This window comes from Malus domestica, chromosome 16 (genome assembly GCF_042453785.1).
Source record: "Malus domestica chromosome 16, GDT2T_hap1".
NCBI classification, from domain to species: domain Eukaryota; kingdom Viridiplantae; phylum Streptophyta; class Magnoliopsida; order Rosales; family Rosaceae; genus Malus; species Malus domestica.
Genome location: NC_091676.1, coordinates 19,972,897 through 20,044,985, shown reverse-complemented (window position 1 = coordinate 20,044,985; position 72,089 = coordinate 19,972,897). Strand labels below are relative to the sequence as shown.

General features: G+C 39.7%; 2 protein-coding genes, 1 long non-coding RNA gene and 1 pseudogene across 3 annotated transcripts; all 4 read left to right on the top strand.

Moving 5' to 3' along the window:
* The first annotated feature begins 30,001 nt into the window (after nucleotides 1–30,001).
* LOC103452800 (RING-H2 finger protein ATL16-like) lies at nucleotides 30,002–31,719 on the top strand. Its single transcript, XM_008392338.4, has one exon. It carries the CDS (start codon nucleotides 30,502–30,504, stop codon nucleotides 31,576–31,578), a length of 1,077 nt encoding a protein of 358 aa, XP_008390560.3. The 5' UTR covers nucleotides 30,002–30,501; the 3' UTR covers nucleotides 31,579–31,719.
* Nucleotides 31,720–39,816: 8,097 nt separating this feature from the next.
* Nucleotides 39,817–52,074, top strand: LOC103432277 (electron transfer flavoprotein subunit beta, mitochondrial-like; annotated as a pseudogene).
* Nucleotides 52,075–66,666: 14,592 nt separating this feature from the next.
* LOC103413314 (transcription factor bHLH104-like) lies at nucleotides 66,667–69,010 on the top strand. The gene is made up of 4 exons (XM_029096191.2): nucleotides 66,667–66,921; nucleotides 67,044–67,121; nucleotides 67,268–67,430; nucleotides 68,549–69,010. Exons 1-4 carry the CDS (start codon nucleotides 66,752–66,754, stop codon nucleotides 68,804–68,806), a joined length of 669 nt encoding a protein of 222 aa, XP_028952024.2. The 5' UTR covers nucleotides 66,667–66,751; the 3' UTR covers nucleotides 68,807–69,010.
* On the top strand, nucleotides 67,430–67,692 carry LOC139192781 (uncharacterized). Its single transcript, XR_011577113.1, has 2 exons — nucleotides 67,430–67,512; nucleotides 67,596–67,692. It is a non-coding gene; the product is annotated as an uncharacterized lncRNA (long non-coding RNA).
* Nucleotides 69,011–72,089: the final 3,079 nt, after the last annotated feature.

The window sequence follows — 72,089 nt, the reverse complement described above, 5'->3', positions numbered from 1 at the left end:
TACGGTGTTATGACCAAGCAAGGTAAAGGAATAGCATTACTACCTGTTGTTAGGGAGACTCCTATATATGTCGACCTTCATCCTCAACGAACAGGCAGACCTGCAAAAATGCTCAACCCTTCCCCATATCTGAGAGGGAACTCCCAACGAAGCCTCTCGAAATACTCAGCTTTATTTCCCCCCGATAATACCTCTGCAAACAAGTTACACCAGAGCAAGAATATCTCATATCATCAGGGTTAAAAGCAAAAGTATCCCATATCATGCTTTTTCCCTGTCTTTTCCTTTGGCCTTGTTCTTACCTGCAAGACAAGAAGAAAGAGAGCAATCAGTCAGCACTTGAAATCAAGCTTCCAGTCAGGAACTGACTGCCTGGAACCTCTTACCTGATTACTTACCTGGCATTGCTCTCGAGTACTCATCTTCAACATCTTATGCTTCCAGAGAAGATACCACATCTGCCTGAGGAACAAATAGGGTAAGTGAGAAGGATACAAGGAAGCATGTAAAGACAAGTGTAACAGAACACGTGCCAATACATCCACTACTTTTTCAATTGCAAAAGTATCTCATATTAGCAGTGTCGAACGTACTCTAGATTTGATGGACTTATTTTGACCCTTAAATTCTTCAGTCGGCCTTATACTCTGGAGGAAACCAGAAAACCCTCCAGCCCAGTTCAAGAATAAGCATGTGGAAAGTCACTTCTTCAAAAGAAAAAGTATCTAATATCATCTCTTCTTCTTTTTCTTCTCTTTATCCTTCATGCTGCCTGAAGATAGGGAGAATGAGAACAATCAGCCGGAACTCGAAATCAAACTTCTGATTTGGGACTGATTGCTTGAAGCTCTGATTGTTTACCTTGTCTGTCACCTCTTTCAGCAGATCCCCTAGCTCAGCGACTTGGGGGACTCCTACTACATGGTTTGTATCACGCTTGACCAAGCCTGAAACTACAAGTAAGCTTCAAGTGAAATTGATACATTACCTTGTGCATCTCCACCAGTTAAAGATACCACCCCTAGATGGAGGAAGAGTACTTTTAGATAAGATGCCACATCTACCTATGAGACAGATAAGGCAAGTGAAGACGATACCAAACTTCGGTACTTAGAAGTTTCGCGATTACGAGATCATTCTCCCACAATATTTCCTAATGTCATTTGTATTAAATCATTCACTTGTACTCACTGAAGGAAAGCTTGAACCTATGTACTTGTGTAAAGCCTTCACATTTAATGAGAACTCTTCTACTCCGTGGACGTAGCCAATCTGGGTGAACCATGTACATCTTGTGTTTGCTTCCCTGTCTCTATCCATTTACATACTTATCCACACTAATGAACGGAGCAATCTAGCGAAGATCACAAACTTAATTTTTTCTGTTGTACCAAAGTCCTCACTGATTTTGTGCATCAATAATCCTTAAGTCCTTACCTTTTTGCGTTGGTAATGGATGAGTTAACATGACATATTCAATATGATATTCCTTGGTGTATGCTTTTTGCAAACGATATAGTGTTGATAGATGAAACTCATGAAGGGGTAAATGTGAAGCTTAACCTCTGGAGAGAAGTGTTGGAATCTAAAGGTCTTCGCCTAAGCCGATCAAAGACAGAATATATGGAGTGCAAGTTCAGTGCAAATGGAGGCCAAAATGAGTTAAGGGTGAGGATTGGAGATCAGGAAATACCAAAGAGCGACCGTTTTCGCTACCTAGGATCTATCTTGCAAAAGAACAGAGAATTAGATAGAGATCTCAACCATAGAATACAAGCTGGATGGATGAAGTGGAAGAGTGTATCCAGCGTGTTGTGTGACCGTCGTAGGCTACTAAAGCTCAAGGGAAAATTTTATAGGACAGCAATAAGGCCGGTGATGCTGTATGGCACAGAATGTTGGGCGGTGATGCATCAACACGTACACAAAATGGGTGTAGCGGAGATGAGGATGTTTCGTTGGATGTGTAGGCACACGAGAAAGGGTAAGATTAGGAATGAGGATATCCGAGGTAAAGTAAGAGTAGCCGAAATTGAAGGAAAGATGAGAGAAAATCGGTTACGGTGGTTTGGACATGTGCAAAGAAAGCCTACTGACGCTCCGGTTCGAAGATGTGACTACAGGACAGAGGTTCAAGGCCGTAGGGGTAGAGGAAGACCTAGGAAAACTTTGGAAGATACCCTAGGAAAAGACTTAGAGTACTTGGATCTAACGGAGGATATGACATAAAACCGAGCGCAATGGTGTTCTAGGATTCATATAACCGACCCCACTTAGTGGGAAAAGGCTTTGTTGTTGTTGTTGTTGTTGTGTTGTTGTAATCATGTTGGGAGCCTAGCTCTCGAGATTCGGAGAGCTGTACCTCTTCGATTTTTGAGCAAGCAATCTTGTTGGGAGTGTTTTCTCGAATGTGAGTAAAGGTTGGGCATTTTTGCCAGTCTGCCTTGCCACGGAGCATGAAGGTTGACACACATAGGGACTTTCTAGTTATCAAGCAGTGGTGTTGTTCATTTACCTTTGTGGGTAATAGTAGGGTAGCTGAACTTTCAAAATTTATGTGTCTAAACTTTGTCAAAGAACTTTGGCAAAATTGTCTGTGGTACCTGAGAAGCTATTGTTGCGTGTGGGGATTGTCGACATATTTTACTCAGGAAAATCTGCTTCTCAAAATCCGGAGAGTGGTGGCTCTTCAATTTTTGAACCAACGTCCATGTTGCCCTTTCTTTTATAGGGGCACCAATTGTGTGCTGGAAGTATGTTCAGAGAGTTATTGCTTGCAGGAATTTTCCCCTTATTTTTATACTTCAGAGATTTATTGCACCTCATTTCTCCTTCATAATTTCTGAGAATGTTTGGCCCATCCGACTGTCATTTTGACTTGAACTTTGGTGAAGAGGCTGACATGCCTTCTCAAGACAACATATGGCGCCCATCCTTCTTATCCCCTTTTGGTCCTCTTACCGTTGGGGCCTTTGTGATGAAGAGTGATATGACAATTGCGGTGGTGGCCAGGAACATTTTCACTCCCAAAGTTAACAGATTACTTTCCAAACGGTCTGATGAGTTGGCTGTTAAGGATTCTCTGGCTCTTAGTGTTCAGTGTGCAGGTTCTGTGTCTAATATGGCCCAACGCCTATTTGCTCGAACCCACCAAGTTGAATTATTGGCGGCTAAAGTGATAAGTCTCCTACAGGACATCAGACGGCTCAAGCATGAGAATAAACAGTTGCACAGGCTCACACATGACTATGCTACAAACATGAAGATGAAGCTCGACCAGCTACAGGAATCTGATGGTCAGATTTTACTTGATCATCAGAGGTTTGTGGGTTTGTTCCAAAGGCATTTATTGCCTTCGTCTTCTGGAGCTGTATCGCGTAATGAAGCTCCAAATGATCAACCTTCAGTTCCTCCTCCTTCTGGGTTCTGCCTAGTACTGAGGCTCCGAATAATCACCCTCCGGTGCCTCATCTTTCTAGGGCTATACAGATTGCTGAGACTTCTTCTGAGCAACCTTTGTGAAGGCTCCCTCTTGTTTGTCTATTTTGATTCATGTATATGTACATATTTGTAACTTAGCGGAGATATCAATAAACAAGCTTTGCTTCATGTTTGTACCATACTTGACCAATCCCGAAACTATTGAGCACCGATCAACGTTATACTGTCAAGGACCCAGACAAGTTTACCTCCAACCAGGAGGCCAATCATAACACGACACGTGTCGACATCAGAAGTCAATCATAGTGCGACACGTGTAACATCAGAAGCCAATCACAACACGACATGTGTCAATGTCAGAATGAAACTAGAAACTCTCTTCTATAAATAAAGATCATTCTCTCACTATATTTCCTAATGTCATTTGTACTAAATCATTCACTATTACTCACTAAAGGAGAGCTTGAACCTATGTACTTGTGTAAAGCCTTCACATTTAATGAGAACTCCTCTACTCCGTGGATGTAGCCAATCTGGGTGAACCACATACATCTTGTGTTTGCTTCCCTGTCTACTCCGTGGACGTAGCAATCTAGCGAAGGTCGTAAACTTAACATTTTCTGTTGTACCAAAGTCCCTACTGATTTTGTGCATTAACACTTCATTTCAACGTATTGTGTTAAATACACCAAGGCCTTCTTCACTAAGTTCTTTGAGTTTTTTCTTTTGTTGAAGCTTGTATGTTGAAGCTTTGTGAGTGAAGCATGTATGTAGAGGTAGTGCTCCCTTAATTTCCCGAGTGAGGAAAACTTCTCGGTTGGAGACTTGAAAAATCCAAGTCATTGAGTGGTAGTGAGACTTCTGAGTATCAAGGTGCAGTAGCATATGGTAGGAGTCCCCCAAGTCTCCGGTCAAGGGAGTTAACGAATAAGGCATTTCATTTCTAAGTGGTAGCCCAAAACTCCTCATTCGTATATATTTGTTAGAAAAAAAAAATTGCCTAGGCCCAAAGAATAGGAGGCCTAGGCAATTTTTTTTTTCTAATTTTTTTTTTCGAATTTCCGAAAATATATATATATATGTAGGTGAAGCTTTGATGTTGAAGCTTTGTAGGTGAAGCTTTAAGGTTGAAGCTTTGTTGGGTACCATGAATTTATTTTGCTTCACACTATCTTGATCAAGATAGTGTGAAGCTTTTGTGGTGGGTGAAGCTTTTATGGGTGAAGCTTTTGTAGGTGAAGCTTTTGTGGTAGGTGAAGTTTTTTGTCGGTGAAGCTTCTATGGGTGAAGCTTTTGTGGGTGAAGTTTTTGTAGGTGAAGCTTTTGTGGTGGGTGAAGTTTTTACGGGTGAAGCTTTTGTGGTGGGTGAAGCTTTTGTGGGTGAAACTTTTGTTGGTGAAACTTTTATGGGTGAAGCTTTTGCGGTGGGTGAAGCTTTTGTGGGTGAAGTTTTTGTGGTGGGTGAAGTTTTTGTGGGTGAAGCTTTTGTTAGTAAGGTGAAGTTTTTGTGGTGGGTGAAGTTTTTGTGGGTGAAGCTTTTGTAGGTGAAGCTATTGTGGGTGAAGCATTTATGGGTGAAGCTTTTGTGTTAAAACATTGTAGGTGAAGCTTTGGATTTGAAGCTTTGTAGGTGAAGCTTTTGTAGGGGAAACTTTGGAGTAAGCTTTGTAGGTGAAGCTTTGGAGTTGAAGCTTTTGTTGCGTATCATGAATTCATTTTGCTTCACATTATCTTGATCAAGATAGTGTGAAGCTTTTGAGAATTTGTAGTTGTCCTCTATTGATGAAGCTTTGTTGAATTTCCTAATTTTTTTTTTTTTTTGGGAAACTAGAAATTTGGAAATGTGGGACATACAACATATACAAATTTTTCTTCCACACTGTTGAGCAAGAAATTGTGATGCAAGCCACACCTTGTAGTAGTCGAAGGTTTGGATGAACCGTATAAATTGAATTTGCTTCGAACAGTCTTGATCAAGAGTGTGTGAAGCCTTCTACGGGTTGTAGTTGCCCTTCATTGATGAAGCTTTTGTTGGCACCATAAATTGGTTTTGCTTCACACTGTCTTGATCAAGAGTGTGTGAAGCTTTCTACGAGTTGTTGTTGCCCATCATTGACGAAGCTTTTGTTGGCACCATAAATTGGTTTTGCTTCACATTGTCTTGATCAAGAGTGTATGAAGCTTTTGAGAATTATGGTTGCCCTCCATTGATGAAACTCTTGTTGGCACCATAAATTGGTTTTGCTTCACACTGTCTTGATCAAGAGTGTGTGAAGCTTTTGAGAATTATGGTTGCCTTCCATTGATGAAGCTCTTGTTGGCACCACAAATTGGTTCTGCTTCACACTGTCTTGATCAAGAATGTGTGAAGCTTTTGAGAATTGTGGTTGTCTTCCATTGATGAAGCTCTTGTTGGCACGATAAATTGGTTTTGCTTCACACTGTCTTGATCAAAAGTGTGTGAAGCTTTCTACGAGTTGTAGTGTTTGCATTGTTACAAAGGAGAAATGTCTAAAGCAAATGCAAGATGGCTGAATAGCTTGATCTTCGTATGCCATGCACTGAAGTTGTTGTTGGCTTGCAATAAGACTTTGTTAGTGACTATAACTCTTGTTAGGTATAAGTGCTCCCCTAGTTGAGTTGTCAAGGTTATTTGTGAATGCTAGGAGTTCACATGTACAAGTTGTACCACTCGTCTTCTGGTAGGTGGAATGAATGGTGAGTTGCTTTCATCACTTTGTTGGTGGTACGAAGGTGAGTTCCTTCATCACCTTTCATCACATTTCATCACTTGGTTGGTGGCACGAAGACGAGCTCTTTCTTCACCTGGTTGGTGGCATGAATGGCAAGTTGCCAAATGATATTAGAGTACGGGTTGTACATTTCATCACCTGGTTGGTGGCATGAATGAGAGTACGGGTTGTACATTTCATCACTTGGTTGGTGGCATGAAGATGAGTTCCTTCTTTACCTGGTTGGTGGCATGAATGGCAAGTTGCCAAATGATATTAGAGTACGGGTTGTACATTTCATCTCCTGGTTGGTGGCATGAATGAGAGTACGGGTTGTACATTTCATCACCTGGTTGGTGGCATAAATGAGAGTACGGGTTGTACATTTCATCACCTTGTTGGTGGCATGAAAATGAGTTCTTTGTTGACATTTCATAACCTGGTTGGTGAGAATAAGGGCAAGGTGTCGAGGCACATTGTAGCAAGTGTCGAATGACACAAAGTATGTTAAACCCTTTCGAAGCACAGTTGGCTTATGTATGAATGTGTTGGAATGTATGATTGAACGAATATACTGTGAAGTTGTTTGTTTATTTGTATAGTCTTTTTGACATATACTTAGACTTTGTTTCATGTTGGAAACATTCATGTTGAAGCTTTGAACCCGAGTGTTTCATTGCTAGGAATGTAAGAGGATTAGGACCAAGTTGTCTAAATCACCTCTTTATTGAATTCATGCGAAATAGTCTTCATTACATAGGATGCCGAACACTTGTACAATGTGAGTTTACATGTAATAGTACTTCAAGTGATCAGCGTTCCATGGATAGTCAAAGGTCTTGCTATCAGAGCTTCTACGCTTGTAGGAGCCAGGGCGACTGATGCCAACAACTTCAAACAGTCCACCTCAGTTTGGACTAAGTGTTCCTTAACTCAGAACTCTGTCACAGAGTAATCTTTTCTTCAATACCCAGTCCCCCACTTTGAAAGAACGAGGTTTGACCCTTGAGTCATAGTAGTTAGAGATGCGCTGTTTGTAGGCGACATTCCTCAAGTGAGCCTGGTTTCTGTGTTCCTCGACTAAATCTAAGTTGAGGGTAAGTTGTTTGTCATTTTCGCTTTGCACGTAGTTCTGGCTCGGAACGTAACTAGGACAACTGCCTATATACCAAAGGTAAGTGAGAATGGGGTTTCTCCTGTTAATGTCCAATACGAAGTGCGGCATGACCAAAGAACTTGGAGTACAAATTCTGGCCAACAACCTTTAACCTTGTCCAAGTTGGTTTTCAAAGTCCGTTTGATTATTTTGTTGATGGCTTCGACTTGTCCATTAGACTGGGGATGAGTTGGGGAGGCAAAACATAAGTTGATGTTGAACTTAGAGCAGAACATCATGAACTTATTGTTGTCGAACTGTCGCCCGTTGTCAGTGACTATCGCATTGGGAATGCCGAATCTACAAAGGATGTTCTTCCATACGAAGTCTTCTATTTTTGCCTCAGTAATGGTTGCCAAGGGTTCTACTTCAGCCCATTTTATGAAGTAGTTAACTGCAACGATTGCATAGCGGACCTTACCCTTCCCTACAGGCATTGGGCCAATCAAATCAAGTCCCTATTGGGCCAAGGGCCAAGGGCTGATCATAGGAGGCTCGGGAAGGGGGTGAGGAATAGTTGAGTAGTGTTGACACTTATCACATGAGGGAGATATTCTGATGGCATCTTGGTGGAGTGTTGACCAGTAATATCCTTGGCGAAAAGCCTTGTGTACTAGGGATCGAGATCCAGCATGATCTCCACAGACTCCTTCATGTATTTCCCAAATGATAATTTCTACCTCTACGGGCGTAAGGCATCTTAGGTATGGTAGGTTAAAACCCCGCTTGTAAAGTTGGTCATTAATGATCAAGTAACGAGTAACCTTGTATCAAATCTGCTTAGCTTGGACTTTGTCATTTGGAAGGGTGTTATGAGCAAGGAATCTATAAATCGGGGTAATCCAACTATCCCCCTGTTGTAAGTTGCACACTTCCGCAACCATGGTGCATGGTGCTGCTAACAATTTGACCTGAATTTTTCTCCTTATCTTGTCTTCCACCGCTGAGGCGAGGTGAACCAATGCATCTGCATGACTATTTGACGCTCGAGGAATTTGGGTGATCTGGTAGTAGAAGTGCTTGAGCAACAATTGTGTTTGTGCCAAATATGCTGCCATTGAGCTATCCTTAGCATCAAAATTATTGGTGACCTGGTTAACCACCAATTGGGAGTCACTGAAGATATCAATTTGTTTAACCCCAAGGTGTTTGGCCAAACGTAAGCCTGCTAGGAGGGCTTCATATTTGGCCTCATTATTCAGCGCCTTGAATTTGAAACGAAGAGCATACTCCATCGCCACTTTGTCAGGGGTCGTAAGGACTAGTCCTGCTCCACAACCCTGTTGGTTAGACGAGCCATCAACATATAGACTCCATGCTGGGGCTGTTGGTTCTATTTTCTGAGCTTCCGAGGGTAATGAAACCATTTCTTTAGGCGTAGAAACAATGTCAACAGGATATGTGAAGTCGGCGATGAAGTCTGCCACTACTTGGCCCTTCTCAGCTGGCTTTGGTTGGTAGGAGATGTCGAACTCACCCAATGCTATCGCCCATTTTATCATTCGCCCTGAAATGTCAGGACTTTGGAGTATCTGTCGAAGAGGATGATTGGTAAGCACGATGATGAAGTGTGCTTGGAAGTAAAGGCGAAGTTTTCAAGCAGACATGACCAATGCTAGAGCCAATTTCTCAATGTTGGAGTATCGTGTCTCTGCATCTTGTAAGGCCTTGCTAGCGTAGTAAATAGGCCGTTCGACATTACCATCCTTTCGAATGAGAACGGAACTTACTGCTGAAGCCGATACCGATAGATAGATAATGAAAGTGTCACCAACCTCAGGTTTGAAGAGCGGAAGGGCTTTACTCATGTATTCTTTGAGGTTCTTGAATGCCTCGGCACATTACATCTGTCTGTGGCCTTAGAGATGAACCTAGTTAAGGCTGCCACCTTGCCAGTAAGGCTCTAGATGTCTTTTGAAGTTATCGGTTCCTTCATGTCAATGATTGCTTTGATCTTCTCGGGATTAACCTCAATGCCTCATTGGCTTATCATGAAGCCTAAGAATTTGCCAGAGCCTACGCCAAAGGCACATTTGTTGGGGTTCAACCTTATTCGATACCTCTTCTGAATGGTGAAAGTTTCAGATAGGTTAGCAATATGTTGGTCAGCATGTTTGCTCTTGACTAGCATATCATCAACATAAACTTGCATGCTCTTCCCAATCTGTTTGGAAAACATTGAATTCACTAGTCTCTAATAAGTCGCTCCTGCATTCTTTAGGCCGAAGGGCATGACTTTATAGCAATATAGTCCCTTGTTAGTAGTGAAGGCTGTGTGTTATTGGTCCGAATGGTTCATGAGGATTTAATTGTATCCTGAGTAAGCATCCATGAAGCTCAGGAGTTCACACCCTGCCGTAGAGTCTATAATTCTGTCAATGAGAGGAAGAGGAAAGCTATCCTTCGGGCATCCTTTGTTTAGGTCAGTGTAGTCGACACACATTCTCCACAACACCTTTTGGAGCAAGAGACTTTCTTTGGTCGGATTTTTCTTAACAAGGACCACATTTGCTACCCATGTTGGGTAATTGACTTCTCAGACGAAGCCTATGCCTTTAAGTTTTTCAACTTCTACCTTCATTGCTTCGTATCGTTCAGTGTCATAAAATCGTCACTTTTATCTCACCAGTTTGGTCTTGGGGTCAATACTCAAGCGATGACATATGATATCGAGAGATATGCCTGGCATGTCCTCGTATGATTAGGCGAAAACCTCAGTGTTCTCTTGCAAAAAAGAGATCAATGCCAACCGAATAGGTGGTAACAAGGTGGTGTCAATCTTCACCATGCGATCTGGATAATTTTTTGAAATAGAAACCTTCTCCAGCTATTCAGTGGGTTGTGCTTGTTGGGCGAAAGAGTTATCTCGAGGATCGTCGGGTCGACTGTTACCACCGTGAAGATCTAAGTTGGCTTCGTCCAGGCTAGTCTTTATGACTTGGTCATGTATAGAAAAGGTTTGTAACATGACCGTGCACTAAGTTGATCTCCTCTAATGTAACCATTGCCATAGGGGGTTGGAAATTTCATCAACAACATATGTGTCGATACCATGGCCTTGAGATCATTGATACATGTGCGTCCAAAGATGACATTGTATGCCGTTGGGTAATCAACTACCAGGAAGTTAGTGGTAATGGTAGCTGTGTAAGGGCATGTACCAATGGTGAAAGGTAATTGTATACTCCCTATAGGTTGCACAATATCACCGGAGAAGCTTATCAGAGGAGAAATCGAGCGATCGAGCAAGTTTTCAGCTACATTAAGTGCCCTAAAAGCTTCAACAAACATGATATTGACCGAAGCCCCTATGTCTACCAGGATTCGTCTTACTTCAAAGTTGGCTATGTGAGCCTCCACGATCAGTGGGTCGTTGTGAGGGTAGATGATACCTCTTTCTTCCTCAGGGTAAAAATATATTGGATCCCAGTTAGGCTTTTAATACTTGTCTCCCCTGATATCTTCCACGTGAAACACTTGGTGGCCAGGCCTTAAAGCTTGTTCGCTGTTTTCATGGCCCTACTGGAATATTTAGATATGGGTGTGCCATCGCTTATGGAATATATCACACTCACTTGGCATTGGTTACGATTATCCCTTGAAGGGTGAAGGAGGAATCGATCAATTTTTCCTTCACACGCCAAAGCTTCAATATAATCACGAAGGGTAATACACTTCTCGCCATCGTGGCCGTTATGTTCGTGGTAGTAGCAAAACGTGCCCGTGTTCTTCGTGGGCTTGTAACCCGACTGCCTCGGCAATGGCTTCGGTATCAGGTGTGTTATGCTGGGGTAAATGGCCACGCATGTGGCGTTCAAAGGCATGTATGTCTCATACCTCAGGGTAGGGCCTGTCTTAACACGTGTTTGGCCCACTGTGTTAACTGCCTGGGGGCGGGCATTATCGTGGCGATACCCTTGGTTATCACGATAGTGTCCCTTACTCCTTTTACTAAAATGGGACTGGTGAGGATGGAAAGAGGGTTGTTCTTCAAGCTAAAGTCGATGAGCTAGAAGCTCAAAACAACAACATAGCAATAAAGAATGAGGTCTTCCAAGAGCAGTAAGATAACCTCTTTGAGACGCTCCACGAAACTAGGCGTACTCAAACACGCGAGCTCGTTGCCCTTGTAGACATTAACCATCATCTGGGTGCCCCTCAACATGGAGGGTCACCTCCCTTCGACATGGGTATCCCTAATGAGTAACGAGCTAATCATCAAAACATTGATCAACATGAGACTTCTCTCAACCCAAATGCTTCGACCCTGAGCAGAAGAAGTGAAGGAAGACATCTTCTTGCAGAAGGGTTGGAAGGATCGAAAGCCGTTTATCGTGACTGCCGAGACTTCCTAAAGCAACGTCGAGAGAATCCCCTCCACATATGCTCGAAGATCAATGACCCAAGGGTTTCTGAAAGACTCGATTCCCTCCCACGACCCAGGCCAGTTGTCAATCTAGGGAAGGAACGGCAGGTCCCAGAGGAACATAAAGGTACATGGGACTCTAAGGTATTCCGACAGACTCGCCCTAGAAGTCAGTATGGCGAGTCCAAGAAAAAACCACACGCCCTTGCTTAAACTTTCCTACTTCCAAGAGGCGATGGAGACTTACGAAAGAAAATTCCAATGGTACATGACTCCACTCAGGACCTCTTTGTCCTACAGCTCATTGAGGAAGTAAACAAGTTGAAGGCCGAACGTCAGGCTGAGATACCTGACTGGAACCAACCCAGGCTTGGACCTCTCACAAAAAGGATCATCGACACCCCCTTCAAGTGAAGACAAAACAAAAGTTTGGTTTATAACTCTATACTGGAAGGAAGGACCCAATTGAACACCTTAACCTCTTTGGGTCCACCATGGCATTTCAGATGTACACCGACGAAGAGCGATGTCTTCTCTTCCCCTCTACCCTTTCTAGCGGAGCTCTGAACTGGTATTGTCATCTTCCACCTGAGATAGTAGACTCATTTGAGGAACTAAGGAAACTGTTTGTCTCTCAACATATCTTCCAGACCGATCGCTTGCATTATGCAGATGACTTGTACATTATTCGCCAAAAGCCGGACGAGTCACTATAAGAGTATGATGGTCGCTTCAGCCATGAGTATTCTCGCTGCACTGAGGCAGATGATAAGACCGCCCTCAAGGCCTTCACGACAGGCCTACATGATTGTTTCTTCAAGTACATGATCAATGCCAACACTTAGAAGACTTACTCTAAGATGATGACACAAACTTACAACCACGCCTCAGCCGAAGCAAGGATATACCAAGGGAACCCCCATATAGTTAACCCTTATCAACAAGTGGGAAATGGAAGTCAAGTTCTACCAAGTGAAGAGATATTGGCCATGCAGACACCTATTGCATCATCTCCTGCCTCATTTAGCTACTTGCTAAATCACCAAACTTATCTGTCTCTTGGTAAGAGGAAGGATTTTTACTCTCAGCAAGCCCATTACAACAAGAAGGATAAAAGTTTGTATCAAGACAACCAGGGGTGAACGTACCGTCGACTATTATGACTATGGGTCTAAGCCTCACGCTTTCAAAGTGGATGACTAGGTACTAGAGGAAATGTTATTATAAAAAGGCATACACATTACAAATGTTTTGACTCTCAACCACTTGAGATCTTTTGTCACACAAGCCATTTGGCAAATATTTAAAAAAGAGGGAATTCAGACAACTTCTTCTGCGTTTTTTGCGTTCCTAGCACTGAAACACTTGGTCTACGCTGACCTACTCTTATACTCCAACTCAGAGCTTCAACATGCGTACTTTGACACAAAGTATGTGATACTAAGTGTTACAACCAACATGGTTCACATATCAAAAGCACGAATATCCCTTCATGCATAGTAAACACATTCATAAGCATCACTCATATCAATCAACATAAACATCATACATTCCAACACATTCATACATAAACATCATACATTCCAACACATCCATACATAAGCCAAATGTGCTTCGAAAAGGTTCAACATACTTTGTGTCTTCGACACTTGCTACATGTGCCTCGACACCTTGCCCTTGTTCTCACCAACCACGTGATGAAATGTGAAGAAGGAACTCATCTCCATGCCACCAACTAGGTGATGAAATGTACAATCCGTACTCTCCTTTATGCCACCAACCAGGTGATGAAATGTACAACCCATACTCTAATATCATTTGGCAACTTGCCACTCATACCACCAACCAAGTAAAGAAGGAACTCATCTTCGTGCCACCAACCAGGTGATGAAATGTACAACCCGTACTCTTCTTCATGCCACCAACCAGGTAATGAAATGTACAACCCGTACTCTAATGTCATTTGGCAACTTGCCACTCATGCCACCAACTAGGTGAAGAAGGAACTCATCTTCGTGCCACCAACCAGGTGATGAAATGTACACCCCGTACTCTCCTTCATGCCACCAACCAGGTGATGAAATGTACAACCTATACTCTAATATCATTTGGCAACTTGCCACTTATGCCACCAATCAGGTGAAGAATGAACTCATCTTTATGCCACTAACCAGGTGATGAAATGTACAACCCGTACTCTCCTGATGAAATGTACAACCCATACTTTCCTTCATGCCACCAACCAGGTGAAGAATGAACTCATCTTCGTGCCACCAACCATGTGATGAAATGTACAACTCGTATTCTCCTTCATGCTATCAACCAGGTGATGAAATGTACAACCCGTACTCTAATATCATTTGGCAACTTGCCACTCATGCAACTAACCAGGTGAAGAAGCAGCTCATCTTCGTGCCACCAACCAGGTGATTAAATGTGACGAAAGGTGATGAAGGAACTCACCTTCGTACCACCAACTAAGTGATGAAAGCAACTCACCATTCTTCCACCAACCAGAAAACGAGTGGTACAACTTGTACATGTGAACTCCTAACATTCACAAATAATAAAAAACCCTTAAGTTTTACAACTCAACTAGAGGAGCACTTTTGCCCAACAAAAGTTATAGTCACCAACAAAGTCTTATTGCAAACCAACAACAACTTCAGTGCATGGCATACAAAGATCAAGCTATTCAGCCCTCTTGCATTTACTTCAGACATTTCTCCTTTGTAACAATGCAAACACTATAACTAATAGAAAGTTTCACACACTTTTGATCAAGACAGTGTGAAGCAAAACCAATTTATGGTGCCGACAAGAGCTTCATCAATGGGGGGCAACCACAATTCTCAAAAGCTTCACACACACTTGATCAAGACAGTGTGAAGCAAAACCAATTTATGGTGCCAACAAGAGCTTCATCAATGGAGGGCAACCATAATTCTCAAAAGTTTCACACACTCTTGATCAAGATAGTGTGAAGCAAAACCAACTTTTGGTGTCAACAAGAGCTTCATCAATGGAAGGCAACCACAATTCTCAAAAGCTTCACACACACTCTTGATCAAGACAGTGTAAAGCAAAACCAATTTATGGTGCCAACAAGAGCTTTATCAATGGAGAGCAACCACAATTCTCAAAAGTTTCACACACTCTTGATCAAGACAGTGTGAAGCAAAACTAATTTATGGTGCCAACAAGAGCTTTATCAATGGAGTGCAACCACAATTCTCAAAAGTTTCACACATTCTTGATCAAGACAGTGTGAAGCAAAACCAATTTATGGTGCCAACAAAAGCTTTATCAAATGAGTTCAACCACAATTCTCAAAAGCTTCACACACACTCTTGATCAAGACAGTGTGAAGCAAAACCAATTTATGGTGCCAACAAGAGCTTCGTCAAAGAAGTTCAACCACAATTCTCAAAAGCTTCACACATTCTTGATCAAGACAGTGTGAAGCAAAACCAATTTATGGTGCCAACAAGAGCTTCATCAACGGGGGGCAACCACAATTCTCAAAAGCTTCACACACTCTTGATCAAGACAGTGTGAAGCAAAACCAATTTATGGTGCCAACAAAAGCTTTATCAAATGAGTTCAACCACAATTCTCAAAACTTCACACACTCTTGATCAAGACAGTGTGTAGCAAAACCAATTTATGGTGCCAACAAGAGCTTCATCAATGGAGGGCAACCACAATTCTCAAAAGCTTCACACACTCTTGATCAAGACAGTGTGAAGCAAAACCAATTTATGGTGCCAACAAAAGCTTCATCAATGGAGGGTAACTACAATTCTCAAACCTTCGAAGCAAATTCAATATTGTTTGAAGCAAATTCAATTTATATGGTTCATCCAAACCTTCGACTACTACAAGGTGTGGCTTGCATCACAATCTCTTGCTTATCAGTGTGGAAGCAAAATTTGTATATATTGTCTCTCCCACATTTTCAAATTTCTAGTTTCCCAAAAAAAAAATTAAAAAATAAAAAATAAAAAAATTGGGAAATTCAACAAAGCTTCATCAATGGAGGACAACTACAAATTCTCAAAAGCTTCATACTATCTTGATCATAATAGTGTGAAGCAAAATCTATTCATGGTACCCAACAAAAGTTTCAACTCCAAAGTTTCACCTACAAAGCTTCAACTCCAAAGCTTCACCTACAAAAGTTTCACCCACAATAGCTTCACCTACAAAAGCTTCACCCACAACAAAGCTTCACCCATAAAAGCTTCACCCACCACAAAAGCTTCACCTACAAAGGCTTCACCCATAAAAGCTTCACCCACAAAAACTTCCCCCACCACGAAAGCTTCACCCACAAAAACTTCCCCCACCACAAAAGCTTCACCTACAAAAGTTTTCCCCACCACAAAAGCTTCACCCATAAAAGCTTCACCAACAAAAGCTCCACCAACAAAAGCTTCACCCACAAAAGCTTCATCCATAAAAGCTTCACCAACAAAAGCTTCACCAACAAAAGCTACACCAACAAAAGCTTCACCCACAAAAGCTTCATCCATAAAAGCTTCACCAACAAAAGCTTCACCCACCACAAAAGTTTCACCCACAAAAGCTTCACCTACAAAACTTCAACACAAAAGCTTCACACTATCTTTATACAAAGCTTCACCTATAAGGCTTAAAATATATATATATATATATATATTTTTTTTTTTTTCAGAAATTCGAAAATTCAAAAATTCAAAATTTCAAAATTTCAAAAAAAGAAAAATTGCCTATGCCTCCTCTTCTTTGGGCCTAACAACTTTCACAACAAATATATATGATGGAGGAGTTTTGGGCTACCACTTAGAAAGGAGTGAAGTTTTGTTACTTTGGAAACTTGGCTACTAGCAAGACACCTCATTCGTCAACTCCCTCAACCGAAGACTTAGGGGACTCCTATCATATATTACTTCACCTTGATACTCGGAAGTCTCATTACCACTCAGTGACTTGGATTTTTTAAGTCTCCAACCGAGAAGTTTTCCTCACTTGGGAAATTAAGGGAGCACTACCTCAACCTATATGCTTCACTCACAAAGCTTCAACATACAAGCTTCAACAAAAGAAAAAATTCAAAGAACTTGGTGAAGAAGGCCTTGGTGTATTTAACACAATACGTTGAAATGAAGCAAAGCTTGTTTATTGATATCTCCAATAAGTTACAAATATGTACATATACATGAATTGAAATAAACAAACAAGTGGAAACCTTCACAAAAGTTGCTCAGAAGAAGTTTCAGCAATAGGTAGAGCCCCAGAAAGATGAGGCATCAGAGGGTGATTATTTGGAGCCTCAGTACTAGGCAGAACCTCAGAAGGAGAAGGCACCGAAGGTTGATCATTTGGAGCTTCATTACGCGGTACAACCCCAGAATACGAAGGCAATAAATGCCTTTAGAACAAACCATCAAACCTCTGATGATCAAGTAAAATCTGACCATCAGATTCCTATAGCTAGTCGATCTTCCTCTTCATGTTTGTAGCATAATCATGTGCGAGCCTGTGCAACTGTTTATTCTCATGCTTGAGCCCTCTGATCTTCTGTTTGAGACTTATCACTTCAACTGCCAATGATTCAACTTGGCGGGTTCGAGCAAATAGGCATTAGGCCATATTAGACACAGAACCTGCACACTAAACACTGAGAGCCAGAGGCACCAGGACCGTTGGTTCAAAAATCGAAAAGGCACCACTCTCCAAATTCTGAAGAGACATACTTTCCATACGCAACATCAGCTCATTGGGTACCACAGATAACTTTGCCAAAGATCTCTGACAAAGTTTAGATACATAAATTTTGAAGGTCCAGCTACCCTACTATTACCCACAAGGGTAAAGGAACAACACCACTGCTTGATAACTAGAAAGTCCCTATGTGTGTCAACCTCTGTGCTCCGTGGCAAGGCAGATTGGCAAAAATGCCTAACCTTTACTCACATTCGAGAAAACACTCTCAACAATATTGCTTGCTCAAAAATCGAAGAGGCACCACTCTCCGAATCTTGAGAGCCAGACTCCCAACAGGATTACTTGCTCAAAAATCAAAGAGGCATCGTCCTCCGAATCTCGAGAGCCAGACTCCCAACAGGATTACTTTCCAAAAATCGAAAAGGCACCGCCCTCCGAATCTCGAGAGCCAAACTCCTAACAGGATTACTTTCTCAAAAATCGAAGAGACACCGTTCTCCGAATCTCAAGAGCTAGACTTCCAACACGATTGCTTTCTCAAAAATCGAAGAGGCACCGTTCTCCGAATCTCGAGAGCTAAATCCCCGACAGGATTGCTTGTTCGAAAATCGAAGAGGCACCGCTCTTCGAACTTCGAGAGCCATATTTCCTTGGATAAAGCTTGTTTGCAATCTTCACACACAACATCAACTTTCCAGATACCACAGACCACTTTTTCAAAGTGCTCTGATAAAGTTAAAACACGTGAAGCTTGCAGCTCTCACTACATTGCTATAACCAAGAAGGGTAAAGGAATAGCGTTACTACTTGTTGTTAGGGAGACTCCTATATATATCGACCTCCATCTTCCACGGATAGGCAGACCTACAAAAATGCTCAACCCTTCCTCATATCTGATAGGGCACTCTCAACGAAGCCTCTTGAAATACTCAGCTTTCTTCCCTCCCTCAAATAATACCTATGCAAACCAGCCACACCAGAGCAAGAGTATCTCATATCATCAGGGTGAAAAGCAAGAGTATCCCATATCATGCTTTTTCCCTGTCTTTTCCTTTGGCCTTGTTCTTACTTGCAAGACAATGAGAAATAGAGCAATCAGTCAGCACTTAGAATCAAGCTTCCAGTCAGGAACTGACTGCCTGGAATCCCTTGCCTGATTACTTACCTGGCATTGCTCTCGAGTACTCATCTTCAACATCTTATGCTTCCAGAAAAGATACCACATTTGCCTGAGGAATAGATAGGGCAAGTGAGAAGGATATAAGGAAGCATGTGGAAACAAGCACAACAGAACACGTGCCAATTCATCTATTACTTTGTCAACAGCAAAAGTATCTCATATCATCAAGGTCGAACGCACTCTTGATTTGATGGACTTGTTTTGACCCTCAAATTCTTGAGTCGATCTTATAATCTGGAGGAAACCAGAACCCTCCAGCCCAGTTCAAGAATAAGCCTGTGGAAAGTTACTTCTTCAAAAGCAAAAGTATCTCATATCATCTCTTCTCCATTTGCTTCTCATTATCCTTGTTGCTGTTTATGACACAAGGAGAAGGAGAACAATCAACCGGAAGCCGAAGTCGAACCTCCAATCCAGGTTGCTTGCTTGGAAGTTTGATTGCTTACCTTGTTGATAAGAGCATATTTATGCGACTTAGTTAGCTTGTTCTTGTGCATTTGTGTTGTTATTTCTTAGTTGATTATGTATTTTAAGCTATTTTCGTGTGTTTATAGGTCATAATAACAAAGTTGGCAAGAAAGTGCATTTTGGAGCATTTTAGAGCATTTTGTAGCCAAGATTGGATAGTGCAAGCATGGAGACATGAGGATGGACGTTTTTGAAGATTTGAGGGCTAGAAATCAACATGTGTGTGTGCAAGTGTGTTGACCTACAACTCCAAACATCCATCCACTACACCCATTACATCCACTCATTACCAAACATCCACCCACTACAACCATTACATCCACTCATTTCCAAACACTCATCCACTACACCCATTACATCCACTCATTACCAAACATTCATCCACTACACCCATTACATCCACTCATTACCACAACACTCACCCATTACACCCATTACATCCATTCATTACAACTCCATACACTCCTCTCCCTAGCCTATAAATACATCCACCCTTCAACATAATTTGGGGGGCCATCATCCAAACACACCACATCATCTACACAACTCTCCACCCTTCACCATAACTCACCTATATCCATTCACCACCACAAGAGACCATCCATTCACCACTCACACCTTGGTGCCGCATATTTGCAAGGAATGAGGATTGCTTGGAGTTGTGCTAGTCATTCAATTTGGATTGCTGGAGCATTCTAGGTGTATTCTACTTTGGTTTTCAATGTTTTATTTCAATTGTTTCTGTTTAATTGCAAGTATGAGGAACTAAACCTCTTTTGGCTAGAGGAGAATTCGAAACCATGAATATATTTGCAATATGAATTGATTTCTTCCAATTGTGATTTGATAAGTTGTGATTGTAATTCAATTGTCTATTTTATTCATAACAGATTTGTGTATGTTTATTAAGGATGCATACTTTGTTTTCATGCATGAATTTGATGCTAGGATATAAATAAGTTTCACCTAATCGTTACAAGTTTATATTCATGAGTAGTGAAGGTTGCTTGTCACAATCGCGTTAATTGAATTCTTGGCAAACGTATCATGCATTCATAGTTACAATTGCCTCGTCAACGCTTATGATTTTCATGGAACTTAATGATCTTTAATTGTATCTCTATTATGCATTCATATAGGGGACTTTTAGAGAATGATTTGGGTTGTCGCATGCATTCATCCAATTCAATGAGTAAAGGAAAATCTGAGGGTTAATTTGTGCATCACGGTTAATATGGGGTGTTGAGCATCATAGTTTATTGAAAAGCAATTGGAGATTGATTTGTATGCAAGTGTGTCATGTGTGGAGAAAGACCTTCTAGCTAGCCCATCATCCATCCAAAACAACCAATTTCGTGCAAATCTGTTTAGTTCTAGTTTCTGTTTTATTTTACTTTATTTTTGTCCAAAACCCAATCCCCCTTTACTTTAGTGTGTCTAATTAGTTAGAATCTGTTTTAGTTTGTGTTTTTAAGTGTTTTTTAGTCTATAGAGTCTAGTTAAGTGTTTTTAAGTTTCTTTTTGTAAGTCAGTTTAGTTTAGATTAGCAATCCCTCCTAATCCCCGGTCCAGAACGATCCCTACTTATACATATACTACAATTGTCAAAAGATGGTTTAATTTGAGTGCTTAACTTTCATCGCATCACTTGTCTGTTACCTCCTTCGGCAAATCTCCTAACTCGGCGACTTGGGGGACTCCTACTATAGGGTTTGTATCGCACTTGACCAAGCCCGAAACTACAAGTAAGCTTCAAGTGAAATTGATACATTACCTTGTGCATCTTCATCGGTTAAAGATACCACCCCTGGATGGAGGAAAAATACTTCCAGAGAAAATGCCACATCTACATATGAGATAGATAAGGCAAGTGAAAATGATATCACACTTTAGTACTTAGAAATTTCTTGATTACTCAATGGTTTGGATCTTGCAAGTCCCCAACCGAAGAGCTTCCCTCACTCGGGAACTTAGGGGAGCATTGTTTGTACCATACTTGACCAATCCCAAAACTACTGAGCACCGGTCAACGTTATACTGTCAATAACCCAGAAGAGTTTCCCTCCAACCAGGAGGCCAATCACAGCGCGATACGTGTTGACATCAAAAGCCAATCATAGTGCGACACGTGTCAACATCAGAAGCTAATCACAACACGACACGTGTCAATGTCAGAATGAAACTAGAAACTCTCTTCTATAAATAGATATCATTCTCTCATAATATTTCCTAATGTCATTTGTACTAAATCATTCATTAGTACTCACTAAAGGAGAGCTTGAACCTATGTACTTGTGTAAACCCTTCACAATTAATGAGAACTCCTTTACTCCGTGGACGTAGCCAATCTGGGTGAACCACGTACATCTTGTGTTTGCTTCCCTGTCCCTATCCATTTACATACTTATCCACACTAGTGACCGGAACAATCTAGCGAAGGTCACAAACTTAACAATTTCTATTGTATCAAAATCCTCATTGATTTTGTGCATCAACATATTTAATTGGTAGTATACTGAACATTGTTTAATGGTCAAACCTATGCATGCATACTTGCAGACCAAGTTAGACATGGTTGCTTGAACTTTGATGAACTCATTTTAGATAAGTTAAAAGAATTGAAAAACAAAAGACATGAAAGTTGTAATTTATTAAAGGTAATGCTAAGGAGATTAAAATTGCAGATAAATTATGTGTCACTAATAAGAAATAAGCATGTTAATCAACATTTAAGTAATAATTCAATTATCAACTTTCATGTCATTTAATTCTCAAAATTTAGTCTACAAATTTAATCTCTCTCTAACATTACCCATAATATTTAAGATGACCAGCTATTATACGAGAAACACTCACACACACATGCACATATATATAGTACTTGTAAACTCTGGTATAATTCACACCAATAAATAAATGAGCTAATTTATGGCTACTCTTCTCTTTACCAACTTTTGCTGATTTTTTCGTTTCTTCTTTCAATTTTTTTATTACCTCGGCTTACAGGTTTGCCTTACCTGTTTTATTTGCAGTTTTCTGCCGATATTGTGTTTTATACATTCATACTTTCGTTAGGCTTTGTTTATAGGGATATTCCACTTGAAGTCAAAAAATAATTTTGATTTTACAATAAAGTCAATCAACATTTTACATATTTTTTTTTTTTGTGGGATTAGACTATGTATCAATCGTCCTACTCAACTCATTTGAAGTCCCTTTGAATCCATGTATCAATCGTCCTACCCAAATACAAACTTTGGAATCTTAATGACACCTTAAAAAATTTGTTCATGCTAATATATATGCAACAGAAACAATATTTTATTGGATTGTATCAAACAAACTACTTGTTCCCTACCTTTGACTACAACTTACACGTAAGTTTGTAACCATAATTTAATTTCCCTACAAATCTGGAATTAAAACACACCCTTCCAAGTTTGTGATGTCGAGGTGCACGATGAGTTGAATGCCTTCAATGGGAGAAATTAGGGACTTAAAAAGAATACTTCAAATCTTCTAATCTGACAAGCCAACAACAAGACACCAATTAATCATAATTGTCATATTCATTTATCAACCTGTTTATTTGTTTGAAACATTTTAACTATGTTTTTTGTTAACAAAATGTGTGCACTAACCACATATTTGGCCGTTGATAGAGATTTTTATCATCTGCAAAAGTAGGGATAAAAACATTTAAAAATACTTGCAAGAGAACAAGGTAGTTGTAGTATAAACGGCTCAAGCAATGTCGTTTTCCACAGGGATTGAATGAATAATATGTATTTAAACTAATTCTTAGATAATTATTTGAAAACAAAGATTGGAAAAGGTTGATTTTGAATTTAAAAATAATAAAAACGAATTTAATTAAAATGATTAAAGAAATTAGCAAAGTATAGAAAACAAAGGAAAACGTTTTGAAAACCAAATTGTAAAAACCTAGGGTTCCGCCATCCTCTTAACAATCCTATGTAGATTTACTAATTACTTATGAATTACCCATGCAACTTTAAAAGTTAGGTTTTCCTAATGCATAATCTACTCGTGGTGTTCAAGCTAGAACGTATATCAAACATGCAATTCGTTTGTGGTATTCAGATCAAATATAAATATGCATGACTCATTACGCCTTGTGAAAACCCTTTGAAAAATCATGCAACCCCTAAGACGTGGTATTCTCCCTAAGTGAAATTATCAATCACAAGAAGCAATACTCAATCCCCCGGTGGTATTCCAACCAAATTGCATCCAATTAATTATCTAAACATCCTAATGATAGCTAAGCATTAAGATATAGAGACATGTTAAACACAGTGATTAATAATTCAAAGTATGCATGCATAATATCATAAGCAATTAAATAAAGACTACATATTCATACTAAGGCTCAAGGCATTACCCTAGCAAACAGAAATAAGTTACGAACAACCATAAAACAAAAAGAATTTTATTGAAATAGAAAAAGGATAGAAAACACCTTGAAATACAAATCGTCAAAGCCTAGCTAAGTTCTCCAAAGTGATGCCCCCTTCCATAATCTAATGGCTAAATAGCCTTATATATACTACTACAAAATTAAACCCTACCTAGAAAATGTATAATACCCTAAAAATTTCAATATATGAATATGTGGAGAAAAATCTGAAGGGAAATCTATGAGATTCATGTATGGGATTTCTAAATGACTATCATGCATATCCAAAACAATTTTGATATACGAAAGCAGCGGAAGCATTTATAACATATTATCAAAGCTATAGTCATGCAAATCCCCTTCAAGGTTCATAGGTTTACATATAATGCATCAAATAAAATTTTAGAGAAAAGAACAAAGTGAAGGTTTAGTCTTATACCTCTTGATCTAGACTTGAGACCAAGGATGGACCACCTCCGAGCCCTTTGTTCCTTGAACTCCTTGAGCCTAGCTTCCTTCCTTGCCTCCTCCACTTTGAAAGAATGAGTGCTCCTAGGTTCTCTTCAAGTTTCCAAAGTAGGAAACCTCTAAAGATCCTCACCTACTAGTGTAGTGAGAAGGATGAAGGAATAACCAAAAGGGTGAAAGATTGTTAGCTAAAACACCCCAATGGTGGCCGGCCCTTTGATGTGTTAGAGAGCTTTTTCTTTTGCCTCTTTGTTGTTTAAACACTTCAAAAAACCCTAATGAACTTTATCACTATAAAGTTCCTTATATAGATAAAAGAAAACCTAGTCAACACTTGACTAAATATCTCTCCTTCCCCACATAATATGGCCGGCCCTCTTTGTGTTGTTTGGGCTTTGGGCTTTCATTTATTTCAAGTCATCCAATGCTTGAATAAAAGCCCAATAGGTTTAGGCCCAATGGGCCCAATTAAACCCGAACGTTTCTTTAAGCCCAAAACGATCTTTATTGCCTTTATGATTTCTTTAGACTTTTCTAAATTAATCACAACACATAATTAATCCAATTAATTGTTTCCATCATCCATTAGTTACTCACCACAATAGTGTTTTGGTGAACAATCTTTTAGGTTCTAATTAGCAAGGCAGTGAGGTGATTGGCATCAATCCAATTGCATATATTTAATTCAATCACTTAGTGAATTAAAACTTCATTTTAATTCACCTTTCTTCTTTGACGACTACATTTAATCATCTAGAAGAACTCACAAGCTATGAGTGACATCTAACCATATGTCATAGCTACCCAAGTTAATGTAGAAGTTTATTCGAAGAACCTAGTTAGTTGGAATTACAATGTAATTCAATCCTTCTCTAATACAATACTCTCAATCACATCATTAGGGTATGGATATATCATGTCAAACCCCTAATGTGATTATTCCTTCATATATGATTCATTTGAGTCGTATAGGAACGCTTTCCATTCAATACGCTCGATACTTCGGCCGAAGATTCCCGAATCATATCTTAGAGTATTCTTCCTCTCTTATCGAGGATTAGAGATTCCTTGTTGCGCATACACTTGCCTTCATGACTAAGTGGCTTAACCCCAATTATGCCGTGGACACCCTCGAATGGGGAGACTTTGACATAATCAAAGATTAAGTACTTAACCACAAGACAACGACGATGCCTCAGGTCTAAGGATTACTTACATCTTTCCAACCATTAGAGTTACTTGCTTGACATGTGAGTAGACCTCCATGCAAGTACTCTCGTTCGATTGTGTTCAGTGAACTCATTCCCCTAATGAGCACCTACATACTTGTCTTAGTGTCACAACACGAATGGGATGAGACTTTCCATCCTTCCAATTGAAGCAGACATAGTATGTACCGGTCTACGCATTGTCAGTATCCTTCCGACAATCCAACGACCAGGAACCTTTTGGACACAATGGTTATGTGAAGAAGGTCTCTGTAGTCTAACATCATTAGATTACTTCTTCAATCGAACCATTGTCCATGGATACACTATTTAGGACATATATCGTTAATTGAGATAGTCCTAATTCGTGTCTTTGCCATTTGATGTATAAGAATCATCCATACATCGATTCATTTGTCCTGAAAGATTTCTTCCAAAGATTGACTTTCAGGGCATATTTCTAACAAAATAAAAAATAAATCGATTTATGGTTATGAAAAATTGAATTGAGAACTTTTATAGTTTTGTTTCCTGAAATTATTATAATTTACGTCGTAAAATTTATCGATAAGTGAAAAAAACAAAAATGCCTTAGTTGGTTTAACATAATTATACGCGGACGTATTATCCTCATATATTTTATCGGATTTCTTGATATAATTGAATAGAGAACGATCCTATGAGCGCGCGACAACCATTCGTGAAACGGAGTTATAACGAAGAAGTTATTAACGATTGAAGCTGAGGGCAAAATAGTCATTTTGCCATTAATTTGGAAGGCTCCAAAATATCTGGAGCAATGGGAGCGCCACGTGTGTGGCTATGATGAAGAGGGATGGAGAGAAAGGAGAGAGGGGGATTGGGAATTGACCAATCAGGAAAAAGGAAAGGAGGGGATGGGAGAGAAGAAAGAAAATGGGAAACGGGTTAACCCGAATAACCATTGGACCCGACCCGTTGTGCCACCTTCCTGACGATTTTCTGTTGGTTTTCTAGCAATACAAACCTCGCCACCACCCTCAAATCAATCAGCCCCTTCCCCTCTTCCATTTCCGTCCAAATTTTATTGGGTTTGAGCTTGAATTCGGGCAGAACGGAACCCGTGTATTCCGAGGGTGCCACGGCGGAAATCCGATGATCGTGAAAGCAATGTCGACCACCACCATCATCAAACCACTAATCCTGAGGCCAGGAACAAAGCCCAAACAATTTTAGGGGCGATGGTGTTGCCGATTGGTCGAATTGAAGAACACCCAAATTATAGGGATCTGGCAGGTTCGAGGGAAATTAGAGCTTTTCCTGGCCAAATTTGACTTAGTCATAGGTATGAAAAATTCTCCCCTCACTGAGATCTACTTGCCTGTAAAATTTAGTAATTTTTTGAAATAGTTGAATTTTCCGGCGAGTCAGGATGGCCGACCCCAACCTGTAGCGACGCGTGGCCAGTGGGCCACTGACGCTATTTTACATTAAATTGATATCTTGATCTCAGATTTGACACACATAGTATGTGATTTGATTATTATGAACCTAGCTTCAGTAAGGTGCATTACTTAATTATTATTTGAATTGACGATCCGACCGTTGGATGGTCACCAAACTCTAATGCAATATAGAACGTAATATTTGAGGATATTAGAAACTAACGGATTGGAAATCTAACTTACAGATCTTTCCGACTTGGATTTCTAAGTTTGTGAAATAAATTGTTGACCGCCACCTAATCCTAGTAATTTGTGGAGATCCGACCATTGGATCACGATGAGAATTTAGTATATCGTTCCATAAGCATAATGCAAACCTTAGGAAGTTACAGATCCGAAATCCAATGGGCAGATCTTCCGGATCGAATTACGTAAGGTTGTGGACCCTATTGTTGTTCGAGAGTTGACTTTAGGTCAACATGGCTTGTAACGTTCTGAATATTAAATTTAGTACTACGAGGTACTAAGTGAAGTCTTGTGGGCCTAAATTGGTTAGAGAGTGACTCGAATTTATTTGATATGGTTATTACCTTGATTTCTTACATTAATATCGTTTGTGAATATGAAATGGTTATACAAATGTGATTTCCATTTAAATGTGATTATATATATATATATTTGTCATGAAATGATCGAATTTGATTTATGGTGGTAAGTAGAATATTAATTAACCATGATTTTATGTTAGGCCTATCACCGTGAATAGTTTTTGTACAGAATTTCTGGGGTGTTATAGTACCCATTTGGTGTGATTCGATTGTGAAAGCTAATGTTGAATATTTCCATTACTAGAATATTTTTGGAAATGGATAAAAGAATGAATGGTGAACTACGAAGGGTTTGATCCCACTCAAGGATATGTAGGCAGTCTAACAGAGGTTAGATGCAGCCCTAAATAATCGAGAATTAATCTTTTGTTGAGAAGTTGTTTTAATAGAAGAAATTTGGGGATTAAATTGATAATTTTAATTGTGTGTTTTGATAATTAAAATATGGATATAGTTTTGTGAGGAATTAAGGAATTGAAGTAAAAAATTGTGATTAATGGTAGTAAATTAAACAAGAGTTTAAATTGGGTTTATCATCAGAATTATTTGCCGAAAATAAGTATTTCAGGGGCAAGGCGTTACAGAAAAGGTATTCCAAAAACTAGGAAACATAATAGAATAATATAACTAGAAAATAAAAGGTTTCCTATTTAAACTGAAATTCGGACTTCTCAGAAAATCAGACTTTTGACCGACCAAATCAACTCTGATTTGGTCCCAAAAGGTCTCTTTTTAAAAATTGAAACGTCCCTACAAATCCTCAAAAGGAGTCTTCCTCAAAATATGTCATTTTGACCTCCAAAATACCCAAAACGTCCAGAAACGTTAATCTGGAAAAGTTGCTTTGGGCCTTCTTTTCTTCACCACGGTCAAACGGCTTAGTAGAAAATTCTGGAATTTTGATACAATCATCTTGAAAGACTCACGAACTTCCTCCAATTAGAATCACTCCAAAATTGATATCCGTTTGATCACATTTTTCTTAAGAGGAAATTGAATGTCCTACATTGAAAATATATAATAAAATATCAAAATTCTACCAAAATAACCAATAAATTAATACTAAGATTAGGGTAAAATATATAGTATAATATGAACTCATCAACCGTCATCCAACTCATTCAACCATGAAATATTACATGCTTCCTGGCCACAACTGATTAAATAAAGAGATGGACATTTAGATTTTAGCTCGTAGCTTTTGGCTTTTAGATTTCTATTTAAAACATTAAGTGATGATCGTGATCCTGATAAGAACAAAAAGATGGTCTTATTCGGAAAATTTGGAGAACAAGTTTGGGAAGTTTTTCTTCAGCAGAAGCCTCAACCTTTGACTACAAAGAAGCACTTTTGGAAAAAAAAAAAAAAAAAAAAAAACAGAGCTACTATTCTACTTAAATGATAAAATCTTTGTCAACACTGCAAGTATGGAGGGGTGTCGGTTCTTTATTTTTTCTTTTTCTTTTTCTTCGTCTGTTCTTGGTATGGACTCCGTGGATTTAACTTCTCGATGAAAAATAGCTTTAGAATTGGGACCTACTGGATTTATCCCTAAACGTGTAGGCTACTATACTACTTTTGGTACAGAGATTTTGAAATTGGTATAGCCGGTGGAACACTATTATACAATGTGGATGCAAAACTTTGACACATATGGGACATTGGAATCTACCTACTTGGATTAATCAAACGGCCAAGGCCTCTCTGGTCAAGAAATTCAATGGTGGGTGGGTTGCATGTGGGTGTGAGACTTTCTGTTCTATGATTGATTATGCTTGTGAATGGACGACCATGTTGAAAGTCAAGGTTTTCCCTTCTTTTCTTATCTTGTTTAAAAATATCATTACTAATCCACACGGTGGAGAAACTTTTTATGGGCACTACTTGGTTCTTTTTACAAATCACCATCAGATACACAAGTAAAAATAGCTGATGGAAATTACCAAAAAAAAAAAAAACAATTTTTAATATACACATTTAAACCTGTGATTTGCAATCGATAAGAACTAGTTCATAACATATGGATTCGAGTATTTTTCATTTTAAATTATAATATGTGATGTGTCCATCAAACTGTCACGTAATATTATTATTTCACATGATATAACAAGCACTACAAAAAGAAACTAATTATACACGTATAATAAATAAATAACACATAGGACAGTGTGACTATCACTGAAAAATGTCTAAACTTCGAAGTGTCAAAGCCAATTAAGTAGAAGGAAGTGCATGATCCTCTCATTATTGACTTGTTTGGTGCTAATGTACTTTAAGATTAATGGGTTTATCTTAATACATTTTGGGTTGCTCCGAAACCAAGCAAATAATAATTCTTGCATATATAAAATGCACAGCCATGATGAAGAGCTGTCCATTTCCACACAACCTAACAGTAATGCTAGTTATATTAAATTTGTAGATTAAATTTACAAATTAAATGATGTGTCAACAATAAAAAATAAACACGTTAATCAACATTCAAGTAATAGTTCAATCATCAATTTTCACGTTATTTAATTTACAAAATTTTATTACGCATTTAATTTTCCTAGCATTACCTTTTAATATATAACATTGTATCTCTGTACCATACGTTTCTGTAACATAAATTTTAAAATAATAACGTACATATATCGAGACACTTAAGCAATTTTTCTTGGGGGTGTGATATCCACACACCCCATTTTACTTCTCACACATCCTTTTAATTTTCGGCCGTCGGATCGGATGAATTGAAGAAGATCAACGAACAGAAATTAACAAGGGATGTGTGGGAAGTAATTTGGGGTGTGTGGATAGCACACCCCTTTTTCTTGCCAAACTTCTCGTGGGAAGGCAAGAGAAAATCACCAACTACGCGTAAGAACTCACAGTCTGAGTCCTCTCAACTCCGAGTCTCCCCAACCTTAAAACGAAAAAGTTGGGCAGAAAGCACATTTTCAATGAATTGCAGGCTACTTCCATGTCCCTCATCATTTATTTCCACCTGGTTTTCCTCTTTTTCTCTCATTTCATTACTTCTAGCTCATTCTTCCATTTTACTTTAAAGTTTAAACCCACCTTTCCTTCCAACCTTCATCAACTCAAAACTGAAAAAAATATGGGTTTTCTAGATCCTTGGAAATCTCACTTCTTGTGAGTTTCATGTTTTTTTTTTTTTTTTTTGTGTATTTTTCTTGTCTTGGAGGAGTGGTTTTGAACTGGGGACATCAGGTGCGAGGGTGAATTTTTTTTTTTTTTTTTTTTTGTTCCTGTATAAGTTTCAAGATTTAAGAAAAAACCCCATTTATTTTATTGTTCATAGCCTCATTTTTTTTCATGGATCTTGGAAGCAAAAGCTATTTGATCCATGTGTCACAAGCTTTTCCTCCATCAACAACTCCAGGAAGCTCCATTTTTGGAACTCCGATTCACCATCCCGACACAAGCTTCCCCATTATAGCAGTTGCCGGAATAGGAATTGTAGCCACAGCTTTCTTGCTCGTCAGCTACTACATCTTTGTTATCAAATGCTGCCTCAACTGGCACCGTGTCGACATCCTCAGGCGATTCTCATTGTCGCGCAATAGGCGGGACGAAGACCAGCTCATGGTCTACTCCCCCCGTGTAGAGACCCGGGGGCTCGACGAAGCAGTGATCAGATCAATCCCATTGTTGCAATTCAAGAAAGATGGAAATTACATAGGAATGGGAGAGGGAAGCTTTTGCGAGTGTGCGGTTTGCTTGAATGAGTTTCAAGAAGACGAGAAGCTTCGAATCATACCGAATTGCAGCCACGTTTTCCACATTGATTGTATTGATGTTTGGCTTCAAGGCAATGCCAATTGCCCACTTTGTAGAACAAGCATTTCAACCACACCCAGATTTCCTTTTGATCGAACTGTCGCTCCAAGCTCTTCGCCCCAAGATCCAAGTCCTTACGCAGGTAGCCTCAGTGGAGGCGATGAAGACTACGTGGTTATTGAATTGAGCAACGATAACACGATGGATCATGCAATGCTTGGAAGACAAGGAAGATCGAATTCCGGGGAGTTATCACTATCAGTAAGATCTATTAGTCCTTCACCAAGGAAATTGGAACACAGAGTTTTGCCCAAGAAATTTGAGAGAAAATTTCACAACAAGATTACAAGCATGGGGGATGAATGCATTGATATCAGAGGGAAAGATGATCAGTTTTTAATCCAACCAATAAGGAGGTCTTTCTCAATGGACTCATCAGCTGATAGGCAGCTTTATTTGGCAGTTCAAGCGGCAATGCAGCAGCAAAGGCAAGTCAGTGAGGTCAGTCCCACTGAAGGTTGCAGTAATGGTAGAGTTAGAAGATCTTTCTTTTCTTTTGGCAATGGTAGGGGATCTAGAAATGCAATTCTGCCTGTTTATTTGGAGCCATAAGACATATTTTTTGTTTGGACTTTTGCAATTTTTAGTGTTTTTGTGAGATAGAAATTTTAGATGTACTATTGGGAGGTTACATGATTTGTTAATGTTACATAGCCACATTCAATTGAAATTTGAAAGCATAGCTTTACTTTACCATCTTTTTCCTTTTTTGTCCCATTGGGACTTTTTTGTATTAATAATACTACGTTACGTTAAAAATTTCACGGCAACATTTCGAAGAGATCCAAAAAAAATTCCCGCTGATCAAAGTGTTGCAGATGACTTGGAAGACATTATTATTGGCATCATTGCTGAATCACCACTTTATATTTTCTAATTTTTTCAAAAGACCTTTTCCCACCTAATTGAATTGAATAATTGGGAGGCTCATTGTTGCTAATAGAGATACACAGACCAACCTCAAGAATCAAATTATTTTAGTGGAAAGAAAGAGGAATTTAGGATGGGGGAGGCCCCCTTTGTGTAGACCAACAAGCAGAATCCAAAGATTACAAAGCGTGTGAAAAGGGGGAAGGTCCCTTCCATTGATTAAGTTGGCAGAGATACATGGGTCCTCCTTATTCAAATTGCAAACAATCATATGATGAAGTGCCTTCCTGTGTGATGATCAATAATGCTAATGCTGGTACAAGGAAGCTATATGCTTTGTTATTATCTTATGTGTATGGTTGCTGTGGGGTTCTTTCCCTAATCATGTCTACAATTTTCCAGTCTGGAAGATTAACCTACTACTTACCTACAATATAATGAATATTATATCTCAATCATGCACATAGGGTGTTAATATAATTAGGTAAGAAAGTCAACTTTTTTTTTTTTCTAACTGCTGGATTAAATAAATGAAAGGAAAATTGATGAACAAGAGTTCTTACACATTAATTTAGTCTTGGATAAGAATCAACAATGCACTAGAACGCCCTTGTTGACGATCCAGATTCATGTTTAGTAATGTCTATCGTTTTAGTTTTATTTATCTGACAGTCAACAATAATAAAAGATATTTGAAAAGTTAAAAATAATGTAAAAATCAATCCATTTTTTTGTCTGCAAGAAATAATATATACAAGAGTTCATCTACTTGAAAAAATTAGTTCATTTGTCCTCAATTACTATTTTTATTCTCCCTTCAGACAGTGCATTTTCTTTTCTTTACATTACAATCAATAGTCGGTAGAGCAGGCAAATCTTCTGTCAAAATCTTGCATAGTTGGAAATATTCTGCGAGACTGTTGAACAAGAAGGGGTTGGTTAAGATTAGGGGTGGTTCGGTATGGGATACTGAACTAAAACCTTAGTTCCGATTCCCAAACCGAAATTTTCGGTATTTCCAATTTCAAGACTGTTTCCAAACCAAAATTTTTAGAATCCCGAAATAGTTTTGGTATTTCGGGACAATTGGGAATCCCGAAATATTTTTGGGCTTTTGGTGATTCTGTATTCCCAATTCCTATAACTATTATATTTTCATTGAAATAATCAGGTACATATTTCAAACATTGTTGTGCTTCTTGTTTTCCTTCGTTTCGTGATTGTTCTTCCATTACTAGTTTCAACTTCATACTCCTGATGAGTTACCTGGCTTGAAGTTGAGGAGGTAGAAGGAATAATGCATGAATTGATCAAATGATATCGGTAGGCAACATTAAACTCATAAACAACCATCAGTGCAACCGCAGATAAGTTTTATATGATATCTTCTTTTTTAGTACTGTGATGCATTTATAAGTTTATAACCTATAGAATAGAGTTGTTTTACCATTTAAGAATACACTAGAAGGCAAACCTATTACAGAAGTTATATACCTTTTTGTGATTCTATGGAATACTCATTACACTTCCGGTGTTTATGTTCTCTACTTTCTTCAACAACATTGACACTAGTGTTTGTGTTACTTCCAGTAAAGGTGACTCCTATCAATGAAATAGAATGACACATAACACATATCATAATCCTTCATATCTTTATGTTGCAGGGATGAAAAATAAAGTAACATGATTTTTTCATTATTGTGCCAACATGATTTATATATATTATTATTTGTGTGTGTGTGTGTGTGTGTGTGTGTATATAAAATAATTAAAAATATATATTTCGGTTCGGTATGGGAATACCGAAATATTGAGAAGACAATCCCGATTCCCATACTGAAATTTCGGTATTTTTTCGGGATAGCATACAAAAAATTTTGGGAAAATCGGTTTGGGATCGGTATTTTTTCGGTTTGGTTCGGGATTTTTGGGATTTTTTTCCACCCCTAGTTAAGATGTCAAAATAGCTTTCATGCCTCAGTTTTCACTGGCTTCGAGATATGCTCAAAATTTCCATAACGCAGTACTTTGAGTTGCCACTTCAGATTATACACACTGTTGTGTTGACTCTCATAAGACGAGGAGGAGTCATGTGGATTTGGATCCTCTCCTGAGCAGAGGGTCCGAATCCTGCTGACCAAGCAACACAGACCGTTGGATCAAATTTCAATGGTTATAATTATTATAATTTTTAGAGAACCTTTTTTGTTTGTAACCGTTGAACTTTGATCCAACGATCCTTGTTGCTTGGTCAGCAGCCTTCGTACCCTCTGCTCAAGAGATGATCCAAATGCGAGTCATGTAACAAAGAGTAGCTGTGTGTGATAAGATTGATGTGCGGTCAACACTTTGATGAGAGCCATGGTCTATGTGTCAGGTGGTTTGGATGTGAGAGTGTTCTTGAAATCTTTGATCAAGGCATGTGGTATGAGGCATGTTTGGTGGACTCTCATTTACATGTTGGATTTCACACTTTTGTTATATATACTGCAGATTTTTATTGCAAATGATCTCTGAAATTGACTCACACCATTAAGATGGTTCCTAAAATTAAAATTCGATCAATGTAATCCTTGAAAATAGGTGTCATAAATTAATGTGGTCCTTGTGTCACAATTCTATAAAAAAAAATTCCGTTATATGTTGATGTGGCACATAAATGAGTTCTACAAGTTTTTCTTTATCACAAATGGTCCCTAAATTGACCAACACTATCAAGATAGTCTCTGAAATTGAAAATCGAAAAATGTAGTCCTAGAATAGATGTCTCCAACCAATGTGGTCCTTCCATCGTAATATTGTAAAAAAATTTGCTATATGCTGATGTGGCACATAAATATTATTTGTTGAAGCAAATTGAACTAGCATGAGCATGATATGACTAACATAGACACAAAACAAATAATGTCATCCAGGAGAGACTTTTTCAATGTTTATGTTCGATATACCATGTGTCATAATATAAGTGAAGAAGAGTTTTTTTTTTCTTCTTTTTCAATCCGAACCGAAAATTTTCGTTCCAAGTCCGAACATTTCCTATTGAAAAATTCTAACAATTTTGGATGGCAACTGGAATGTACCTATTCAATCCGAAATTCTGAAATTTAGATCTAAAATTTCTCAAACTTAGTACTATAAATGAAACCATGCGTATTCTTATTTTATCACATTTATTGTTATATTTAGATATGTTTATTTCGTATTTTATTTATTTAATCATACTATTACATATTAAAAATGAAGAGTACAATCACACTAACTATTTTAACTTGTTTTTATGTCATACGCACACATAAGGCCTTTCACAGTGATTTAAGCGAATATGATACCTTATCTAGGAATTAGATGCCCCAAGTTTGATTTCTATAACATTACTATTACACTAGTGTGAGTTTAATATATTGGTACCGCACTCATGAGTAGGAGTGGTTCGATATGGGATACTGAACTAAAAAGCACAAACCAATTCCCAAACCAAACTCTTTCGGGACAAGATTATGAATACCAAAACTGAAACAAAAATTTCAGTATTTCGGGATCCCAAATCAAACCAAAACAAAGACAAATCCCCAATTTGTAAATCCCTAATTCGAGCCCTAATTCAAAAACAAGATATCCAAGCTTCCCCCAAACCCCCAGTTTGCAGCAATTGCACCATAAATTCCAACTCTTTAAGGGAATAGAATATGAATTACTTTTAAATTGGTAGAACAATTTGGAAGGCATGATAGAACCTGCAAAAAGTAATACCATATGGTTGAAAGGAGAGTGGAGAGAGAGAAGCGAGTGAAAGGAGAGTCGAGCGAGAGAGAAGCGAGTAAAATGAGAGGAGATAGAGCTAGTGAGTCAAGTGTTGGTGGCAAAACCACTGAGAGAAAGAGAGAGTTTGAGAGAGAAGATGCAGCTCTGAAAATTGAAATCGAGAGGAGAGAGATGAAATTGCATAAATGAGAAATGGTAGGCGGCTAGGGTTAATGAAAATGTTAAAGTATGAGTAACTAATAGTTATTAAGCATATAAATATATTTTCTGTATTATAATTTGACAAATCAAGAGTTGGCTCAGTGGTGAAGTTCCATGATTCTCCAAGGGGAGATTAGGGCTTCGAATCCTTGCGGCCTCATTTTTGAGGTAATTATCTAAAGTCGGTTCGGTTTGGGAAAACTGAAATCCACAAATGCTAGACCGAATACCAAACCGAACTGGACGGTTCGGGATAATAACCAAACCGAAAATTTTGGGCAATTTTTGGATAATTTCGGTTTGGGTTCGGTATGGATCTGGAATTTCGGGAATTTTTTCCAGCCCTACTCATAAGTTTGATATAGTGAACTTATGAGTTCAAAATTTTCAGTTCACTTAGAAGTGTGATTCCTTGATGATTTCAATATATTGGTAATGACACTCACTTTTTCTGCCCTACTATGGTCTTGTGGAAGGCCTAACGAGTAAAGATGTACAAACATCGCAGAAATTTAGAATAAATATTAAATAGTGGATACATAAAAGTTTAAAAAATTTCAAAGTCTTGCAAAATTGAGGAGATCCGAATTATGTTCTGAAATTCAGAGATAAAATTGATTCCGAATTTCCAATAAATTTTGATAATCCAATATTCCAATATTGGAACTAATATTTGATTCCGAAACTTTTTAAGATTGGCATTGGAATGCTTATTTCCCATCCGATCTAACCGAAAGTCACCCCTGTATCTCTCCACTTGTATCTTAAAATATGGTGTACCCCATATTTTGGGTACACTAAAAAATTTCTCGTCAACCATTACGATAAAATTAAGGAAGCATTTTGGCTCACAACGACTCTTAAAACATGACGTGCTAAAAATGGCAATTTTCAAAAAGATGGTGTTATCCACACACTCATTTGTACCTACCACACTCCTTGTTAATTTTTGGTATTGATCTTCTTCAATTCATTTGATTCGACAGCTAAAAATTAAGAGAGTATGTAAGAAGTAAAAATGAGTGTGTAAATAACACTACCCTTTTTAAAATTTCCTATTGGCAAGTGGTTTTTCACTTGTCATCAAATTGTGAAAAAGAAGAGAAAAAAAAGGATAAATTACATAAAACTACCTCAACTATAGGTCGAACCACAATCGCATACCTCATGTTTTAAACATTGCAATGTCATACCTCAACTTATGAATGCGTTGCATGTCAGACCTCCGTTAAATTTTCTGTCAATTTAGCTGTTAAATGATGATGTGGCAAGAGTGGGGTCCACTCTTTGTCTAATTGGATTAAAATATTGATAAAAATTCTTAATTTATTAATATTAATATTCATAAACCGTGAAAAAATATTAATATTAAAAAAAATAAAAAAAATATTTTTTTAATTCGAGGCTTAAGACTGCTGGAAAAGGGTATAGAGCCCTAAATTGAAGTGAAGCGAGGAAAGGGAGAAAGGGAGGAGTCTTCCTAAAGTCGTTTGTGAGAAAAAACACAACCTAGATACAAACCCTAAATTGAAGTAATTTTTGAAAAATCGAGTAAATCAAAGAGTTAAGTGAGAAGCTGGACTTTGGGACTGGAGGGTTTCCGATGCAAAGGCATTTAAATCCTGCTGGTGGATCGTAATCTCACTCTCACAGGCCATCTATAACAACTCCATCTTTGTTCGCACGAACTCATCTGGTCAGCCGCTAGTGGAGTACCCGAACCCGAACCACCTTCATTCTTCTGTTGATTTCACCGCCGACAATTGGGCCTCTCTTGTTTCTGATTCCCCGCGTGTTATGATCCCACATCAACTACACTTATGGGGGTGTAGGGATTCTTAAGCCCTTAGGGTCCTCCCACCTATTGGACTAGTATTTTGGGTTGGGCTTTTCCTTTGGACTTGAGTACCTAACATTGGTATCAGAGCCTAGGTTCTCGACGTTGCGGAGGGGGCGACTTGGAAAGGTCTACCTTAACGGGACGACCAAAGGGTACGCCGCCGTTAAGAGTGAAAGCCACCATAGTAAGGGTTGCCGTGGGCGTCGGTTTCCGAAGGGTGGTGTAATGTTATGATCCCACATCGACTACACTTATGGGGGTGTAGGGGTTCTTAAGTCCTTGGGGTCCTCCCACCTATTGGACTAGTCTTTTGGGTTGGGCTCTTCCTTTGGGCTTGAGTACCTAACATTGGTATCAGATCCTAGGTTCCCGATGCTGCGGATGGGGCGACCTGGAAAAGGCTACCTTAACGGGATGACCAAAGGGTGCGTCACCGTTAAGAGTGAAAGCCACTAGAGTAAGGGTCGTCGTGGGCGTCGGCTTCCGAAGGGTGGTGTAAAGTTATGATCCTACATCGACTACACTTATAGGGATGTAGGAGTTCTTAAGTCTTTGGAGTCCTCCCACCTATTGGACTAGTCTTTTGAATTAGGCTCTCTTCCCTTAGACTTGAGTACCTAACACCACGACTTTACTATACTGAACCGTGATTCGCAATCCTCTCGATTCAATCGTCGACGTTGGCAATATTGAGTTGGTCCCGAGATTCGCAGGTGGAAGGCAACTCGGGAAGATTGTACCTCCTCACCTCCAGCAGTCTTAAGGCCCACGAATAAAGAAATTATTTTTTCAATTTTTTTTTAACAATTTTCAGTTTTTCATTAATATTAATATTTTTTTGGGTTTAGGAATATTAGTATTAATAAATTAAGAATCTTTTATCAATATTTAATCCAGTTGGGCAAGAGTGGACCCACCCTTAGCACATCAATATTTAACAGTTAAATTGACAGAAAATTTAACGAACGTCTAATATTACAACGAATTAATAAATTAAGGTATATTATTGCAATGTTTAAAACAAGAAATTGTGGTTTGATCCGTAGTTAAGGTAGATATGTGTGATTTATCCCAAAGAAATATAAAATGGGAGCTCACACTTAGGGGTGGGTTCGGTTTAAATTGGTTCGGTTTTTTGCCAAAACTGAAACCAAACCGAAATTTCGGTTCGGTTCGGTTCGGTTCAATTTTTTTTCGGTTTTTTTTCGGTTCGGTTTTTTCCGGTTCGGTTTCGGTTTTTTGTTTTTATTTTTTTTCAAAAAATGAAAAACATTGAAATTTTAAATTTTAACATATCCAACACAATCATAACATAAACATTCTAACTAGAATCAAAGACAATGAAAATAAACATTTAAAGTTGAACTAAAATCATCAATCAAGTCTTTCAAAGTCCAAACTAACAACCTCACAACACAAAAATCACACAAAAATCGTACAAATGACTTAGAAAAGTTAAATTGTATGATGTTGTTCAAAGATCAGTGTTGTTTGCTTGTAACTGCATGTTGACAACTTGATTAGTAAAGGTAATGCGTGGGTGGATTTATTTAGTGTGTGTTGGATTCTTTTCCATCACAAATTACCCAAGTAATCTACCCGAAATAAATGTTTATGGATTATGTTACATGTTATATGAGAGTAAATTTGGAAAAGAAAGCTGGCGCAGAAGTAGACAGTGCTATGGAGATGGATGTAGGTACTTCGGGAAGATGTTTGGTTCCGGAACCTTATATGGGGGAGAAATAATAGGTTAGGATTTAGAGTTTTTATAGGCATTTTTTTAATATTTTGAGCTTAAATTTTGGCAACACATTGGGTTAGCACATTTTAACTTACAAATTGGGTTTAGAAAATAATACCCAAAACAAATAATTAAATAAAAAAAATTAATTTAATTAATTCGGTTCGGTTCGGTTTAGTTCGGTTTCTAGATCATTAAAACCGAACCGAACCAAAAGAATTCGGTTCGGTTCGGTTTTTTCAATTCGGTTAGGTTTTTTCGTTCGGTTCGGTTTTTTCGGTTTCGGTTCGGTTTGGTTTTCAGTTTTTTTCGGTTTTCGGTTTTTTGAACCCACCCCTACTCACAGTAAAGGAAAGTCGCGGCAGCATTTATCTACTAGTAGCAACCGCTAGGCTGCTAGCCAGCAATGCCGTTTCCATTTCTCTTTCCTCCTCCCCACTATTCTCTCACCGGATTATTATCCAATCCCAATCGCCATTACCATCTCAGTCCCACTCCCACCGGATACCATGAAGATGATGGTGGCATTAAAGCGCGTCGACGACTACGCCGTCAAAATCCGAGTCAAACCAGACAAGGCCAGCCAAGCCATTCCAAATCCAGTTCTTGTTTCGTTTCAGAATCATGTAATTCTAATCCAACAGTTTCAATACTTCCATTCCACAGAGCAGCGTGGAGACCCACAACGTGAAGATGTCGATGAACCCCTTCTGCGAGATTGCTTTGGAAGAGGCCCTCCGGATTAAAGAATCCGGGGCGGTGTCGGAGGTGGTGGCCCTCTCAATGGGACTAAAACAGTGCGTAGGTACGCTCAGGACATGACTGGCTATGGGCGCCGATAGGGGGATTCATGTGGAGATTGATGGCCCTCTCTACCCCTTATCCGTTGCTAAGCTTCTGAGAGCTCTCGTGGAGGTTGAGAAGCCTGGGCTTCTTATCCTGGGCAAACAGGTTAAATGTAACTTTCTTTTAGTTTTTAATGAGTTTAAAGATTTGGGTTTTGTGTGGGAGAACGTCGGGCTCCTTTGCATCAAAGTTCGAATCCCCATTCCCGTAGTCGAGATTAGATTAATTAGAATATCGCTTGAAAAATTAAAAGAGATATTGGGTTTTGTGGCTTTACATTGTTGGTATTGGTTTGAAGACGTGAAAATTTGATCTTTTATGCATAATTGAATGCTTGTGTAGGCTATCGATGATGATTGCAATCAAACGGGGAAAATGGTGGCAGGGCTGCTGAACTGGCCTCAGGGGACGTTTGCTTCAAAGGTTAGTTTTTTTTATCTCTTCATTCATTCAGCTAGAGAAGAAATGTACTTGCTTTGATTTTGTTTACTTTGGTTTCACGCTTCCTTGATTTTCTTTTGTTTGACATAATTAAACGTTTGAGGAATATATTAAGGTTTCAAATGTAGGTGAATATGAGACAAATTTTGAACTGCAGATGTTGTTTTGGGGGCTTTTAATCAACAACAACAACAACAAAGCCTTTTCCCACTAAGTGGGGTCGGCTATATGAATCCTAGAACGCCATTGCGCTCGGTTTTGTGTCATGTCCTCCGTTAGATCCAAGTACTCTAAGTCTTTTCTTAGAGTCTCTTCCAAAGTTTTCCTAGGTCTTCCTCTACCCCTTCGGCCCTGAACCTCTGTCCCGTAGTCACATCTTCGAACCGGAGCGTCAGTCGGCCTTCTTTGCCCATGTCCAAATCACCGAAACCGATTTTCTCTCATCTTTCCTTCAATTTCGGCTACTCCTACTTTACCTCGGATATCCTCATGCCCAATCTTATCCTTTCTCGTGTGCCCACACATCCCACGAAGCATCCTCATCTCCGCTACACCCATTTTGTGTACGTGTTGATGCTTCACCGTCCAACATTTTGTGCCATACAACATCATTGGCCTTATTGTCGTCCTATGAAATTTTCCCTTGAGCTTCAGTGGCCTACGACGGTCACATAACACGCCGGATGCACTCTTACACTTCATCCATCCAGCTCGTATTCTATGGTTGAGATCTCCATCTAATTCTCCGTTCTCTTGCAAGATAGATCCTAGGCAGCAAAAACGGTCGCTTTTTGTGATCTTTGCTAGATTGCTCCGGTCATTAGTGTGGATAAGTATATAAATGAATAGAGATAGGAAAGCAAACACAAGATGTACGTGGTTCACCCAGATTGGCTACGTCCACGGAATAGAAGAGTTCTCATTAATTGTGAAGAGTTTACACAAGTACATAGGTTCAAGCTCTCCTTTAGTGAGTACAAGTGAATGATTTAGTACAAATGACATTAGGAAATATTATGAGAGAATGATCTCGTAATCACGAAACTTCTAAGTATCGGAGTGTGGTATCGTCTTGACTTGCCTTATCTGTCTTATAGGTAGATGTGGCATCTTCTCTGGAAGTACTCTTCCTCCATCCAGGGGTGGTATCTTTAACTGGTGGAGATGCACAAGGTAATGTATCAATTTCACTTGAAGCTTACTTGTAGTTTCAGGCTTGGTCAAGCGCGATACAAACCATGTAGTAGGAGTCCCCCAAGTCGCCGAGCTAGGGGATTTGCTGAAAGAGGTGACAGACAAGGTAAGCAATCAGAGCTCCGGCTGATTGTTCACCTTCTCCCCATCTTGCAGCAGCATGAAGGATAAAGAGAAGAAAAATGAGAAGAGATGATATGGGATACTTTTGCTTTTGAAGAAGTAACTTTCCACAGGCTTATTCTTGAACTGAGCTGGAGGGTTTTCTGGTTTCCTCCAGAGCCGACTGAAGAATTTGAGGGTCAAAACAAGTCTATCAAATCTAGAGTACGTTCGACCCTGTTGATATGGGATACTTTTGCTTTTGACAGAGTAATGGATGTATCGGCACGTGTGCTGTTACGCTTGTCTCCACATGCTTCCTTGTATCCTTCGCACTTGCCCTATCTGTTCCTCAAGCAGATGCGGTATCTTCCCTGGAAACATAAGATGTTGAAGATGAGTACTCGAGAGCAATGCCAGGTAAGTAATCAGGTAAGGGGTTCCAGGCAGTCAGTTCCTGGCTGGAAGCTTGATGCCAAGTGCTGACTGATTGCTCTCTTTCTCCTTGTCTTGCAGGTAAAAACAAGGCCACAGGAAAAGACAGGGAAAAAGCATGATATGGGATACTCTTGCTTTTAACCCTGATGATATGAGATATTCTTGCTCTAGTATAGCTTGTTTGCAGAGGTATTATCGGGGGGAAAGAAAGCTGAATATTTCGAAAGGCTTCGTGGGGAGTGCCCTCTCAGATATGAGGAAGGGTTGAGCATTTTTGCAGGTCTGCCTGTCCGTTGGGGATGAAGGTCGACATATATAGGAGTCTCCCTAACAAGTAGTAATGCTATTCCTTTACCCTGCTTGGTCATAGCACAGTAGTGGGAGCTGCCAGCTTCACATGTTTTAACTCTGTCAGAGCATTTTGAAAAAGTGGTCTGTGGTATCTGGCTCTCGAGAAGTCTTCGACAGAATGCCCATAATTTCCGCAAAGCTGAGTGTGCGTGTGACAGGTGCTAACAAGGCTAGAAAAGTAGGTGCCTCTTCGATTTCTGAGATCGGCCCTCGTGGTCTCTAAACAGCCCAGCTTTTGAGAAAGCGAGCGTCTCTTCGATTGATTCGGAGAACGATGCATCTTCGATTTTTAAGAAAGCAATCATGCTGGGGGTCTGGCTCTCGAGATTCGGGGAGCAGTGTCACTTCGATTTTTGAGAAAGTAATCATGTTGGGAGTCTGGCTCTCGAGATTCGGAGGGCGGTGCCTCTTCGATTTTGGAGCAAGCAATCTTGTTGGGAGTGTTTTCTCGAATGTGAGTAAAGGTTGGGCATGTTTGCTAGTCTACCTTGCCACGAAGCACAGAGGTTGACACACAGGGACTTTCCAATTATCCAGCAGTGATACTGTTCCTTTACCCTTGTGGGTAATAATATGGTAGCTAGACCTTCAAAATTTATGGGTCTAAACTTTGTTAGTGCTGTTTCTTTGCTATTCTTTTACCTTTCTTGGTCAGAGCGATGTAGTGGGAGCTGCAAGCTTTACGTGCTCAATTTTGGCAGAGAACTTTGGCAAAGTTATCTGTGATACCCATGAGCTATTGTTGCGTGTGGGAAGTGGGTGATTGAACAGTAAGATTCATGTGTTTTCTACTTCCTCAGAAGTCTTCGACAGAATGCCCATAATTTCCGCAAAGCTGAGTGTGCGTGTGACAGGTGCTAACAAGGCTGGAAAAGTAGGTGCCTCTTCGATTTCTGAGATCGGCCCTCGTGGTCTCTGAGGAGCCCAGCTTTTGAGAAAGCGAGCGCCTCTTCGATTTCTGAGATTGGCCTTCGTGGTCTTTGAGCAACCTAACTTTTGAGAAAGCAAACGCCTCTTCGATTTCTGAGATCAACCTTCGTGGTCTCTAAGCAGCCCAGCTTTTGAGAAAGCAAACGCCTCTTCGATTTCTGAGCAGGTGCCTCTTCGATTTCTGAAGCTCCGTCGAGTGCAGATTTTTATAGGGGCTGGCATTAAGTTCCGAAGCACACTTGAATCTCCACCAGTAGAAGCTCCATTCTTGCCCTTCTAAGATCTTGATTTGTCCAACCTCTTCTCTCTTCAACACATTTGAAAATGTCTGGCCCCTCCGACCGTCGTTTTGACTTGAACCTTGTTGAAGAGGCAGCCCCGCCTTCTCCAGACAACATATGGCGCCCATCCTTCGTCTCTCCTACTGGTCCTCTTACCGTTGGGGATTCCGTGATGAAGAATGATATGACTGCTGCGGTGGTGGCCAGGAACCTTCTCACGCCCAAAGATAACAGACTACTTTCCAAACGGTCTGATGAGTTAGCTGTTAAGGATTCGCTGGCTCTCAGTGTTCAGTGTGCAGGTTCTGTGTCTAATATGGCCCAACGCCTATTTGCTCGAACCCGCCAAGTTGAATCATTGGCGGCTGAGGTGATGAGTCTCAAACAGGAGATTAGAGGGCTCAAGCATGAGAATAAACAGTTGCACCGGCTCGCACATGACTATGCTACAAACATGAAGAGGAAGCTTGACCAAATGAAGGAAACTGATGGTCAGGTTTTACTTGATCATCAGAGATTTGTGGGTTTGTTCCAAAGGCATTTATTGCCTTCGTCTTCTGGGGCTGTACCGCGTAATGAAGCTCCAAATGATCAACCTCTGATGCCTCCTCCTTCTAGGGTTCTGTCCAGTATTGAGGCTCCGAAAGATCCCCCTCCGGTGCCTTTTCTTTCTGGGGCTCTACCGACTGCTGAGACTTCTCCTAAGCAACCCTTGTGAAGGCTCCCTCTTGTTTGTTTATTACTCATGTATATGTACATATTTGTAGTTTATCGGGGATATCAATAAATAAGTTTTCCTTCATTTCAATGTATTGTGTTAAATTACACCAAAACCTTCTTCGCTAAGTTCTTTGAATTTTCTTTTGTTGAAGCTTGTATGTTGAAGCTTTCTGAGTGGAGCATGTAGGTTGGGGTAGTGTTCCCTTAATTTCCCGAGTGAGGAAAACTTCTCGGTTGGAGACTTGGAAAATCCAAGTCACTGAGTGGGATCGGCTATATGAATCTTAGAACGCCATTGTGCTCGGTCCTGTGTCATGTCCTTCGTTAGATCCAAGTACTCTAAGTCTTTTCTTAGAGTCTCTTCCAAAGTTTTCCTAGGTCTTCCTCTACCCCTTCGGCCCTGAACCTCTGTCCCATAGTCGCATCTTCTAATCGGAGCGTCAGTAGACCTTCGTTGCACATGTCCAAACCACCGTAACCGATTTTCTCTCATCTTGCCTTCAATTTCGGCTACTCCTACTTTACCCCGGATATCCTCATTCTTAATCTTATCCTTTCTCGTGTGCCCACACATCCAACGAAGCATCCTCATCTCCGCTACACCCATTTTATGTATGTGTTGATGCTTCACCGCCCAACATTCTGTGCCATACAGCATCGCTGGCCTTATTGCCGTCCTATAAAATTTTCCCTTGAGCTTCAGTGGCATACGGCGGTCACACAACACGCCGGATGCACTCTTCCACTTCATCCATCCAGCTTGTATTCTATGGTTGAGATCTCCATCTAATTCTCCGTTCTTTTGCAAGATAGATCCTAGGTAACGAAAACGGTCGCTCTTTGGTATTTCTTGATCTCCGATCCTCACCCCTAACTCGTTTTGGCCTCCATTTGCACTGAACTTGCACTCCATATATTCTGTCTTTGATCGGCTTAGGCGAAGACCTTTAGATTCCAGCACTTCTCTCCAAAGGTTAAGCTTTGCATTTACCCCTTCCTGAGTTTCATCTATCAACACTATATCGTCTGCGAAAAGCATACACCAAGGAATATCATCTTGAATATGTCCTGTTAACTCATCCATTACCAACGCAAAAAGGTAAGGACTTAAGGATGAGCCTTGATGTAATCCTACAGTTATGGGAAAGCTTTTGGTTTGTCCTTCATGAGTTCTTACGGCAGTCTTTGCTCCTTCATACATATCCTTTATAGCTTGGATATATGCTACTCGTACTCCTTTCTTCTCTAAAATCCTCCAAAGAATGTCTCTTGGGACCCTATCATACGCTTTTTCCAAATCTATAGACCATGTGTAAATCCTTTTTCCCATCTCTATATCTTTCCATCAATCTTCGTAAGAGATAGATTGCCTCCATGGTTGAGCGCCCTGGCATGAACCCGAATTGGTTGTCCGAAACCCGTGTCTCTTGCCTCAATCTATGCTCAATGACTCTCTCCCAGAGCTTCATTGTATGACTCATTAGCTTAATACCCCTATAGTTCATGCAATTTTGTATGTCGCCCTTATTCTTGTAGATAGGCACCAAAGTGCTCGTTCGCCACTCATTTGGCATCTTCTTCGTTTTCAAAATCCTATTGAAAAGGTCAGTGAGCCATGTTATACCTGTCTCTCCCAAAACTTTCCACACTTCGATTGGTATATCGTCTGGGCCTACTGCTTTTCTATGCTTCATCTTCTTCAAAGCTACAACCACTTCTTCCTTCCGGATTCTACGATAAAAAGAGTAGTTTCTACACTCTTCTGAGTTACTCAACTCCCCTAAAGAAGCACTCATTTCATGTCCTTCATTGAAAAGATTATGAAAATAACCTTTCCATCTGTCTTTAACCGCGTTCTCTGTAGCAAGAACCTTTCCATCCTCATCCTTGATGCACCTCACTTGGTTTAGGTCCTTTGTCTTCTTTTCCCTTGCTCTAGCTAATTTATAGATATCCAACTCTCCTTCTTTGGTATTTAGTCGCTTATACATATCGTCATAAGCCGCTAACTTAGCTTCTCTCACAGCTTTCTTCGCTTCTTGCTTCGCTTTTCTATACCTTTCACCATTTTCATCGGTCCTATCCTTGTATAAGGCTTTACAACATTCCTTCTTAGCCTTCACCTTTGTTTGTACCTCCTCATTCCACCACCAAGATTCCTTTTGGTGTGGGGCAAAACCTTTGGACTCTCCTAATACCTCTTTTGCTACTTTTCGAATACAACTAGCCATGGAATCCCACATTTGGCTAGCTTCCCTCTCTCTATCCCACACACACTGGGTGATTACTTTCTCTTTGAAAATGGCTTGTTTTTCTTCTTTTAGATTCCACCATCTAGTCCTTGGGCACTTCCAAGTCTTGTTCTTTTGTCTCACTCTTTTGATATGTACATCCATCACCAACAAGCGATGTTGATTAGCCACGCTCTCTCCTGGTATAACTTTGCAATCCTTACAAGTTATACGATCCCTTTTCCTCATTAGGAGAAAATCTATTTGTGTTTTTGACGACCCACTCTTGTAGGTGATCACATGTTCTTCTCTCTTCTTAAAGAAGGTGTTGGCTAAGAAGAGATCATATGCCATTGCAAAATCCAAGATAGCTTCCCCATCCTCGTTTCTCTCCCCAAAACCATGGCCACCATGGAAACCTCCATAGTTGCCTGTCTCCCTGCCCACGTGTCCATTTAAATCTCCTCCTATAAATAACTTCTCCGTCTGAGCAATTCCTTGCACCAAGTCTCCAAGGTCTTCCCAAAATTTCTCCTTCGAACTCGCATCCAACCCTACTTGAGGTGCGTACGCACTAATCACATTGATAAGTTCTTGTCCTATTACAATCTTGATTGCCATGATTCTATCTCCTACCCTCTTGACATGTACAACATCTTGTGTCAATGTCTTGTCCACGATGATGCCAACACCGTTTCTCGTTCTATTTGTGCCCGAATACCAAAGTTAAACCCTGAGTTTTCTAGATCCTTTGCCTTACTACCAACCCACTTAGTTTCTTGTAGGCACATAATATTTATCCTTCTCCTCACCATAACTTCCACTACTTCCATAGATTTTCCCGTTAAGGTTCCTATATTCCACGTTTCTAAACGCATTTTGCTCTCTTGAACTCTACCCTTCTGCCCTAGCTTCTTCACCCTCCCCCGTCTAATAGGATCAAAGTACTTCTTTTGTGTGTCCCGTGTAAAGTTGATAGGAGCATATGCTCCCAAACAACTTTGAGTGGAGTCGTTCGAAAAGAAGTTTCTATGGCCCCCTTGCTCATTTAACACTTCATCCGGGTGCCGATGGAGATACAGCGACCCTTGCTCATTTATCACTGTGCTCGGGCCACACAGCGCGCCACTTACGGGTGACGCCCTAGCTTTAGCGCGATTTTGTTCTGGATTCATTTTCATAAGGATTCGACGTGATCATGGAGTGCCGGCTGTCGACTACCTGACGCTCTCCCCCTCCTCCTTTATCCGGGCTTGGGACCGGCAATGTAAGATACATAGGCGGAGTTTTTTGGGGGCTTTTAATCGATTAATAAAAAATTTAATCTTTTTAGACTCTGAGTTAATAGTTGGTTGATATGAGTTTGTTGATGCTACATATTATCGGTTTCTAATTTGCCTTTTGTTCTCAAGGGTGAGCAAAGGTTTTGCTTTGCAATCCATTAAATTGTAGTTGGTGAGAAGCTCCACCCCATTTCTTAGTTTCATAGTTTAGTATCATGCAGCAGAGAGACTTCTAAAGAAGTTAATACCCTCGAAAGTTTGAGGTTAGGGAGGTGTTGGTCTCTCTATGCTTTCCAAATACATATGTTCTATAGATATCCCAATTGACCAGGATATGTATGGCTTCTGAGGGTCCTTATCGCATAGGCAATAACAAGTGGAAAAAATGGATATTCTGTTTTGCAAAACGTTTTTGCTTTGGTCAAGGTGAGTGTTAAAAGCATAGCAGGAGTGCCACAAGGCCAAATTGCGGATGAAAGGTTCTAATAGTGAAACAAGATTGTAAAGAACGTTAATTAAGGTGGCAAGAGTATAGTTAGAGGCATATATATTGATGTTGTCACATGTCATTCATCTTGAGTCTTGACAATCTGAGGATGTAGTTTCTGTCACTCAATATGCTTATTTCAAATTTCTTTCCTTCTAGGCTAGTCTTTGATTAAGTTCACTACGGTTGACGACATATTGGATCAGAGACTCTTGGTGTTTGAAGTACTGGGTGATGGGGGATCTGTTTTTACTAAAATCTATTTCTTCTATCTTTCATCTTTAAATCCCTGGTATTCCTAAATTGCATTTCTTTTCTTAAGGAATAAAGGCTTATTTTTTCTTTCTCTTTACTCTATCTTAAAGATATTATTCTTTTAGCCCAAACAAAGTTATCCTCCTTCTGTTGTATAAAAGAGATTGTTCTTCTTATAATTTCGTATTCCTGAGAATGTTTGTCCATTTAAAGTCTATGCATGTGTACTATTGTACATATCGTCGTACCCAGTGCACAAGGCTCCCGCTTTACGCAGGATCTGGGAGAGGTGAATGTCGGCTAGCCTTACCCCCATTTATGGAGAGGCTGCTCCCAAGTCTCGAACCCGAGACCTACCGCTCATGGGCGAAGGAACTTGCCATCGCACCAAGTGCGACCTCTTCATGTGTACTATTGTACATGCTTTGTAAAAATCTCTGTGTTTGTCATTGTTACTTATTTGCATGTGTTAAACTGTCTCTTCGACTTCACATTTAGTTTAGCGAAAAATGAGATGTATTGATAGTATTTTGTTCTATTCTGATTTTCATACATTATGAATTTATTCCTTTGACTAAATGTTTCCCGTAGGTTGTGCTGGATAAGGAGAAGCAGGTAGTGACAGTGGACCAAGAGGTGGATGGTGGTCTCGAGACTCTGTGTCTAGATTTTCCAGCAGTGATCACGTAAGTTTAAGATCTTCTTGCATATTCCTGTGTGGACACCTAGGACTTTTAGATGCATCTCTTTTTGCCTTCACTTGAATTTTGCTATATGTTTAGGGAATGGGAACATAAATTTATTTACTTTGATAGGACCAATTAAGTAATTGAAACAGCTTTCAAACTTCATTAACCCAACTTATTTACTTGATTAAAAAAACTTCCAAATTATTTTCTGAATTGAGGAGTAGTTCAATTTGAAGTTAGCGTTCGTGATTTCTATTATAAATAAATGACCATATCGTTTTTTTTCTTTGTATTTAACCGGAGAAACAGTTGCCACTTCCACAGCGTTATAAATTTCAGCAATCATGTCTTTCCATATCTAAGTAGTCCTATTTTCTCAATTATCCTTTAGAAGTTAACAGTTAACAAGCATCCACTTTTCTGTGTGTGGTTGTTCTATGCTGAAATTGAAATTGGAATTGGAATAATGCCTAAGTATGAAGAGATAGTCATGCTTCATCTCTCCAGTCTCTGTTCTTCCCCCCCCCCCCCCCCCCCCAAAAAAAAAAAAAAAAACTCTTTACACAAATTGAAAACTATTTAGACCAGTTAGCTTTTCAAAATAATATAATCTTTACACAAGTTAGATCAAACAGCTTCAATGGGTAAGATTATATATTTTATATTTTATATGTGCAATTCTGTTTCATTCAAATTTTCGCAATAAAGTTTATTGGGAAGATATGAAAGAAAGGTTTTAGAGCTGTCAGTATCCCTGATTATTGAAAACCGGAAAGAAGCTAAAAAGATGAAAGGTCCTTTTGTTGAACTGTGCAATGTCTCCTTTTCACCTCAAACTTTCCTTAGTCTGCCCCTTTAGGGCCTTCATAAATTCAATTCTACGTCCCCTTTGTTGTGGAGTAATTTTTCAAGGAGCTGGGAACTCCACATAAGCATTGATAGCTGCTGGTGGGAGAGTTCTCTATCCTCGCCCATATGCCAGAGTAGTTGAACCACCCTTGTGCCATTCTCAAACCATTTAGCTAGGGGCGTCACAGCTGCACCATGTTCACACAGTGGATTATTTGGAGGGAGAAATATGATCAAATTGATAGAGATGAACGGTTCAGACATAGATTAGTTTTCACCATAACTTTGTTTAGTCATGACATTTCCACTCGTGTAGATACCAGAATGCAGTTTATTTACTTATTTATTTATTCTGGTTACGTCGTTGGCCTAAACGCAAAGTACTAGACACAAATTAACTTGGGTCTGGTAATGCCAATCCAATCATCATGAAGATTACCCACGCTACTGGTATAACCCAACTTAACTAATAAATCTGCGGCGAATAATTGAACTCAGTGATGATACCAATCAAAGGATAATAGCTGAATCAACTCAATCAACAGCTTGAAATATCTCACTGGAACAGTTTGATCTAATGTTAGCCTTAAAACCCACCAGCCAACCACCATTGTAATCCTGGATTTGTCCCTCAGCACCTAGAACCATCGGGCCCTTACCTAGCCTAGGACAGTACACATTCAGCTTCAAGTAACCCTAAGGGAAGCGGCTTCCCAAGCCAATAAAGCTTGGGCACGTAAAGGTCTGCAAATAAGGACCTAGTTAACTTTGAACCAGTCCAAGGGTACAGTTGCCTGTTCTTTGGGAATTCGACAATTAAATGACATGGATCATATAAATTTAGTAGTGGTGGATCATATTGCGTCTTGAGAGATATGAATGAGTGTCAAAATGACAAAATTTTGATGATATTTTAAGTACACTTGTGACTTTTTGATGGAAATATATTTTGAAGGTTTCAACTTTATTATTTCATATTAGAATATTTGAGATATCAATTAGAGTAATGGACTGAAATCCAGCGAAAACATCAGCACATACATCACGATAGATGCTTGTCTAAACCTGATTTTCTGGTGGAAGATGTAGACTAACACTTATTTCTGTTACCGTCTTGCAGCACTGATTTGAGGCTAAACGACCTGAGGTATGCAACACTCCCAAGCATAATGAAAGAGAAATCGAAGGTCATAACGAAGTACACTCCACAGGATCTGAATGTGGAAATCAAATCCGATTTAGAACAGGTTCAAGTCGCTGAACCTCCCACGAGAAAAGCAGGGGTCCTCTTTTCTTCTGTGGACGAGCTGATTGACAAGCTTAAGAATGAAGCCCATGTCATTTAATTTTTCTGTCAGTACTTTGCTTCAAAGCTTTGCGCTGATCAAGCTACTGCTTCTGACTACTGGTAAGTGCCATTGTATGGGAATTCAAAGATTGACAAGTTTCAACTGCGATAGTGATCACCCGTTTAATAATGTATTTATTTATTTTTATAATTTTAATCCAAAGCTTAATAAGCTCTTAATCATCATACGACCTACCGAAAATGACCGCATTTGAGAGCATCTATACGTCTTTGCGGAGAATATGCTTTGGAATTATATTTATATGTTCTTCAGGTGAGTCACTGTTGATAAAGAAATTAAAGATTTGTAGTGATGCTTTGTGTTGCTATCTAAAGAGCTTTATCTTTTGAATGGATGATGAAAGAAAATTGTGGAAGACGTAAATTGCAGATTAACCAATCATTTGATAAATTGAATCGATATTTTACTAGGTTGTTCTTTGAGATGGGTTATTCTTGATCCATTGTGATCTTTAAGCACGTTATGTTTCGAGAATTGTTATTATCACTCTGAAGAAATCGTCATTTATTCTCTGAAGTGCGATTTCTATATTTTGTTGTTACAAAAGACTGCATGGGGTGTGATTTTTGAAATGCTAATAATCGTTAATTTTGCTAATAATCGTTAATTTTGATGTTTGATTCATGCTTGGTTAAAAATAATGATTTGACGTGAAGCTTGATGTTCAAGTAGTTGCGAACATTTCCTCTTACAGTCGAGCTTGCAGTTCGAATTCCTTTTTCCCCGCTAGCTTCCTTTGCAAGGAAAAAACCCGTTACCTTCCTTTTTTTTTTTTTTTTTTTTTTTTTTAATTTGGAAGCGTTTTAGTAATAGCTGTTCATTTGATGTACAGCATGATAAAATTATCTTTTGATGAAAAGATGTCACGCCTTACGAGTTCACTCATATATATATATATATATATATGGGTAAATTACATAAAATTACTTCAACTATTGGGTTATTAATAGTTTCATACCTTTTCTTTAAAAAAATTCAATGTTATATTTTATCTTCAAATTTGTTGCAATGTTATATCTTCTATCAGTTGTCTATCAATTCTTCTGTTAAATGCTGACGTGGCTTGAGGCGGGGCCCACTTTCTATTAAAAATTAATGAAATATTATTAAAATTATAATATACCATTAAAAAAAAAAGTACTAGATCCTGTCTTCCCCGACCCCCTTCCCTGTACCCATCTTTCCGTCTTCCCCAAACCCACTGCACACTCATCCTCCACCTCATCCTCCACACCCACACTCGCACCCATCCTCCACATCCTCCACCTCCTCCTTCAACTACCCCCTTCCCTCCGTCGATTTGCACCCGGATGCGTTGCACCCTAGCTGCATCAGTAGCACCGCGCGCACAAGAAGGTCTCCCTCAACTAGCTCAAGTCCAGTGCCGAGCGCGTTTTTATCTCCATCGACATCTACAACGCAGGATCTTTGTGCAGTTCTTTTTGTCCCTCCATTTTTTATCCTAGTTTTGTTATATTTGCTTCTTTATTTACAGATCCAACTTAGCGTTCAGTAATTTTACATGGGTGCGAGGGTGGGTGCTGAGGAGGAAGTGGAGGATGGGTGTGTGGTGGGTTTGGGGAAGATGGGCGGATGGGTACAAGGAAGGATAGGTGCGTGCGGTGCTGTTGATGCAGCTGGGGTGCGATGCGTCCGGGTGCAGATCGACGGAGGGAAGGGGATAGTCGGAGGAGGATGTGGAGGATGTGGAGGGTGGGTGCGGAGGAGGAGGTGGAGGATGGGTGTGCGGTGAGTTTGGGGAAGACGGGAGAATGGATGCAGGGAAGGGGGGTCGGGAAAGACGGGATCTGGGTTTTTTTTTTAATGGTAAATTATAATTTTAATAATATTTTAATAGAAAGTGGGCCCTGCCTCAAGCCACATCAGCATTTAACAGAGGAATTGACAGACAATTGACGGAATGTATGATATTGCGACAAATTCGAAGATAAGGTATGACATTGAAACTTTTTAAAGACGAGGTATGAAACTGTTAATGGCCAATAGTTGAGGTAGTTTTATGTAATTAACCCTATAAATATATATATAGCATTTTGTAAACTAAATTTTAGAATTTTTAGTAGCAGAATCAATTTTTAAAGGGGTCCTCATTTTCATGTAAATAAAAAGACTGATTGTGGGTCTTATTTTATATTGAATTTTAAACGATTTGAATTGTTTATTTTAAGTTTGCATTCATAGATTTTCTAATAAAAAATTAATTTAATCCGAATCGTTGAAGCATTTATTTTGAACTTAATTAGATATCTCAAATATTTTTAATTTGACGAATATTTTGCAAGAATATCTTAAAATAAATGTTTTGATGTAGGCCTAATTAACTGAGCAATCTAAGGAATAGAGAGAGAGGGGACCGGCGGCAACAAGAGAGAAAGAGAGAGATTTAATTATCAGGAATGTCTTGTATCACTCCCTTATGCCTTTATTTATAGTAGTATAAAGGGTAGAATCCTTACCCTTATAAGGTTACATCTCTTAAAAGGTAATCAACTCCTAATAGGTAACTACAAGATACTACTAGATATACTAGGATTTACACAATCACATTCCTAATCCGATAGGACTACAACACTCCCCCTTGAGTGTCTAAATACTTAAACAAAACGTCGCATCAGATCTTCAGAAGATGGGGTAGAACAGTTGATGAAGTCGTCGGCATAAAGGGTGAACGCGAGTCTTAAACACAAGTAAGTAAGTATGCATTGGTAGTAAAACTCACAAAACCTTGCTATGGTAAAACCCAAAGACTAAGGAGAAAAGTGAGAAGTATGCATAATGTCTAAAACAAACATCAAATAAGACGAAAGTAGTGAACTCAACAGAGTATGATCATCCCATGATGGGTGCCTCGTTAAAACCTCGTTAGGTAGCAAAAACCCAGTTGGGAAAAATGCTCATAATCATAGGAAAAAGAGTACATTAAGATCAAGTGAGTATTCTTGAGGATACTCCCCTTGATTCAAGATACAAATAAGACTACAAGTGATTCAATTAAGATAATTTACGCATACCGATTCCTTGGACGAGCTTCTGAAAAGTAGACTTGGGCAGTGACTTCGTGAAGAAGTCGGCCAAGTTGTCCTGGGAACAGGTTTTCTTGATTTCAATGTTCTAATGCTATTGTTGCTGGTGAGAGTAAAATAACTTCGACGCTATGTGCTTGGTGTTGTCTCCCTTGATGTATCCCTTTTTTTTTTTTTGGATAACTAGATGTATCCCTTCTTTAACTGCTCGATACATGCCGCATTGTCTTCAAAGATCGTTGTAGGAAGGTCAACAATGGAAGTAAGACCACTAGTGCTTCGAATATGTTCATAACTGCTCTCATCCAAAAGCACTATCGCGACGCTTCATGCAGGGCGAGAATCTCAGCATGGTTCGAAGAAGTCGTAACTAGCGTTTGCTTGGTAGACCTCCAAGATATAACAGTGTTTCAAACGGTAAAGACATACCCGTTTGAGAACGTGCCCTATGTGGGTTAGATAGATAACAAGCATATGCGTAACCAACAAGGCATGAATCAACCCAAGGATCGAGAGGGGTGTCGGCTTATCTCGAGAATTCGTGGGTATAGAACAAGCCCAAATCCGTCGTACCCTTGAGGTAGTGGAAAATATCTTTAACACTATTCCAGTGTCTGCATGTAGGCGCGTTGCTGTGTAACGACCAATCCCCAAATTTTACAATTTTATAAATTTAAAGCGTGAATTTACGAAAATGCCTTTCAAGGCAAAAACGTTGATACCTTGTCGTGTCACATAAGATCCGTTTTCTTGGCGTATCCTCGTATTACTCATCGCTATGAACACGTGGGAGCAAACAGAATGTAATTTGGAGTTATAACGAAGAAGTTATTAACTAACGAATGAAATCGAGGGCAAAATGGTCATTTAACCATAAATTTGGAAGGCTCCAAATTTTGTTGGAGCATCAATTTGGTGCCACGTGTGTGGCTATGATGGAAAGGAAAAAAGAGAAAAGAGAGAGATGGGCGGATGAGAGAGAAGCAAAAAAAGAGAAATGAGAGGGGTGTTGTTGAATCAGGAAGGTGGAGAGGAGAAAGTGAACCAATCAGAAAGCAGAGAAAGAAGAGAAAGGAGAGAGTTGTGGGAGAAGCCAATTGGGAGAAGCCAATTGGACCCCCCACCCGTTTCCATGTTGCGTCCCAGTCCTGGAGACGATTTCCGATGGCTTTTTTCCGGTGATCCAAGGCTCGCCATCACCTACCCATGACTCCTCGATCCTCCTTATTCAAGTTCCACTCCAAACTCGACAGTTTTTTGTCTCAATTTTGTGGGGATAGCACCGACAACACTGTGGGGGAGATCGGCAGAAATCTACCATTTTTGAAGGTGATTCCTTCAACCACCACACCATTAGCCTTCTCTTGAGCCCAAGAACAAAGCCCAAACAAGTTTAGAGGCGGTGGAGTAACAGAGAAGACGAATTGAAGATCACCCATTTTTGGGTTTTCGACGGATCGAGGGTGATTTGAGGTGTTTCCCGGCCGAATTAGACTTTGGCCTAGGTATGAAAGTTATTCCTCTCATTAAGATCTTCATTCCTGTAAAATTTGAGAAGTTTTGGAGTTGTTGAATTTTCCGGCTAGTCGGGGCTGCCAGCCACTGCGTAGAGGGAACTCGAGGTCTCTCCTTAGGTTTCTCGATGTGCCGAATCCGAATCAGGTGTCTGTTTTCCCAAATTTGATCATTTTCATAGGGTTTTACTAAATGGTCTCTATGTGCATTTAGGTGCATTGGCGGAAGTGATCCTGTTCACGCTAGTTCGAGCAGCTCTCGGCTAATAAAATATCTATGAGTGGACCCTTCATAACTTATATATTTTTATAAAATATTAGCCTAGCATGCATTGCATATTTTATGAATAGAGCATGATTTATAATATGTTACAGATTTTCATACTTATGTTTTATTTAGATTGCTTTTACGGAATAATTATGATTTATCGGATTTATATATTACTAAAGGTTATGAATCATTGGGTTTTCGATTATGAAATTCTATGGTTTCACGTATATGTTTATTTTGGATTTATGATTATGGTTTATCATGGATTTATGAGACAAGGTTTGAGTTGTTGAGCTCCGATGTTTGATACAAGATTTTGAGATATGTTTTTGGTACTTACCTAGTGGGTTATCATACGACACATCCGCACACCATGTGTATAGATGTCTATGGCCAAAGGACACAGTTGATGAGGAGGAGTGAGATATGATATATGATATACCCTCAGCTTCACTGCCAAAAGTAGTGTCAGATAGCTTCACTAGCCACGACTAGTGTCAGTGTGGATGTATGCTATTTTATACAGCTTCACCTTCGAGTGATGGATAGGTTATTCAACTCCATCTTCGGGTGATGGACAGGTTATACAACTTCACCTTCGGGTGATGAACAGGTATTGCGTTCGGGCGACTATGATACCCCTAGTTGAGTACATCACAGATTCAATTTACAAATGTTTTACGAATGTTTTACATGGCATGCTAGGATTTTTCATAAAACCTATATGTAGTATTATATATGTGTTTTCAAAATAGCGGGTTAGTATGTTTTGAAATAAACTGGTTTTCGTATTATTAGTATTATTATAAATTATGGTCCACTCACATTTTTGGTTTTTGTGCCCCTCAGGAGTTAGATTCGAGGCATTCAATCCCGGCGTCTAGGCACTTCGACATAGGTATCTTTGAGTCTTTTCAATGTAGGTATCATTCCCTTATTCATATCTTTCCCTAGTGATTCTTTCATATTATTCTTAGTTAGTTTTATGCTTTGAATGCGTTCCTGCTTTGGCATAATTGTTCTAATTACACATCTTTAAGATATATGCGTGTCTAAAATGGCTTCATCACCCTTGGTTGTTAGCCAGCACATGCCTACCCTGATATTTGAGGATATCAGGGTTGAGGCGTGCCATACTGTATCTAGCCAAAAGATTAACAGCGAAGGAGATGTCGGGTCTAGTGCATTGAGCCAAATAAAGCACCAATTGCACTTGGGTATGGAACTTCAGGCTCCAAAATCTCTTCCTTATCCTCATTCGGACGAAAGGGATCTTGTTTAGCATTTAGAGTCTGAACGACCATAGGTGTACTCGAAGGCTTCGTTTCATCCTCATTAAAACGACGCAACACCTTTTGGGTGTAGTTCGATTGATGTACTAGGATTTTATCCAAACAATGCTCGATCTCCAGGTCGAGACAATATCGAGTTTTTCCAAGATCTTTCATCTCAAATTCTGATTTCAAGTGTGTGGCAATTTCCTCAAGCTCTGCGGGAGTTCCGATAAGGTTCATATCGTCGACATAAATTGCAACGATCACAAATCCGGAGTGTGACTTCTTAATGAACACGCATGGGCAAAGTTCATTGTTCACATAACCCTGACTTGTCAAATATTCACTCAGACGGTTATACCACATCCGCCCAGGTTATTTCAATTCGTAGAGTAACCTCCTCAATCTAATCGAGAGAGTGTTTCGTGGTCTAGAACTATTTGAACCAATCAATGGAAGTCCTTCTGGAACTTACATATACATTTTCGTATCTAGATCCCCATAAAGATATGTGGTTACCACGTCCATATGCTGCATATTCAGTTTTTCAAAAACTACCAAATTGATAAGGTGATGAAACGTTATGACGTCCATTACGGGGAATACGTCTCATCATAATCAATCCCAGAGTGCTGAGAAAAGCCTTGCGCTACGAGGCGTGCTTTGTACCGCACTATTTCATTCTTCTCATTACGCTTCCATACGAAAACCCACTTGTAGCCCATGGGTTTCACATATGGTGGAGTAGGAGCTACGGCCCCAAACACCTTTCGTTTTGCAAGCAAATCGAGTTCGACCTGGATTACTTGTTTCCAATTTGACTAATCTGTTTTACGTCGACATTCATTAACAGAGCATGGTTTAATGTCATCACTAAGCATGATATCAAACATAATGGTATACACTAATGCATCATTGACTATCATCTTATTCCGATTCCAAACCTCATCCAATACTATGTAATGGATTGAAATCTCATAATTCTCGGGAGGCCGACATGTTTCATCTAAAGCATCACCGTAATCTATAATTACCTTATGAATTGGAACGGATAAGTAAGCAATGGTCGGATTCAGACTAAGTTCACTAGTTTGTGCCTTTTTCCTCTTTCGGGGTTGTGAATCCTTTGAACCAGGAGGTTTGCGACGTTTTAGGGTAGGAGTAGGTGATTGGTTAGCCACCAGTGTACCTTGCCATGTGGGAGGTGCGGCTGCCCCACCCTCTGGGATGGTTCGGCCTTCCACAGCAGTGTTACAGCATATGATTGGTACGTCCATCCTTGCAGGTGCGTTTACAGCGGGTATGTGTGATCTCGTCACCTTTGCTAGATCATTAACAGTATCCGGCATTTTTTAAGCAATGTTCTGAGGATCTAGAATGCGTCGCACTTAAGTTTCATATTGAAGCGTGCAGGGATCTAAATGGGACATAGTGGGAGTAATCCACAACAATTCACGGTGTTCTATAGGAACGTTAGTGATCTTATCTCCCTCTAACAGCAGGAAGATTGTCCTATCGAAGTCACAATCCGAAAAACGTGCGGTAAAAAAATCTTCTGTCAAGGGCTCTAAGTAGCGAATAATGGATGGTGAATCATAACTGATATAGATTCCCATTTTTCTTTGAGAACCCATTTTTTTACGTAGTGGCAGCGCTATTAGCACATAGACTGTGCACCCAAACACACTTAAATGCGAGACGTCATGCTCATATCCAGTAACCAATTGTAACGGTGAATAAGGTTAGATAGCGGTGGGCCTTAGGCAGACCAACATAGTTGCGTGTAATATTGCATGGCCCCAGGTAGAGATCGACAAATTGGTTCTTATAACCAAAGTCTGAGCTATCGTTTGAAGGCACTTTATGAAAGCTTTTGCCAAGCCGTTTTGGGTATGAACATGGGGTACATGATGTTCAACTTCAATCCCAATAGACCTGCAATAATCATTAAAGGTTTGTGACGTAAACTCTCTAGCATTATCCAGTCGAATCGACTTGATCGGATAATTAGGGTGGTGAGCCCAAAACTTAATAATTTATGTTAGGAATTTGCAAATGCAACATTGTGTGTGGACAACAAACAGGCATGTGACCATCGTGTCGATGCATCAACCAACACCATAAAGTATTTAAATGGTCTGCACGTTGGTTGGATAAGTCTACAAATATCCCCTTGAATTCTCTAAAGAAATTTAGAGGGTCGTGAATAATCTTTGTCAGTGATGGTTGAATGTTCAACTTCCTTAAGGAACATGCTTTGCAAAGTGGATGGCCAGGATAAGATTTCAAGTGATGCCCATGAGATGCTTTGAGAATACGATGCATCATATCTTGTTCGGGGTGTCCCATTCGATCATGCCAAAGCAGCAAAGTGTCTTAGAACCCAGCACTAGGCTGTGTCTCTACGGCTCGAATGGTTGTTATGTATAACCCACTCGAGAGACGTTCTAGCTTCTCGTGAATATACTTCCGACCATATTCATAAGAAGTGATACAAAGAAATTCAGAACCATTTTCTTCAGTGGTGTTAACATGATATTGATTATCTCGAATGTTTCTAAAATTCAGCAGCGTTTTTACGGAACAGGGAGAATATATTGCCTCTTTAATGGTTAATTCAGTACCATTGAACAACATTATACGAGCCTTTCTGTATCATTCTATCAGGTTGGATGGGCTTGAGAGAGTTGTCAGAGGTGCATTCTGAGGTATGAAGTTAGTAAGATAGTGTTTCTCACGCAATATGGTGTGCGTAGTTGCACTATCAGCTAGACAACTAACTTCCTCACTAGTCATACCCAGAAATAAATTAATTGAATTAGTCACATGCATAAATATAATTCCATTCATTTAATTAATCAAGTTGAGAAATAATGTCCATAAAATAATATCCAAAGTTCAAAAAAACCAAACCAAACAAATAATTCCAAATACTTAGAAAAATTGTTCGAAAATTAAACCATAAACCTAGAAATTAGGGGGGTTCGGCCACTAGGGGTTAAACACCCTAAAAACATGTCTAAAATTTATTCTTCCCTAGGAGCGGATGCCTCCTAAAAATCTGAAACCTCTAGAGTTGTAGTAGTCGCTTCAAGGATTTTTACATGCACAAAGTTGGACTCACAACGAGAATGATACTTGGCAATGGCCTCGGGGGTAGCTCGGCATACGTGTAACAACCCGTCTCGATATTTATTTATAGATTTTTGGAATGAGGGAATTTTGGTAATTTTACCCTTGCTGGCTTGATATTTTCTTTTGGGTTTGCTTTTGGGCCTTATTTTGTGTGCCGTGGTGCCACTTGCTTTTGGGTTGTCCCCTGTCCCACTCTCATTTCCTCCCTCTTTGGACCCGTGCTCTCTCTCCCTCCACACAATCTCATACATCTCTCTTTTTTCCTCACTTTCTCTCCTGAGCTCTCTCTGTGCTCTCCCCTCTCCGGCGACACCCACACCCCGACCCACACTTACATATCGACGATAACACCTACCAGTCATCAAACCCTGAAGCTTTGGTGAGGGAGGAGGGGTTAGTGAAGGTTCAAACACGAAAAATCAACTCGGGGAGGTGTTTTCCCAATTTTTCAACAAGTTTGAAGACTTTCGAGCCAATTTCCGGCCAGCTCTGGCCACGGTGAGGGACCACAAAGGTACGATCTCATTCCTTATCTTTCAACCTTCATTTTGGCTTTTAAATCTTTGGAAATGATCGAAGATCGGTGTTGATCGAAGCTTGGGAAGCTCCGATCTTCTTCTTATTTGAAACCCTCCTGAAAACTGGGACGACCTAACTTGGTAACCCTAAACCTAGACCCAAAAGCCCATTGTACCAGCCCAAGCACTTGGGTCGGGCTTTCAAGCCCAAACCCAATATAACCTAACCCTAAACCCTTTAACCCAATAACTTAAACCTAGGCCTTTGGGACATGGAACCTTTGGCCTAGATCCTGGGCCCAGGCCCAACCTTAGGGCCCAAAACCCTGAGCCCAAGCCCATACCTAATCGGATCCTAGAACACAGGCCTCGTGTGAGTGGCGCATGGGCGCAAGTGAAGGGCCGCCTATGTTGGCGCGTGTAGTACACGCGCCTCCGCCAAAGGTACTGTGCTCGGCCACCGTCCACAGTAAAAATCACTGCAGTGCCGATGACTTTTTCGACGACCCATCTTGGCACATGGTCGCCGAGGCCTCCATCCCGTGGCAACGCATGAGGCTGCATGCGGCAGTGCGTAGGGGTACTCGAGTTCCCCCTTATGTTTTTTGACGTCCTGAATCCGTTTCCGTTTTCTGAAATTCAATTGTTATGGTATAGTTTTATTAATTTGACCCTTTATGTGCTTAGGTGCATTTATTGTGGCATTTCTGTCTTTGCTAGTTTACGTGGCTCTTCGATGCCGAAGTATCTATGAGTGGACCCCTTCCAAAATGCATATTTTACTATTAGGAATGCATACAAGAAAAGCATGATTTAATGGTTACATTTTACGTAACGTTTATGAGTAAATTTGATTTACACTCTATGAGATATCATGCTTTATTAAGAATATTTTGGAATGCCATACTTTATTGATTTTTACGTTCTTTATAGTATATATGATGGATGACTATATACTGTGAAGATGTTTTAAGATATGATGTTTGAGCTACTGAGCTCTGTTGAGATATATGTACCTATGTTGGAAAGATTATATACAATGTTTTTGTGCTTATGTAGTGGTCACTGTTCTGCCTACGGGTGTATGTTCCGCCTACGGGTGTTTGTTCTGCTTACGGGTGCATGTCCTGCCTTCGGGTGAGTATGATACCACTATTTAGCACACTATATATGATATATGCTTTATGAAAGGTTTTATGGGATGTTAGAGTTTTTGGAAAACCTATCACATATTATGCTATTAGTTTTCATAAACTTTAGGGGTTAGTACCTTGTGGAATAACTATGTTTATACTACTTATATTTCAACTTGGTCCACTCATGTTTTGTTTTGTGCCCCCTCAGGACATAGAATCAAGCTGTACAATCCCGATGTCAAAGCACTCCCGCATTGGCATCTTCGAGTCTTCTCGATGTAGGACCCATCTTTTTGTTCATTTAATTTTATATTATTTCCTTTTTAGTGTCTCAAATTAGTTGTATGCTCTGAACACATTCCTCATTTTCATATTAATTATATTTAAATTTATAAGTCTTATTTATATTCATTGGTTCTCATGCATATTAGTGTGGCTTCGTTACCTTCAAGTGTCGGCTAGCACGTGCTTACCTTGGTGTTTGGAGTATATCAGGGTCGGGCATGTCAATATGCGTGACCAATGATCTCTTAATCCACATAGGTAGCACATGTCCAATTCAGTGGAATCCGATTGAACGGTAGCTTTTCCATTGTTATTGAAGTTTAGGGCCTTCGGGGCAAGGGGTTAGAACTTCTGGTGAAGTTTCATCCCTTGGACGAGCCTCTGTTCGGTGGACCTTGGGCTTGTGGTGGGGCTTGCCGCCCTTTCCCACGGCCATGATGGGATCTTCGTTAGTTGTGGCTGCTAGAAGTTGTTGCGTGCGCTTCAGGCGTGGTGTCTAAGCCAGTAGGTCAAGCTTGATGATTCTTCATCAAAAGCTGGTTCTGCTTTTCAGTAAGAAGTAGAATAGATATCAAATCCAAAAATTTGCTGACCTCTGTGCCCTATATTGTTGTTGCAAGACAATATTGATGGCATTAAAGGTCAAATAGGTATTCTCTAGGAAATCCTGTTCATTTAAGTCCTCGTTACAGAACTTAAGCAGTGATCAGATTCTACAAACTTCAGAGTTTTATTCATTCATAGACTTGAAGTCTTGGAAGCGTAAATGCTGCGAGTCATGTCTTGCTTCATGTAAGAAGATGTCTTTCTGGTGATTAAAATGATCTACCAGTGCAAGCTAGAGGGTACGGGAATCCTTCTTTGCGAGGTACTTGGTCTCCAGTGCATCATGGATGTGTCTACGGATGAAGATTATAGCAGTAGCTTTATGAGATTCATTGATTGGTTACTCAATGGTAGCTGTAAGACTTTTTGCAGTAAGATGGAACTTCACATCTTGAACCCACTTTAGGTAGTTTCTTTCGGAGACTTCCAAAATGGTGATATCGACCTTGTTCAAGTTCAACATGTCCCTAAGCAGAGGGTACAACAAAACCTGGTTAGTCATATGGAAAGCCATAAACATACATTGTAGAACATTCAGGTTCTATATACATGTATTTGTTTAATTTATGCATGAAAGCTACATGTTTCATATGGTAAGTTTTGAATGAAAACTTCAGGTTTCAAAGGCACTAAATTCGAAACTGTAGGTTCGATTTAGTTATGAACGTTTTAGTTCATATGTATACGGGTACTTGCAAGAACACAAAATACAATATACAATAAAGCGTAGTGGATTTGTGGATTGCTTCAGGAATTCAAGTGTGAGCGCTTCGGGACTACGAAAGATAGTCAACGGTTCAAAGAGATGAAATAATTTATTGAATCGTTAATGCCAAAAAGAGAGCTTGAGGCCAATAATTTTGGATTAATTGTCAGATTAGTAGACTGCTGGTCACTTTAATTAATTCAATAGATTAAGACCATTTGGGGTCGATCGTAGAAGCAAAAATAATAATAACATTTGGGTTAAAATTATTTAGAATGCCAAAAATTAGCATTGGGTTTGAAAAACCATAGCTCACACATGGTGGGCATGGGTGCTGTGAGTAGGGCAAGGCCCTATAGAGTTTAATACGCTCGGGTGGCTGCTAGGAGCAGCCATAATCATGGTTGCAGGCCACGAGTCCAATTTGGTAAGCTCAGCCGTGAAGGTTGCCGTGTTGGGTCTGGGGTAGGCACATAGGTTAAGGCCCAAAGGGTATGTGGGTGTGCAAAGAAACCCCAGTCCCAGTTGGGTTTCAATTATGGGCCGTAGGGACAAGCCCAAGCGTATGGGCTGGCTTTTGGTTTCACGAGCTAGGGCTAAGACAAAGCCCAGCAAGCATGCAAGCTTGTTGGCGTGGGCCGAGACAGGGAACTGGTCCAACAAGCCAAGAAGGCCGTTGCAGACGAGTCGAGGCTTCAGGCCTATGTCAAGGACAAGCCCAACATGCTTATGGCATGCAGGTTGGGTTGGGTTTGGACTAGGGCTTCAGGCCTGTGTATCAGGCAACCCAAGGCGTCGGAGATGCTGTCTCGAGGTTTGTCGCCACATGATTGGGTTTCAGGCTAGCATGGTGGTGCTGCGAAAAATTACCCAATTTTGTTTTTTTCCCCCCGAATTCTAGAGTTAAAAACCCTAATTACTTCTAAATTAATTTCGATTCTTTTGACTCACAATTCCACATAGCATGTATGCGGAATGCATGAACAATTATATATATTGACAAAATATATGCGAAATGCATGAACAATTATATATATTGACAAAATATATGAACATATATACGATATATATAATTGGAAGGAAAATATAAATATAGGGGTTCATTCATCATGGGGAATGATTTCATGCTTCAAGGTTTTTTCAAATATTTTAATTTATTTTAGAAGAACCTGATTGGCAGAAAACGATTTGCCTTTGAATTTGTAGAAGATAACCTCCTCCTACAACCCTTTAGTTCCTTAGCTTTTGGCAAGAACGTGTTGATAACGTGTTGTCGGCCTAATTAACTGAGCGATCTAAGGAATAGAGAAAGAGGGGGCCGGCAACAACAAGAGAGAAAGAGAGAGATTTAATTCTGAGGCGTATCTTGTATCACCCCCTTATGCCTTTATTTATAGTAGTAAGAAGGGTAAAATCCTTACCCTTATAGGATTGCATCTCTTAATAGGTAATCAACTCCTAATAGGTCACTACAAGATACTCTTAGATATACTAGGATTTACACATTCACATTCCTAATCCGATAGGACTGCAGCACGTTTTAGATTGTTAATGTACATTATTAACTAAGTCAGCAACTAATCTCTTTTAAAAAAAAATGAAGATCCCTTTAGAGATGAGTCCATCTTTTTGTCACGAAATTGATTTTGTATGAATTTATAACACCAGTTGGCATGCCAAATAATATGACCATCAAATACACTAATATTTTCTAATTCTGGTCTTTTTATCTATAAAACAAAATAAAATAAAACAAAATAAAATAATTGAAAGAGTAAATTGTAGCTATAGTTTCTCAACTTTAATCAAATTGGAGTAATGATCATACAATTAACAATTCATTGCTATTCATCTCTCAATTTATCAAAATATGTAGCTATGATCATCTTCGTCAACTTCGTAAGAATTTTGTCAAAATAAGTTATGTTGGAAGGACCATTGCTACAATCAGGGTCCCTCAACTCATCAAAACGTGTAGCTATGATATTTTTCGTCAACTTATTCAGAATTTTGTCAAAATGAATTATGTTGGAAAGACCATTGCTAGAATTGGGTTAAAGTTGAGGGACAATTGCTCAAATTGGGTTAAAGTTGAAGGATCATTTATCTAGTTGATTAAAATTACGGGACCAATGATAATGAATTTTTAGTTGAAGGATCATAGTTGCACGTTGTGATGAGTTGCTGAACCAATGATAATTGATTTTTAGATTAGAAACAACATGCTAAATTTGTTTTTTGTATGCTTATTTCATAAAAATAAATTTAAATTTACATTTACATCGAACCAAGTCCTGAGAATCATATTCATATTAATAGAAGAGGACTCAGTCTCTCTCTTTGCCATCTCTAATGGAGGAATGGATAGATTATCTTGATTACATCGACGAACCCCAACCCACCGATTTCCTCTGGCCCAACGGCACTCCTTTCGGCGATTTCGAATTCTCCGCCCTCGATGTTCCTTCTGCCGCCGTTTCCTCCGCCTCACAGTCACAGGAAAAAGAGTGCCCCCGCAAGAGGTATTTCCTCCTCTTCCGCTTTCCATGAAATCTTCAGAAATGTAAATGCGTTCTTAGTCACGAAAGCTCCAAACTTTTTGTCACGGAATTGATTGTTTGATTGATGGTGTTTTGGTAATAAGGGGACGACCGGATTCGTGCTCTGGATCAGGGGCAAAAGCTTGCCGTGAGAAATTGAGGAGGGAGAGATTGAATGACAGGCATGTATAAAATCTTAATTTATTTTGTTTTATTTTATTTTTTTACAAATTTGAAGAAATGTGTTGTTTTGTAATGATGAAAAGAATGGTGAGTCTTTGTTTTCTTTGTGATTGAAAAGGATTGGTGTTTGATTAATATGTTGCAGGTTTGTGGAGTTGAACGGTGTTTTGGAGCCTGGGAGGCCGCCGAAGACGGACAAGGCTGCTATGCTTGATGATACCATAAAGGTTTTGAACCAGATGAGAGCTGAAGCTCAGGAGCTCACAGAAACAAATCAAAAGTTACTTGAAGAAGTTAAAAGTTTAAAGGTTCGATATACATCATTTACTTGAAGTTTTTGTTTTTATTCTTTTATGGTTTTGTTACGAGTGTTCTGAGATTTGGCTTAAGGTTATCGTTAATTCAGCCAAATATTGTGTTGGAGAAGACCGATAACACTGTTTTGTTACGAGTGTTCTGAGAGTTGGCTTAAGGTTATCGTTAATTCAGCCAAATATTGTGTTGGAGAAGACCGATAACACTGATTTTAAGAGCAGTATTCTGTTCGTTTCAGCTAATTCTTTCGAACCATTTCTCCAGTCTAGTATTTCAAACTTCTGCGGTTATTGCTTGTGATGATCTGAAATGAACAGAATACTCCTATAGAGGATCTTAAAGCCATGATAGGGCGTTTATGATTGATGTAATGCTTTTATTGTTTCCATGTGGTTGGTGCTAACCTCGGGTAAAGTTTCAAATGTCCTCCTTGCTTTACTTTATACCTGGGTCAAGCTCCTCTGATGGAGATAATATCATACAATTCATCTAATTTTACAATAGACTTGATTTGTGGCATCTATAAGCTGAGCCTACAAGGATTCATTCTCCAAAACAATAGTCCATTACTATGATAATTTGCAGTTATAACTATTAAGAATAGGGAATTGATATTCACACACCTGTTTTCTTGTTTTACATGCCCCTGTTGGTTTTGCCCGTTGATTCTCCTTTGATTTATCCAATCCAAAGGCTAGAACCATACATGGGTGTGTACGAGGAGAAAAAGGGTGTGCGAAAATCACTTCCTTTCATAATATCCCTCTCTCAGATGTTATATCATTAATTTATCTGTTGTGTTACTGCTTGCTGGTTTTTCGATCAGTTTCTTCCCACTTCGAAACACGTAAATTCCAAGTGTGTTAAATCCTATTTATGTATCTTGTAAGCCTGTGTCCATCCTTTGTAACATTATGTTAGGTTCTTTCTTGGAGTTAGAACTTCTACCCCATTATACAATGGACTGGTTTCCAATCTGTTGCAGTTAATCAGAGGTATTACTATTAACTTAAGGGTGCATTTGGATGCAAGGAGTTAAGAAAATTATTTAAGAATCAGTACGATAGAACTTTTGAGTACTCACTTAGTTGACTGTTCTTGCATATTACAGGCAGAGAAGAACGAATTTCGTGAAGAGAAACTCATACTGAAAGCAGATAAAGAACGGCTGGAGCAGCAGTTGAAAGGTATGGCAATTTCACCTTCTGGGTTTGTTCCAACCCACCCAGCGGTACCAGCTGCATATCATCCTGGGGCAAACAAGATGGCAGTCTATCCTAGCTATAGTCTGGTCCCGATGTGGCACTATTTGCCTCCATCGGCCCGTGATACATCTCGTGATCATAAACTTAGGCCCCCCGCTGCTTAGGTTTTTAATAAAGCACTTGGATAATTTTAGATGCGCTCATGTACATTTCTGACCATTTTATTGATCATTTAGAATATGTCAGCGCTGTTTCAATTGCCTGATTTTAATTTGGCTGGTGGCACTTGTGTGGCAGAATTGTTAAATGTAAGCTTGAAGGCTCTCATTTACGGAATAAAACAGTTAGTAAATGTCCAGTATTTAGCATATTTTGCTTTTACACCCCAACCTTTTTCAAGAGCATATCTGATAGCACTGGTTCTTGGCAACATATACACTGAATTTCTTTCTTTCCTAACAGTTTTCTTTTCTATCCGTCTGTTGTGAATTTCTTATTAAATGCATTGTGCAATACTGAAGTTGATGGAATTTGAACACTTGCCGGGCAAACAAATGCATCAAGCAAAAGTATTTTTAATGGAACTTTTCTTGCTCCCATGTTTGCTCATACAAACTGCAAGTTATGACCTCCTCCAACAAAGTGAAGACTGTATGTTAACCAAACTGCCATTTGACATGTAAAATGCCTTCAATGAACTATAGATGCTGGCCCTTTCTTTTCTGTGCACTGTTGAACGATGATTATAAGACCCGAGTACACTGCTCCTTGTCATACACCTACCTGCATTAGATGAATCTTAATGATTCACTATTGTTTGACAACATTTCACATTCCTTAATTCTACTTACCAACAACAACAACAACAACAACAACAAAGCCTTTTCCCACTAAGTGGGGTCGGCTATATGAATCCTAGAACGCCATTGCGCTCGGTTTTGTGTCATGTCCTCCGTTAGATCCAAGTAATCAAGTCTTTTCTTAGGGTCTCTTCCAAAGTTTTCCTAGGTCTTCCTCTACCCCTTCGGCCCTGAACTTCTGTCCCGTAGTCACATTTTCGAACCGGAGCGTCAGTAGGCCTTCTTTGCACATGTCCAAACCACCGGAACCGATTTTCTCTCATATTTCCTTCAATTTTGGCTACTCCTACTTTACCTTGGATATCCTCATTCCCAATCTTATCCTTTCTCGTGTGCCCATACATCCCACGAAGCATCCTCATCTCCGCTACACCCATTTTGTGTACGTGTTGATGCTTCACCGCCCAACATTCTGTGCCATACAACATCGTTGGCCTTATTGCCGTCCTATAAAATTTTCCCTTGAGCTTCAGTGGCCTACGACGATCACACAACACGCCGGATACACTCTTACACTTCATCCATCCAACTTGTATTCTATGGTTGAGATCTCCATCTAATTCTCCGTTCTCTTGCAAGATAGATCCTAGGTAGCGAAAACGGTCACTTTTTGTGATCTTCGCTAGATTGCTCCGGTCATTAGTGTGGATAAGTATATAAATGGATAGAGATAGGAAAGCAAACACAAGATGTACGTGATTCACCCAGATTGGCTACGTCCACGGAATAGAGGAGTTCTCATTAATTGTGAAGGGTTTACACAAGTACATAGGTTCAAGCTCTCATTTAGGGAGTACAAGTGAATGATTTAGTACAAATGACATTAGGAAATATTGTGGGAGAATGATCTCGTAACCACGAAACTTCTAAGTCCCGGAGTGTGGTATCGGCTTGACTTTCCTTATCTGTCTCATAGGTAGATGTGGAATCTTCTCTGGAAGTACTCTTCCTCCATCCAGGGGTGGTATCTGTAACTGGTGGAGATGCACAAGGTAATGTATCAATGTCACTTGAAGCTTACTTGTAGTTTCAGGCTTGGTCAAGCGCGATACAAACCATGTAGTAAGAGTCCCCCAAGTCGCCGAGCTAGGGGATCTGCTGAAAGAGGTAACAGACAAGGTAAGCAATCAGAGCTCCGGCTGATTGTTCACATTCTCCCTATCTTGCAGGCAGCATGAAGGATAAAGAGAAGAAAAATGAGAAGAGATGATACGGGATACTTTTGCTTTTGAAGAAGTAACTTTCCACAGGCTTATTCTTGAACTGGGCTGGAGGGTTTTCTGGTTTCCTCCAAAGTATAAGGCCGACTGAAGAATTTGAGGGTCAAAACAAGTCCATCAAATCTAGAGTACGTTCGACCCTGCTGATATGGGATACTTTTGCTTTTGACAGAGTAGTGGATGTATCGGCACGTGTGCTGTTACGCTTGTCTCCACATGCTTCCTTGTATCCTTCTCACTTGCCCTATCTGTTCCTCAGGCAGATGCGGTATCTTCCTTGGAAGCATAAGATGTTGAAGATGAGTACTCGAGAGCAATGTCAGGGTAAGGGGTTCCAGGCAGTCAGTTCCTGGCTGGAAGCTTGATTCCAAGTGCTGACTGATTGCTCTCTTTCTCCTTGTCTTGCAGGTAAGAACAAGGCCAAAGGAAAAGACAGGGAAAAAGCATGATATGGGATACTCTTGCTTTTAACCCTGATGATATGAGATATTCTTGCTCTAGTATAGCTTGTTTACAGAGGTATTATCGGGGGGAAAGAAAGCTGAATATTTCGAAAGGCTTCGTTGGGAGTGCCCTCTCAGATAAGAGGAAGGGTTGAGCATTTTTGCAGGTCTGCCTGTCCGTTGGGAATGGAGGTCGACATATATAGGAGTCTCCCTAACATCAAGTAATAATGCTATTCCTTTACCCTGCTTGGTCATAGCACGGTAGTGGGAGCTGCCAGCTTCACAAGTTTTAACTCTGTCAGAGCACTTTGAAAAAGTGGTCTGTGGTATCTGGAAAGCTGATGTTGCGTGTGAAGATTACAGACAAGCTTTATCCAAGGAGATCCGGCTCTTGAAGTTGGGAAAGTGGTGCCTCTTCGGTTTTCGAACAAGCAATCCTGTCGGGGATCTGGCTCTCGAGATTCGGAGAACGATGCCTCTTCGATTTTTGAGAAAGCAATCATGCTGGGGGTCTGGCTCTCGAGATTCGGAGAGCGGTGTCTTCGATTTTTGAGAAAGTAATCATGTTGGGAGTTGGGAGTGTTTTCTCGAATATGAGTAAAGGTTGGGCATGTTTGCTAGTCTACCTTGCCACGAAGCACAGAGGTTGACACACAGGGACTTTCCAATTATCCAGCAGTGGTACTGTTCCTTTACCCTCTCTTCGATTTTTGAGAAAGTAATCATGTTAGGAGTCTGGCTCCTTGTCTGTGCACTGTTGAATGAAGATTATAAGACCCGAGTACACTGCTCCTTGTCATACACCTACCCGCATTAGATGAATCTTAATGATTCACTATTGTTTGACAACATTTCACGTTCCTTAATTCTACTTACCAAATACTAAAAATAAAATGGTTATCAAATGTCGTAAGTTTACAT

What these genes read in the sequence shown, in the direction of transcription:
- LOC103452800 (XM_008392338.4), top strand. Translation starts at nt 30,502, where the DNA reads ATGGATCTTGGAAGCAAAAGCTATTTGATCCATGTGTCACAAGCTTTT.
- LOC103413314 (XM_029096191.2), top strand. Translation starts at nt 66,752, where the DNA reads ATGGAGGAATGGATAGATTATCTTGATTACATCGACGAACCCCAACCC. An exon ending in AGGGAGAGATTGAATGACAG is followed by an intron (nt 67,122 to 67,267) that starts GCATGTATAAAA and finishes AATATGTTGCAG; the next exon opens with GTTTGTGGAGTTGAACGGTG. An exon ending in AAGAAGTTAAAAGTTTAAAG is followed by an intron (nt 67,431 to 68,548) that starts GTTCGATATACA and finishes TGCATATTACAG; the next exon opens with GCAGAGAAGAACGAATTTCG.